Below are 72,089 nucleotides of genomic sequence, written 5' to 3'. Positions count from 1 at the left end.
TATAAAAAAAATGATTTACTAAGAAGAATTCATATTATAAGATCCTCTCTCACGCTGTAATAGACTCGCAAATTAATGAAGTAATAAAGAAAGTTCCGTGAAATGTAATTATTTATATATAACTTATATAAAATTCTCTTTTAACTTTGTAGAAGACAATCTAGGGCGCGAAGTTCCAACCTATTTTATCAACTTCACTATCTTAGATTAAACGTTTCGATTGAAATTAAACTAGAAACTAACTAGATAAAATGAAATAAGTTGTTGATTTCTTAAAACTCTTGACAAGGAACCACGTAAAATACTCAAGAAAATAGTTAATATTTTAAAAATTTAACTAATCTTACTAATATTACAAATGCGAGTGGTTAGATGGATGGAGAGATGTTTATTAAAAGGTATCTCCAGAACGGCTGTACGGATCTAGACGAAATTTGGCATAGATGTAGAACAAACAGAGGATAGTAATTAAAGTTTTATTAATTCTGCATGGACGGAGTCACGGGCGATAGCGAGTATGAAATATATTTCAGAATATTTTCACTATCCCTACGAAACTTCAACACATTTTTCTAACTTCCATATATTTTCTGAAATTCAGCGTAAAATGTGGAATATCATAATATTTTCCATCTCAATTCCATATTAAATTGTTCAGTCATAATTCAAGTAAAATCTGATTATAGTAAGGTGAGAGGCGAAGTTTCGTGTAAGAAATTGCAAAGAATAAGTAAAATTAAATTTGAAATTTGGTTCCAAGTTAGCGGAGGGTAGGTGCAAAAAAGATTGATTAACGTTTCCACCGACAATTCTGATAATTAAGTAATTGAATTATGTTTGAAGTTTTCATCAGTTATCATATTTCTTATTCAAAGATAATAACTGTTCTTATATTTTACATGTAGTTTATATAATTAATATATAAATATAAAAAAAAATGTCATTGTTATATTTGACACCATTTCTGGTAATAACAATTGGTATGGTTAATTCATTATTGTATAATAATAAGTATAGTTAAATATAATGTTTGTATCTCACTTGTCATTTCATCATTAATTTTTTCTACCAATAAATTATTTACGTTATAGTATAAAGTTATATTATTTTTAAAGTTAAAACAATTTAAATGTATAATTCATCTATTTGACTATTACGCGTTTTATGATGCCATAATTTATCAGAGAGAATAGTATCCTAAGCTAACGGCAAAGTTAGTGTCGCCCTCTTGCGCTTTACTTGCGGACTTAGACATAACTTACTAGACAACTATTCAATTAAGTTTCCCGATCGACTCGCTAAGCCGGCACTTTTGAATTCTGTTGCCATGGCAATCAATGCATCTTAAATGTTTCCGATTCGAAAAGTTAGTTAAGTTTTTAATCGTTTTGTATATTTCTTTTTGTGGAACTAAGTTATTTTTTAAAACACATTCGTAATACAACACAGATGTATGCACCTAGGTAGGTAGGCTTTGATATAATACATTATAGGTTGGTGATGTGGAATGATTCGTTGTTGTATAAATGATTGCCTGTGAGCAAACGGGCGGGGCTGCGGGCCGGAGTGAAGCGAACAGACCGAAAGTGATACAATATTGAACGCCTACAGCCGCGAGTCCCGATAGTTCGATGCTTTGATTGCATTTAAGGTATCGGCATCAGTGGGAACTGCTAAAGTGTACGATTTTGTATAGCCTGTTCCAGTGCGCTACGAATTATCTTTTACGAGCAAAATCAAATACAACAGACATCGTGAATATTTCAATTATTCTCTTTTAGACAATCGCTTAAAGGTCAAGAGGAGCTTTACGTTTTTCATCCTTTAAACGTAAATTAAATAAAAACACGAGAATTCTCCGCCGGACGAATTACCAAGTTTTATTTCGGAAATGTCTTTGCATTTATTTAAACACGAGAGTTCAAAGCGAAATAAATTAATTTAATTTCTAGCCGACCTTCCCGACAATCTTTGGCGAGTTAAAACTCTAAATTTCCTTTCGAAATTACTTGTTAATTGTTCCCAAAACACTCCGCCTCTGCCATTATGAATTCGAATGAATGACTTGAGCAACACTTTCATTTCAGAATGCCCTTGCTCTGCCCTCACACAAACCGTTTACGAAAGTTTGGACGTGCGCCGACTGCATTATAACTGTGAATAAGTTCTCACGATCAAACTATCACAGTTTCGTGTAAGATATAGGGTTTCTCTACGTAGAGAATAAAATTAAAAAGACTAGCTTTATCACCGTCTTCCAAAAGAACGAAACGTTCCAATTTTATTGAATAAGTAAATACATGTTTTGACCGTAGGTAACCTATTTCTTGGAGCGAATAAATCCTTTCTGCAAACTCTTTGTGCAGCGCATAAATATTAGCGGGCGGTGTGTTTTGTGCTGCGGATCGTTTTGTGATGCTTCCAGCTGAACAAACCCCAGCCTCGGTCTGAAATGCGTTCGGAGCGCACGTGTCAATAAATCAACAAAGCGCTTTGCAGCGGCCCGGTTTATCTAAAGAGAGCGCTGTTTGTCCGCTAAATCTCGCGGCTCCGCTGACCGAAGCGCTGATTCCGCTTTCGATCCCGCGCGAGGTGCATGTACTCTGCTCGCTCGAGGTAGAAACATTCTATAAATATGTTTCGTAATGTTTTCTATTCGACTGTTCACTCGTCACACGCTGCTGTTTGTTTTGTGATATCGAAGCGATTGTTTGTTTGTTTAAAAGTGTTCCTGTACGATAGATCGTGCTGTAAACTTGAAAAAACATTTGCATCCGTCCTACAAAATGATGGACTTGATATATTGTTTATATTGTAGATACACGTGTACTTCTTTACGTCGTTCCCTTGACATAATTTCATCCTTTCAGATACTCATAAGATTCTAGATTATACCCAAAAAGTATTCGTAAAGCCATGTGGCTGATTTACATAACGTCGATATCATTAGGAAATTCGAAAAAAAGTCGAAGAAGACATATCGCTTGTACTTAAAACAAAGTAAAAATAATCAGTCAATCGACTTGAAAGGGAAACTCTAACCGATACTTAATGATTCAATTATTCATGATTTGCGTTGCCAACTGCGATCACAGCGACATCTCGTGCAAAGAGAACGCTATGAAATGCGCGTAGAGTATAGAGCTACAAAATTATAGACCTCTCTTATCATGAATATACAGAAGGGTTCTAAGTATGCACTGGTTAATGATATATTTTAGACTGTTCTATTATTATATAACCTTTTAACCTTTCGAATTCATACATATTATATTTCGGATAAAAAAATTTGCTATTACAATGCTGACGGATTTAATTTTAATAACGACCTTCCAAAATACATAACTGAAAAAACTTTAATATGTTACTATGTAATAAGGTGATAAGGAAAACGTAACTATAAAAATATTTGACTATTCTAATACTTTTCGTAGACTAAAAGTAATTAAAAGTCAATACATTTGACGCGGATATTGACGCAGTGAATGTGAAACACATTGTGAGAGATTGAAAATAAAATTCGATCCATTAGGCACGTTTTTCGCGCCACTGCGGACGATACCAAGAAAAAGTAAATATACAACATATTTCAACAATTTATACCTATTTTAATGCATTTTGGATGTAATTATTGAACTATATTGGACAATTTCGCAACGGTATAAGTTAAAAAATACCCTAACCTAGTTGTAATAAAGTTTAATTTAGACTAATTAATTCGAATTCTATCCTGTTTATACGCCCTATTGTAATTGATAGGAGTTGTAATGACAATTAAACAGAATTAGGAGAGTGTCATTAAAGATTCATTAATATATTTTTTCTTTGATACCATTTTCTATTTTGAAACGTTTTTCTTAAAAACTATAAAACTTGAATATAGTAATTGATACTAGTATGGTTTTACGTTTATAATAAAATGTGTTTTCGTTACCACAATCGTCAGTATAAGGTAATGAACCGGAGTTAGTGCGCCAGATCGTGCTTCTTGTAAATTTTATTGATAAGCCGAAGAGGAAACTTGTGCCATACACTCTCCTGTAGGACACTAAAATTTATTTTATCTCAGCGCTCCCTGTTCGCATCCTAACAAGTTTCTATAACTTCCAACTTCGCTTTATGTCTTCTTACATTTAAAGAAATTTTACTATGGATAGAATTTATTGACATTTACTTACTGACTTGTTTTTCTGTTACTCATTTTAGTGATATAGGAAATTAATCGGGGATTAGTGGTTGCACTCGACTTCTTCAGTGCAGAATTAAAGCCAAAAATATGCCCACGTTCATCAGCTACCTTCCCGTCTAAGTCCTGTCAAAATCGGTCCAGCTGTTCCAGGGATTACCTTGAACAAAGGCGGCCATGCTAACAGACAGAAAAAACAAAACAAGACAAAAAATTAAAAACTGTTGTTTGTTATTACCTACGCAAATACAACTTAAGTACGATACTTTTTTTTCAAGCTTCATTCAGACACTCCATTAATATGAATATTTAGTTCAAAAGCTTGTGCGGGAGCATTCCTATTTATTCAATTCCAGTGAAATATAGCGATGTGGGCGAATTCTTAGAATTATGGGAAAATATTAGAAAAACATTTTCCATTTCTATAATTTATATTTTACATTTAAATCAGAATTGCAAAATAATGCACTTTCTTTCTCCTTTCTTGAAAATCGAGTTTCAAAGTTTGTTCAATAAACGCAGAGGTTTATTTGCGGCTGGTACGCATACAGAATAATATCCAGTTTCTTATATACAAGCTTATGCAACATGAACCCGTACGTCTGTCCCGCTTTGTGCCGGCGCACTGCACACCAACTACATAGGTAAAGGTCGATTTACATAGGACGAGCGAATGTTCATTTTATTCTCATTCAAATTTTATAAGTTTAAAGAAGAGCAATATTTTATACTTTGGATATAATAAGCAATCGATCGTTGTAAACGGTAAGAGAACACGCACACAGTTGCTAGACTGTTCTTGCGTGCTGGGAAGTGCACGATTCCTGGATTTCTCTACAAAGTTTACTAACACTATCATTCGTTAGACTGATCTAAACATCTGTCAAGCAAGAATGCTTGTTCCATGCTTCTGTTAGCTGTAGCTTTATGTTTGTTTAGTGTAAACCGACCCTAAGGCGAATGAAATTTATCGAGTACGTGAAGGTGAATTTTATTCTTGCCGCGAACAACGAGGACTTTCAGGTGTATTGTGTACACTTCACAGATAGCGGTCCTATTTAATTGCAATTTGAAATGCTTACGTGATATACGAAATGCTAGAAAAGAAAACATTGCAGTTATTTTGTTGAATATATACGCTGAGTGTGGGTTTCCATTGTCAAAGTATTTGTATAAAAACATTAATCCTCTCTTGTTCTTTTTTATAACGTTAAATGTTACGTTTAAAGTTCATGTTTACTTTTACATGTAAACTTATAACGGTATTAACAATTTACATCACCAAGGCTTTTTCATAGTAAATCGCTACGTCTATTTATAATTAATCTTTCGAGTGGGATTACTTTTATATAGATAGACATAAAAAGCTTTCGTTTGTACTACCACAAATGGTGTAAGCTACAAGGCACAAGCAAACTCAAAAACGAATACAAATTCTTTGTATATTTTTCTTGATTTTAAAATCCCTTTTGTATGTAACCATTGTCTGAGCTATTTCACTAACTCAGGTAAACTAAAAATCCGACATGAAGTATGCAAGACGCATATCCCGTTACTTAAGCCGACAAGCTTATGCAAGGAGAAGCGACGCCGCAGTCTTGTTTACTCTGCATGGATTCCGTACAGCTCCCGCCCCACCCCGCTGGGGATACATCGGGTATTTTTTAAACGCAACAATTTTAAATAAAACGACAAACGAAACCAATGTAACGTTTGTACAACATGGAAGTCTTAATAAAGGATTTCAGTAACTATGAACGAAAAACATTGTCACATTATTTTGTGTTTTAGTTCTACAGGAGTAAATAATTAATCCATAATAAAAAAAAACAAGGAAACCTTTTTTACGTTATTGTTTAAATATAAATCATGACAAAATATCTCAAGATACATTCCAATTAGCAATGCTGGCTTATTTATCTCATTTTCCTGCATAATATTTGTGTCTTGTTTAATCCGCTTTCTACTTTATACTGTGACCATACACAAATATTTAGCAATAGACCTTTTGACGCCTTTAAATTGAAAATGCTTTACTGGCAAAGAGAATTCGATGTCTTTTATAAAAATAACTTTCAATTTGTCACCGGAAGAAAACAATGCTCGCAATTTCTCACTGACCCATTTCCGATCGGGATAACATAGTTTCACCATCCGCAGTATATTGGACCAAATGTTTGCAGATATGTTGGTTCCGAACTTTTGCAGAAGGCAAATGTGTTTTCCCAAATGTCTGGTGCAGCGTAAATCAGTCGTGCCCAAGAGTAACGGCAGAAAACATTACGGTTTAATGTAATGAAAGTCAGATAAATGCTAAAAAAAGATAAGGCAGTGTTCGGCAAATTAAATTGGAAACTTCATTTTGTTTTTCAATCAAAATGTTACATGTGTAGCGTTGTTGTATTCGAAATTGAACTGTATCGTCATAGAAATTATGTTCAATTTAGTTTGTAAGTGCTGAGTGTAAATGTTTTTTCGAGACGTAATGAGGAAAGAAAATTTGTGTCGTATCGGATTTTAATTTCTCCTCGAAAGAATTAATGACTTTGCTTTCGGCTCTCCTTTGTCGATACATACGTTAAAAAGTCTATTGGCTTTAAATGGAAAAATATTTCTCATTCTACTTAGGTTAGAAACATCTGACTATATATATACATTATTCACAAATATATTAAGTGATTTAATTAATATATTAAAAAAATATTATTTTTATTCCTAGACCATGTAGAGACTGTTATGTACAATTATTTTTTATAGATTTTAGGTTGTTATCCATATTATGATTACGACTATCGAATAGCAGAGGCAGAAAGAGTCTTCTGTGAAACATGGCAATGATTGTCAAGTAAATGTATGAAAATTGATTCAATAGGAATACGTTTGTGTCGCGTGATCACGCGGACATTAAAATGTGTGTCGTGACGTTGACGAGGGTTTGACGTGTTAGTTCTGCTGTGAGTATTGACGGCCGAGGTCTGAACCTGGACCTTTGTCAGTCACGTGTTCCCACTGCCGTTATTTAGTAATCATTTAATAGTTTATAACATTGGTATCAACACAAAAAATAACGTAATTCCTCAATCATATCACACTTTAAAACATAATTAATTATTAGAATTTCGTCCACCTATAGCTTAATGGTTTAGAATGTGGACAGTGGAAGTTCGAGCTTTAGTTTACTTTAATTACACAAAAAACAGCTAAGAATAAATCATTTGATTGATTTGAGGTAAGCCTCTTTATCGGAACCGTTACATCACCAAAAGAACCTTAACTTATTAATTCCTATAAATTTTAGATGGAAAGTATACATAGTTAATGATAAATTAATTGCAGGATGTTCGGTTGATCTGTTTGCTTTAAATATTGACATAAACTTGAGTCAACACTATTCGTAGTTGATCGCAACACCCGGCCGATTGAAGTTTAAAGCAATCAACGCAGATCCAATCGCAAATCCGTTAACACAAAACGGTTTTAGTGTAATCCACGGATTCGTTGACGCGATGGCGTCGGCCTACGAACCATTTCCGTTCTATAATCGACTTCCGGCTACTCGCGCACCCTCAATTTTCCATGATGGACGACCAGTACAAATATAGACGATATTTTGATAGTGCCTTATTTATTATTTAACCCTTTTATTGACCTTTTAGATCTAAGTACCAAAAAGTAAAATTCCAATGTTTTATTGTAATAAGAAAATTATTATTTAATTCTATTATTATCTAACTACTAGATGGCGCCCGCAAAAAAAAAGTGTTGAGTAGCCTATGCGTTTTTCACTCTATGTTCTACAAAAGTCCCAAATTTCATCAAAATCCGTTGATCTAAACTTTCGTATTTATAATATTAGTATAATAACACCAAGGTCCATAATGTTATTTACTTATGGGGCTTAACTATAACTGTTTACATCAAAGTTTCTGTTTTACACAGCGATGTTTACGGAATCTAGTTCACATAATGTCTAGTGACTGACTTGCTGACTCTCTCGTTTATTTGAAGCATTCAATTCCGCAGAGAACAAGCTTCATTCGGTCGCGGGGGATGATCTCGTTACGTTTATTTCTAAGTCACGAAACAAACGTTACATAAATCGCGGTGAAACTTCTTAGCAGTAAGTAACCTTAAGAGCTGCCGTGAAATTGCCTTGTCGAACTTTTTTTAAGTAGTTTTTGTATTCTCTGGTTAAACATTAACAGGCCGCGTGAATAACACGACTTAAAGTGTTGGAACAACTTTGTGACTAGATTATTTAAGGAAAAGTTTTATTTGACTTTATTTTTTTGTTTTTGTTTCGTAGAAGGAAACAGTCCAACATTCAAATAGAACATTGTTTACTCAAAACGACAGCAGTTTCGACTACTATTTGTTATATGCAACAAAGTACAAAGTTAACACAGGGAAAGGTATGGACTCGGTTGTCAGCTCGTTTGAGCGACTCATATGCGTTTGATTAGCATTGCTAATGCAGAGCCGCGGCCGGGAACTTTGTCCGCCGCGCCGCGCCGCGCCTGTGTGATGCCCATTGTTGTGCACTTTGAAGGTTCTGATTGCCTTTTGGCAGTCAAATTGGAAACGTATGAGGAATACATTACAAGTTTACGGACAGGTAAAGCGCGGGTGGAATTTATTTTAGGCTATGTTAAAGCAATCTTTGTTGTGCGGCCAGAAACTAAAGCCGAAGTCAATTGTACAGTATGACAACGACATAGAATTTTGTAACCTACTTATTATGAACCCTAAAACATGTGTGTAACAAAGTGTTTTCTTTAATTTATTTACCGATAAATGTGGGTTTTAGTTTAACTATGTGTTCTATTTATTTATCTTACAAAAAGCATTATTTGCGTATTTTTTCTTTTACATTACAGATATCACAATTTTATTCAAAAAACAGGAAATGTACATATTTTTAAAGATGTTTAATATAATTGAAAAAATATTTCACAAATTTCTAATGTAACTTCGGAATATCTTTTCTTGGCATTGTATGTTATTTCTAGATTTAATATTCCCATTAATTATAAACATATTGAATAAATTAGATCTCTAATCCGTTTCATATTAATTGTGATCGAATCAATGTACCATAATAGGAATTAAATCAAGCACTGGCTTATCTATCAGTTCATGTTCACTGAATCCGATAAAATGATACAGCGCAGTATTATCTATATCACTCGTGTATGTACAAATGTATAAAGCCTCTATTTACTATAAGAGTAAATAAAATTTGAACTTTACATAAATTATTTAAAAAAATTGCAGCACCATATCTTAATCTCGACTTTTTGCATGTTTAGATTCAGACGAAATACAATCACGCTTTTATTAAAAATTTGGGATATAATATAAAAGGTTGTGAGCTCAGGTAAATATTTTAGAGTACAATTTAGGGGCAATAAAAATCTAAATATAGTTAAATTTAACAGCGGGTGATGTTCAAAGCGAGCGGTTAATAAAAATTCCTCACTAGGAGTTATTTTGCAAGAGGCCTCCGGGGACGCGTATCACGGTCTAGTACAGAACGCGAGCTCGTGTGAGCGCGCTCTACTGTGGTACAGGGGAAAGACATTTTACAATTCATTGCACAACATTTTACTGATATTAATCGTCATATCAAGAGCAAATTCATGTACTCTGTTAATGCTTAAATGATATTATTAGTAATACGAGTTAATGTGTATAAAATAACAATAAATAACAACACCAAAAACACGTGAAATCTAATGAAACCTTGTATAAATTTTAACTTTTAACATTCAGCGCCTCCATAAAAAATGTCCAAGATTATTACAGAAAGTAAGATTCACTCCTGGAAATATATAGGATCCCTACAGCGTTATTATCCGCTCATTCAACACATGAAAATTAAAATTTTCATGTGTTGAATGCGTCGATTGATTGACATTTTAATCGTGTTTGACAATGTTCAATCGCTGTTGCCGGTCAATTGTGCCAAGCACCCCAGCTCTATGAAATACCAGCGCGGCGTTAGGTGAGAATATGTTGTAGACTGTAAAATTTCCCAAGGTGACAAGCGAGGCATTTTTCCGTGTAAGTACGTCGAAAGCTGCTGTAATATGAAACTCTAGGGAAGGTTTAAAAGGTGTAAAACATTTTGAGAACGTTTCTGTTCTATATTAAATAAGTATTTACTGCATTCAGAGCTGCTATTGTTTATTTTAAATTAAAACATTTCTAGAATTGTTTATATAAATTTAAATAATTGTAGTACACAAATAAATTTCTTGTTTTCTCTAAAGGGAAATAAAGTGGAAATACAAAAGGAAAATTTTATTCAAATAAGCGCTCAGATGTATCAGCCACAATAATGCCTTGAGGCTACAATAAAGCGTCAAGTTTCTTAATTGTAGATATCATCGTCCAATCACGATCGACTAACTTTGTACAGGATGATTTTTAAGGGACAGATGACATACGTTGAGCTTAATCAGTAGATATTGAGGTCTTCTACCTCCATCCATTAAGAAGCACCCTCTAGAATTTCGATGATACTGATGCAATTTTTGTAGTTTTAATGGTTTTGTAATAATTTGCGAGTGGAAAATTAAAAATAATAATAAAACAAAAATCAAAGTTTGCGAAGCGAAGGCTGCCAGCACAATCAACAATTGGCACTATGCCCGTCCACTAAATGAATTTAATAATGTGCTTTTTAATGCAAATAATGTTCGTCAAAGACAAATATCGTGTTGTACGAAATGTTGTATGAGTGATTTCGCATCACCTCCAGCGTATTATGTAAAATGTAAACTACAATTGTTAAGCAAATAGAGTAAAAGTTGTTCGTTTATAAGTTAAAAGCTTATTCATGTTAATCTCATAATAACAAAGTAACTGGCCAGTACATTTTATAAAAGTTTATTCGCTATCAGTACCTCAGCATCGTACATGGTAAACAAAACGTTTTAAACTTTGCAAAGCACTCTTTTATCTCGCCCGACTCTGCGCGGATCTTTCCAAACTACCTTCATAAATCGTTGTTTGTTTTTAAAAATATTTTTAACAGCCATTAGCGACTGATAACAAACTTTTATAGCTTAATTATAATTGTGAATTTATCTTACTAAAATGTGTGTATCTGAAATTGTACTACACAATATTGGTACTGTGTATGCGTTTACAATTCCAAAATGATCTATACAAGAGTTTTTTATATACACACTAGCTGTTGCCAGTGACTCCGTCCGCACAGAATTAAAAAAAAAACAACTAAATAAGTAGCCTATATGTTCTTCTAGACTATGTTCTATATCTATACCAAATTTCACCGGGATCCATTAAGCTGTTCTGGAGATACCTTTAAACAAACATCCAAACATCTAAATATTCGCAATTATTATATAATATTAGTAAGATGTAAGATTTACTCTAAATATTAGTAACAAATTACGAAAAAAAGTTACTTTATTAAGTTTCTTGTGGAAGTATACTTTCTCTCTCATGAATATGTAAATATGACATGAAAACGACTGCTTGTTATGAAACAATTAGTAGACTTACTCATATTCATTTGTCATGCAAATCTGTAAGAGCAACGCGCGTCACACGCTGCTCCTTCATTGTCAGACTCTCTTCATAATTATATGAATTTTGGTAAATGAATCTTAACGTGTTATGTTCTATAATAAAATATTAACATCTAACGAAGGCATTGAGTCATTGTAATTGTTCTTTGTAAACGTACGAACACATTTAATAGATAAAAGAACGCCGACCAAATTAATTTATTGAAATATTATCTCTGATTAAAAATTATTATAATTCTTATGAAATTAATAAAGCACTTCTATTTCCACGAAGTGTTCTTGTTATATTCAAAAAGATAAAAGAATATTCTTTCTAATATTATAAATGCGAATGTTTTTATGGGTGGGAATTTTTTGTCTCGCAGAAAACATACGCTACTAATTAAGTTGTTTTTATTCCGCTCGAACAGAGTCGTGGGCGACAACTAGTATACAAGTTAAATATGTTTACATAACATTAGTTCCCACTTGCCTGTATATTTTATAACATGCTCAATTTTTCTAACATTGTGGGGAATTCGCCTTTATAATCCCCGGGGAGGGCGCGTAATGGAGCCATAACGCCTTGTTAACTGCCGACTATAAAATTTTAACTCGCACCGTGATACATATGTTTTGTTAAAGATGACACTAACTTTGTTACCCATATTACTATCTATATATTAGGTATATTTTAAAATAAATATAAATTAAATATTTACATGTAAGGACGAGAAAAAGATTATGTTCATAGAAGAAAACTAAAACAAGCATAATTTGAAGGAACTTACCATTCAACAAATAACAGTTTTTATTTACTTATACTTTTACTCTGTAAGTCTATTTCTAATACTATCTATGATGTAAAAGAACTTTAAGACTATGAGGTCTATAACAAAGATAAATGTCAATTAGTTGTTTAATGTAAGAGGGAAAATATTCATAGCTTGTAACTATGTCGTTATCGGCAAGGCGTCGTGTGTCGTTACCGCCTCACAACCTCACAGCCTCACAATCGGCAATAACTTTACATAACGCTTAATGTCACCGTAATTGTACGCAGTATGTTTTACATACGATTATTAGTACACATGTAGGTAGGGGATTTTATTTTATTTACACAGGTTGCATGATTGGGACCTTACATGCATAAAGTACAAGCGCCTATGTTTGAAAAATTGTGCAGTTTTATACTATGAAGGTCGGTTATGCTTGGCAGTTACGTTTGTAACCGTCATGCAAAACCTAACGTTTATTATTAGATTGGATCTATATATATGTCCCGAATTTACAGACCCGTATGAGCTATTTCACAGCTTTAATACAATTTCGATATGTTTGTCTGCCTTAACTGGTTTATTTCTTCAGTCTTGTTTGTGATAAAGCAGTGCGGGCGAGTGCGGGCGAGTGCGGGGAGAGCAAGGAAGGCGCGTGTCGTGAGATGTTGCCAAAGCAATCACGCTTTGGCTGTCGGCCCACCAGACCTCTCCGCAGAAATATTTGCGGCGCGAGGGAGATATGACCGCGATAAATATTGCGACCACCACACGATACCTTAACAAATATATACTGCACTTCGCTTTATTGTGTTTATAATTTTACATGCGCAAGACTAAAAAAAATCTTTCTACACTATAAATAAGCAAATAAATTTTGCACTATTGCAAATGTGAAAGAAAAAATACATATGACACAAAGCTGAGCTAGTTTAGCAAACCAGTGCAACCAATCATATTCCCTTGTCATGCAAATGGTTTAGTAAATTGTCCGGCTGCGCCACCAGGCGGCGCGCGGTTACTCCCTCAGGTGCTCGTCCGAGCCGGGATTTGCATTTCATACAGGTATAACCACGTTTCTGTTTGTTAGAGCGGCAGCAACGTTGCAGTCGCCATCTTAACTAGATAAAACAATAAATTAAAAAAAAAAACTTAAGGTTATTATAAAACATAGAGAGGTAAATACATTATAAGAGTATGGGGAAAATTAATCGTTTTATGTCATAGCGGGGTCTAGAAATGGAAAAAATTAACTAATAAACTAGTAGTTTATTTGCTTAGTTAGTATTATTTGTGATTTCAGTATACGTAAGCATTGCTAGAGTTCACATAAATCCAGTCGCACACGTAACAATCGCAGCTCACAGTTCGCAGTTCGCTAGCCGACAGCCAACAAACGACTTTGTTACTTTTCGAGGCCAACTTTTATCTCCCTTCAACGAGTTTGCTTCATATTTTAAAAACGTCATTATAACTTATGCCTTGTTCTTCAAATATTTCAGAATGTTTATACGAAAACAGACACAAGTAATATTATATGTCGAAAATAGTGCAACTGGCGGTCTTGGAAAGTTTTGATAGGTTGTAACAATACTTTTGTTCAGTTTCAAGTGTCATCATCAACCTGCCCTTATCCCTATCGAGGGTCGGCACAGCATGTACTACTCCTCCATACATTTCTATCAGCCGTCATATCCGAATCTATCCCCTTCCTACGCATATCCTCTTTCACACAGTTATTCCATACTTTTTTTGTCTTTCTCTGCCTTTGTAGCCATCCACATTCAATCTCATTACTTTTTTGCTTATATCATCATCATCCCTTCGCATAACATGTCCAAACCACGTTAATCTTTTACTCCTCAATTTCTCGATCACTGGCGCTACTTTCAAACCTCCTCTAATATACACATTTTTAACTTTATCCTTCCTTGTCACACCACACATTCAGTTTCAAGTGTACAGTATATAAATCATAGAAATAATAAGCTGACGACCTCCACAGAATCTTCAGGGGTAATCTTATTACTTAAAGAGCCTTTTTTCCCACTGCTAAGTCACGATTGTTAATTAAAATGATTAAAATTTTCCTTTGTAAGCCATCTTTTGTTATTTATTTAATTTCAATAATTACTGTTTAAAAAATTGTTTACAAAGATTTCTTATTTTTTATATTATTATATATGTAGGAAGTGATTTCGTAACAGCTATACATATCAAAGTCGGAAGTGGAAGAAATCATTTCAAAGTCTTCCCGGTGAGACGTTGGTCTGGGATTGCATGCTCTGTCCGTTGCAATTAAAAATTTCAACAGAATGTTCTAGATTGTTGTGTCTAACAAGAGAAATCTTTCAAGAAATTATTTTTGGTCATTTTAATGGAATTTAATAAAAAAATTTTTTTATGAATTTTGGACCATTAAACTTTCAAGCTGTACGCAACTAAATAGAATTATTCCTAAAATCATTTAAGTACAATAATTTTATTGCTTTTTCATACTCGACAGTAATGTGGCATTAAAATACATAATAAATATTTGAGGGATAACATTTTGTTTGTCAAAGATTGATATGAGGTTGACATTTCCGGGATCAGGTTTCATAATACGTACATGTTGCGAGGGGGAGGGGGGGAGGGGGCGAGGTTTCGGATCGTTGTTTGCCCTCGGCGGCTTTCCAAACAAATCGGCACACTCATAGAGTCATTGCGTGTCGTGGAGCTTAGTGAAATTGAACCGGATTTGTAACCAAGGTTCAATATAAAATGTACTAAAAATTTTAGTAAAATGAAAGAGTGCAATAGATGTAGTTCCTTACACATAAAATAACAAACCACGTTTACTGAATAAAATGAATCAGATAAAATCGTTTAATAAGGAATCTTACAAATGATAACCTTAACTTCCATGACATAATCATACACCGCCCCCTGTCGGCCGCCGCGCGCCCTAAAGCGATTGTGTAAACGAGCAGTAAAGGTTTCGCGCCTTCCCAATGCATAATGAAACATAACGCCGTGTTAACTGCCACGCAAAATGTTCGCATTTACGTAATTACGGCGATAGAGTTATATTAAAACGTTTAGTGCCAGCCGAGAGATCGTTTTGCTGAATTACGTGCAACTTGATTAACTGCTACAGGATGGAACGTAACCCCTTATTAACCTGTTGAAGAATTTAAAGTTCTTACTCTTAAATGCAATCAAAACTATAAAAATAACCTGGTATAATATAAATAATAATTACTATTATTTGAAACATAATAATTTGCACAAACAGGTTACCGAAACGCTGTGTATTTTCCGAGTGAAATGACATAATGCTCATAAAACGACACATGAGTCGGTCGCGCGTCACCGCAACAAACAACATTTACATAATGCATGCTCATGTCTTCAAACAACTTACATATTGTATCACGATACACAATTTCTTGATGATAATGTCAATGAGGCATGCATAAGCGAATAAGCGAGTAACAGAGAAACCTTGTGAAGTAATGTTTGTGTGTTTTCATTTGAGTTTATAATACATAGGAATGAAACTAGCATTACTTTAATTACCTAGATATTAAGTAGTTATCAGTTGAGATGTCTAATAAACAAGAGTGTCACAGTTATGCTCGTTAAGTTAAAGTTAGATCGAAGTTGTGCCGCACCGCGACATCGCGACGCTGAGGTTATCTCTCGTTCACGAACAATTTAATAATGAAATAAAGTGCTGAATTAAAAGTTACATTTCCGTCCCCCACCCCTGCCCGCCACTGACAAATGCTCTCTTTTGTAGTGTAATTCCGCGGAAACTGAGCTCCCCGTCTCCGCGCTACTCGCCTCGCCCCGCCACCACTTTGACATATCTATTGTTACCTGTTTAGCTCACAATAAAATTACGGTGCAAAAGGGAACTTTATGAGCACTGTGACAAAATAGCCACATTATACATCGTTAGATACAAATTTTGAAAATAATACAAAACAGCGGTGGCACTGGGCGGGGGCACGGGCGCAATCACGTTCGATTGTTATGCAAATGGCCGGCAAATTGCGGCCGCGCGCACCGCGCACCGACCTGCTGAAACAAGTGCCCCAGCATTTGCTCACAACGCTACATGCACAGGTATCAATCGCAAGATTAGAATAATTTACAGCTGGATACTGGCCGACGGTACGTCGTGTAACATTCGCATAGAGCGGCTTATTGCTCGCTGTTAACTCTACGTATTGAATGCATGTATGTTCGCCGAGTATTATGTTACATTACACCTCGCAACGTCAATCCCTTCTAAACCATCCTTAGAAACAATCATAGATTAAAGAGATAACCTTGCAAATAAGTAGAAATGATGATAATTAAAGTACAAGTACAAGATATTCAAGAAGTATCAAGGAATGAAGACATTAAAAATATGTTCGTGATGTGATTTAAATACATAGGAATCTCAAATAATTAAAAAATCATTTCGTTTAATTTCTGTGAGATAATTTTTTGAACGAAAGTTGATTTGAATAAGTGATTATTTGATAAAAATAATGTATAAATTACAAGAGTCGGCGTCGTTTGTTAAATTGTTTCTTTGCGGTGGCCTAAATTAATTTTCATTCTCGTTTCCACTGCTCACTGCTCGAACTTTCACAATTTCACAGCACCATAATTATTTCACGTTGGCTAACCAAATTATAAATTATAAAGAAATTAATAAAAGCTATTATTAAAGTTTACATTACTTTTAACGTTTCATTTATAATTAAAATTTGGTTTGTAAATTTAATCAGACAAAATTAAATTTTTAAACATTTACTTTATTTTTGGTTACATTTAACCATTCAAATGTAAAACTAAAATTGACAAAAAATTGTAATCTTCCACCTCAATGAGCTTACAAATGTACAAAGGATATTAAATCACATATAAATATGATTCATTCTCGGTCAATAGCTCACAAACAAAAGCATTATATTTTCAGACCGAGGTCAATTTCGTTTAAAAACCCTCTCGGGTATTGTTTGAGTTTTTATTTAGAAGCAAGAAATGATGGCATTTGTTTTTGTTATTATCAGCTATCAGTTACTTGAACAATATAATAATTTATATTATGTTTCTTAACAAGAACTTAACATCTATTTAATAATTTTTGATTAAAGAGACGACGATGTATCTTGCAAAATGCCTAAGAGCCTATCTTCTACCTTCCTAGACAAAGTAAACTTGTTCTCGCCATATCGTTAATCGATAATTGATTAATGTATATTATTGACGATAAACTTCTATATAGTACCTGCTTGTTATGTATTTATTTTTATACTTTTTTTATATATTTTGAAGATTCCGCTGGAGATTTCCCTTAATTAATTAAAACTTATTTTTTTGGAGCAAACATAAATTTTCTTAATTTATTGTTTATGAAACGTTTAAAATCCATTTGTTTATGTTTTAATGGATAGTTTTTTAAACATTTTGTGTAAATATGAATCATTTTGAAAATTCATTTTGATTATAAACTATTGTGATTGTTATATTCATTGTAATTTTATCCAATAAACTCGTTTTCCATTAGAGCTAAAGTAATAAAAATATGTTGCAATTGCAAATTGTCGTGCAATGCCGCATTTTGCTATGAGCTGTTATTCATTTACAATAACGAGCATCGCGGGGAGGCAAATTAACAAAACGCTGTACAAATGGAAATCAACATATCATAATTGAATATTCCTCCTACATTTTAATTAATTACTATCATTTTTTTTCAAATAAATATTTAAACTTTAAATGTGGTAACAACTTTGGTCAAAATTTTTACCACTTATAAACGATAACGGTTCTTTTTTTCTGTTTCTGAGACCAAAACCTGCGCTTATTGCTCTTTTGTCAAAGTTAATGTTTAGTACAGGGATTATGGGTCTCATAAACCAACGGCAAGCCTTCAGGTCATATTTATATCATGATATTAAAATCGTACAAATGTTTTTATAAATCGAGGATCTACGCAGTTAACTTTATCCACTAAATTTTTCTGTTAAAAGAATATATTGAATAATACAAATCTTTTGAAATTAAAACAAAACGCAAACTACAAGTACTAATTTCAAAGTTAAAGTAATGAGAAGTATAACGTTTACGTAATATCTTTTATATTATTAATAACAACTAATTTAAAAGCCGACTTTCAACAAAGTTTTATAACAAGAAGTAATAAATTTATGTTGAGAGAATTAAAGTTTTAAGAAGTGCGCTACGCCGTAGCACCGCCGCCGTAGCCCCGCGATGATAAACCAAAGAGTATAGACCGGAAGAACTTATCTCTTACTCATAAATTATTTAATACTGCAACAAAGCGCTGATTTATTTTAGAAATTTTGTTTTCTTAGCTTTCACTGGAGCTTATATTTATCATTCTTTTGATAAATATGATCTCTACATTATTTATTTGGAATTAATTTGTAATTTTAAACTTTTTTAATATTAAGTTAATGTAAATAAAATTTTATGCTGAGATTTATTGCATAAATATTAAATGGTAATTTAGTAAAATATGCCAGTGATTGAGCGTTTCAGAGTAAATATTAATGATTAATTCCAGGAATAACATTTATATGATACGTTTATATTAAATATAAAAACCAATTAGATTTATGGAAGATCCATTACTGATTTGTGTAAAAATATAACAATGAAATTATTTATTTTAACATAAAAAATAATAAATACACATAAATTTTAATTTGATTTAAAATTGTTATATGTATTCTATATAAATTAAAATGGACATAAATAGCGATTGTTAATGTACTACCGTAAATCGAGTTGTGGTAAGTACGCGCGTAACGCCGCGCTGTAAAGTCTAGTTTACGAGGGTCGCATAAAGTCCGATTTATAAGAATAAATACAGCTAAAGTAACGCCACCGGCCCCGTCTCTCATTTATTTGAATTTAGAGAGGTACAGCGTATATCGTTTATGTGCTTCACGTTTTTTCATTTTTAAACAGCTATTACTCCTTGTTAAAGAAAACGTAAATAGTTTGAAGTGTATTTGATATTTATGTTTTATTCATTTACTACTTTATTCGACAATTTAGTCTAGCTTTTATCGACTAGGTTGTAGTTATTTTCCAGACATTAACTCATTTGATGATAATTAAGTATTATGACGCATCAAAAACTAGACCTTTAATGTCACCAATACGCAATAACAAAGGGTTAATTGACAAATTTGAATTTAGAATTTCTAAATGTAATAAAACATGTGGTGAAATTTATAATATGCTCATCAGAATGTCTTTAATCAATCCAGTTGCGTGCGACTGAGTGGCTCGACGAGCGACACGTAGGTGATAAGTGAGCGGGTTCGATGCCGCGCACGTAGCTCTCTAATACTTTAATCAACGCGTGCGGAGTTCCAACACTTAATAAGATTAGACGTGCCGATATGAATTTAGGTCTCGGTACTTGTTACCGCAAGGCCCGCGTTATTATTTAAATGTTACAATAAAAATCTTTTAAGGATTCTCTGCTAGGAATAAATGTAATATAATAGTTGTCGCCCGCGGCTCTGTCTGCGCCCAATTAAAGAAAAACTGAAAAAAATATCACATGTGTTCTTTCTGACTATGCTCTACCGTTATGCAAATGTTTAGCTCCGTTTGTTTTTAGAGCCGTTTAGCCGATTTGGAGATACATTCTCACAACATAACAACAACAAACATCCATCCATCCATCCAATTAAAATTTTCGCATTTATATAATAATATTACTAAGATGAAGTAAACAGTCATTCCCATCTGAGATTTATATGGCTCCTATCTTGCTCCTTTTACATTATCCTTTTCAGACTTGTCATATAGACTTTTATTAAGATCTAAAGAACTACAATGATAGAGCAAATACTAAACTAAAAAGCGGAATTTTCAAATATACGTTTTTTTTCGACCCGTTCCCTGACTCTATTAAACACAAGCTGTGAGGTGCTAATGAAAGGAAATATTTAATTTATATCTTCAATATTATTAGCATTAAGAAGATGAGTTCAAAATTTTATTAAAGAAATTATTACTCGCCTCAATTCTATTTCCCGCTTCGAGTTTGTCTTGAAAAGAATTATTATTTTTCGTAATTACTTCCTCGAGTAATCCCGTTTCCACGATTTTGGATTATCGATTAAAACGCCATCATGACCGTTTTTAATAATTTAGATTTGCTCCTCATAAATTATAATTTGATGAAGCTATCTCATCTATTGAATCCACAGAAGTAAACGTATTACTAACGTATCATTATTACTGTCTTATTCTTTATTAAAAGTCGATAAGCACAGGTAGACATATTTATGTGTGCGTTAAACTAACACGAGCAGTTGCCTCTACTTGTCTGAACTGAAATCTAAGCCATCAATATTACAATTGAGATCGAAACTATCCCAATTTCAATTTACGATCATTTATGATCAGTTACATTTAAAATGATTACGTCATTAAGCATTCTTGGAGCAGCTCTGAGACCATTTTCATCTGCGAGAAATTTGGGCAGATTGCAGCGCAAGTTTCCCGCAGCTCGCTCGAGACCCGCCGCAGCCACTTTAGGCATTTGCATATAGTTGCGAATGCAGCTGCCGGGGATCAAGAATTAATTACATTCTATTTGATACCGTCCTTTGTCTTAGCTCTCTCAGAGTCGCAACTAAATTCACTCAAGTTTTGTGTACGCACCTCCAGCGACAGAGGGCGTTACACCTGCTGCTAACAATTTACTTTCTAAGTACTACGTACTCTATAGGCTATGTTGTTTAGTGAGCTTCGTATCATCTCTCGTCTCGTATTCTACGAAATTCACGTTCAATTCTACGTTATACATATTTCTAAAATATTCGAGCTTAACATTTGCATTTATTTATAGAGCATTTTCAGTATTATTCTGTGTATAAAATAGTAAGTTCCAGTCATGTTTATCTAACTACCAATTAGGACGGCGCGCAGCCACAATTCAGTCTGTTTTGTCGATCTCTGCGCCTCAGAATGCAAACTGTGATAATTAGAAACTGTAATTCTGTACCGAGGCTTGCATCACCACGTCGTTAGCTTTGCTACTACTACTGTGTGATTAAGTTAAGACAGCTCGAATAGTGCTCAGGAAACAAGTTGTTATGAAGTATTCTACAGGTCATAATAGTGATACAACTGCCTTGTTGCTTATCACATAAACTTAGGTATATTACGTGTATATTTACTATATAAATATTTGGTAAAAAAACAAAATGCAAAGTTTCGTTTATACATAGTTTTGGAAAAAGAAAGAACGTCCCTATTTATTTTTGGGCACCATTCGGTTGAATTTTTCCGAGACAGTTAATCTCATTATGTTAAGCGGACGCGAGTCCTTATCCTTCGGGAACCATTTCTGACATTTTCACTTAAATCCCTTGAAGTATTTTCTATTAACATTATCGTCTCAATGTAAATTAAAACATACTCTAATTCCTTAATGTATTGTATAATTTTAAAGTTAAATTGAATTTGAGCTGTTTTTTAATAATTTTGGTTTTTAAATCTACGAAATATTAAAGAGAAGCATAAAATCTAACATTGCGTATTTTATATTGTAATATGAAATACATTTAAATGATAATTATTTATGTATATTATTTTCTAAATGTTGGAAATATCTGAGATTATGTATATGATGATTCATTTTAAGTTGAGAATGTGAGGTCACCAGAGGTCAACAGAGGTCACTTTAGAGTTTATATTAAAACATGTTTAAACAAATAGAACAACTCTTAAAATAGAAGGTAATTTGAATACAAGATTATATTTTGCTACATTTAAACTAAATAAGTCGGGCTATTTAAGGCTTTACAAATACTAATATTAGTTTCGCCACATAGAGGAAATTCGCTGCATCCGCTCGGAAGCCTCCACTAAAGCCTTCAAATGTTCTAATTTCCTGTCGGGAGCCATTAATACCTTTTACATTGTATCATTAACATGAAAACTTATTAAAAGATAATCTGTTATATACCTTATTTAAACACTTAGTTACTAACAAAAGGCAAATACTTTAAATTAATTATTTAGTTAGTTTCAGATTTCAGACTAGTCCTAAAGTGTAACTTTAATCAGGCCGTTATTTGATACCGTCGTAAAATGGTTATATCCAACTATAAAATTAGTTTCTATTGTAATTCTTGTTTAAAACTTCCAATGAAGTTTAGCTCAAAGTCTTACGCAATACGTACTTAAACTGTGACTTTAACAAGTGCCTAAAACATGGAAATTGTAAACGATATTTACGAATGCGCGAACACCTCCTAGTTAACCTATTGCGTAATCAAAATGCATCCGGAGCGTTTGTTCGCAATAACGGCGCGTCCCCAACATTGTTAATTATACATTGTAACTACGTGTCCGGACTGTGAGTGCGACTGGAGGAAGCTTTGCCCGTTATTATAATACTATTATAACTGCTGTAACAGTTAAGCTGAATAACAATATACGTTAAAGTGTGTGCTAAACGGCTTACAACGTTTTGCGCTTGTAACTAACTATAACATAAAATGTAATACTTTTTGTTTATAAACTGTTTGTTTTTGGTATAACTAAGTATAACACAAAATATATTAATTCTTTGTTTACAAATTGTGTGGTTTATAACGTTTTTTCGAATCATTGATAAAATATAAGGGTAACTAAACTAGAATCCTTAATCAAGAAAGATAGAAAGAAACTCTGTGCCTACCTCTCTGGGTTACGTCCGTTAGTTCGTAGCTATAAATTAAATTTGAATAATATTTTCAAGACTAATACAATACTTGCATAATGTTGTTACTTTTGATTTTCTTAAAATATGTATAATTTATTTTGAATAATATAATGAATGTGGTACTACAATATGTTTAAAAAGCCTTTTTTAAAATGTATTTGTACGGCAATAAGTATACACTTCAGAGGCGAATGTAGAAAGACAAGGAAAATTTATATTGCTTATGTAAATGACAGTATTTGTTACGAACGAACAATTGTAAGCAATTCAAGATATACGACGTGACATATTTTTAATACTAGTTTAAGGTTATTACTTAGTTCTATATACTTACGATAAGCTTACGATTTTATTTCGCTAAACTAGTATGTAATATATCAAATGTATTGTGAAAACCACTATCAATAATTACATTTACCTAAGCTTTTTAAGCTTATTCTTTAGGATGATTAGTCATGAACAAGAATTTTTAAAAATAAGTAGCACGTAATTAAAAAATGCTTGGTTATTTTTTCAAATTTCTTATTAATCTAATACCTTTTATAATGTCGATTAAAAGCAGCCTTTTATTCCTTATATTGAAATACATTGCGTATAAATCGAATCAAATAATAGAAAATCTTCACAAATTTAACCTAACATTTTACGTGAAACGCAAAACGTCTGTCTGTTGAGCTGTTTGCTATTTGTATGTAATATTTTGAACATTTCACTGTTCGTAAATCGAGTGAGTAACATCGACTATCCTGACATGTTACAATGCTCTGAACCTGTCTAAACATACTGTCTGACAAATATACCAAAGATATTCTGCTACTGTATGCATGTAATCGACAAAATTTGAATTTTGATACTTCACAGTCGGACTATCCATTTCATAAACTAACTATTTACATATTCATAAATTGTGCCAAACGAAAAAAACCTATACAAAAAACATAACTATAATCCAATTTAAATAAACTTAACCCACCAATGTTTAACTTTAAGCCTTAATGTAATAAAGATTACAATTTTTGCAATTTGATTTTGTTATCCAAAACACTGCCAAGATGATGAAAACGGATATTTTTATTATGATATAAGATAATAGTTTTTATGTGTAGTCCGTTTATAAATTGATAAATTTCACAATCTATCAGTGACGTGTACAATAACATTCACAAATAATTTCAACTCAAGAGTAACAGTGGAAATTATATTGCGCGCACTGATGATGTTGCTAATTTACATAAAGCCCAAATAACGCTAACTGTGTTAAAAGCGATGTATCAAACATAATCAGGTTATTTGATTAGGTTGTGAATAACAGAGGTTGTTTAATTGTTATTTATAGAAACCTAATTAGATAGATAAGGGAGATGTTTTGCATAACAAGAACGTATATTCTGATATTCTAGCTTATAAAGGTGTATAGAAAAAACATTCTGTACCAAAATTACGTAGTCACAAGGGCAGAATGATGACGACAATTACAATTCCTTTTATTAACATATTTTAGTTAATTTTTCGTTTTTTTTTTTTTTAATTTTATTTTATATCATAGGTTTAAGAGTTTTTGTATTCATAGAAATAAGGAAATAAAAGAATCTCGAAACTGAAATAACTAAAATACGCATACAAAATCTTTACACTTACAATAGAAAGAAATATAAATAATGAATTAAAAAGCATCTTTATAAATTCAATTGGCTAATAAATCATCAATCGGTATACATTTTCCATTCGTAGTTCGTTTGGTATTAGATGTATTTTGTAAAGCAATACTTCAGTTGAAAGGGAAAGCATTTCCAAAGTAAATCGTCCTAAAATGATCGAAGGGTCGGCTGAGAGCTGCTCCTTTGACCTAATTAGAACAAGTGGCCGAGAGAACACGCAGATGGGATCTGTTTCTGTAATGCCTTAGCTTTACTAATTGATGCTCAATGTTTTATTGCATAGATTAAACTATAATTAAATGTTAGGATTAACTTTACTGATCTGCCTCACTTAATAATATAAATATAGAGGAAGTGAAAGTTTTTACTTATGTACATCAGACTGTTAAAATTCTATCAACGAGAGTAACTATCAAAACCATAAAGTAAAATATACATTATCTTTAACTTATAATACAGATAAAAAATCTTCTCAGGCTGTTTGTTAAACCGTACTTTGCATAGCTAGTCTGATGATCAAAATAGAACCGTCTGAGTTGTACCATATACATAGAATGTGTGAATAGTGTAGTCTAAACTAGCAAAACTAAAATGAATTTCTAACAATTCCCAGTTGAGGAAGATTGTCAACACAAGTAGTGATGTACAGTAAGCGCATAATGTACACACTCCACAAGCCACCTAATGCAAAGTGTCTTTGAGTCTGTCCCACTACTAACAAAGGGGATTCTGTGAGGATATTAACAGTTCCTTTGTATTTGAGGTTCAACAACATCTCTGGAGTTCTCCAGGAATTCCTTGTCAATATGATTAACAATGGATTTCATTGAACGCTTCTTAATAAGATATTCCTTCATGTTATCTTGACTCATATAATCTGTTTGTACTAACAACAAGATTTGTCAAACATTAGTCTCCCTTTATTATATACGCGTCCTCACGCATATACAAAAACATAGTTAGTAGCCTATCTGTTCTTCCAGACTTTGTTCTATATGTACCCCAAATTTCTTTCCAAAATTCTGGAGATACTTTAAAACAAACATCAAACCTTCAAACATGTAACATTCACATTTATAATATAAGTAAGATTAGCTGTCGCCCGCAACTCCGACCGAGCAAAATTAAAAACTAACTTAATTAGTAGCTTACGCGTTCTTCCAGACTAAGTTCTACATCTAAGTCAAATTTCATCGGGATCCGTTAATCCGTTGTCGAGATATCTTGTAAGAAACATCAATCCATGTAAATATTCGAATTTACATATTATATTAGTAAGATATGTAATGCGGACTATCGTTAAAAATTGAATTATCATATATGAATTTATTTCTTGTTGTTCGTTATCTTTAAAATATTTTTTAGTTTCATAAACAATAAACAGTTTTTGGTATAATGTCTCGAATCTGGAATTTGAAAGACTCTATTATTTGTTACAAATTAAAATAATATTACTTTATACTTCAAAGCTGTGAAGTCACGTCTGGCCGCTACGAGATTTATGACACAACAACTCCGCTGTCCTGTAAACTTAAAAGATAAATGCCAGCACGTCCTAGTATTTAAATACATTACGCGTTGAATGCATCACAGCGAAGTAAGAGAGCGCGCCATGTAAAATGCACTAACTTGCAAAACTTTGAAAAACGTTTTCGTGTTTAAAAGTTTATCGCATTTGAATTTGCACAAGAACATTGCTGTCAGCGGCGCTCTACTACGCTGCCGATATTTCTATTCGCTTTTATAGAGTACGGCGCTGTTAAAAGTTTTTTTTTTCATCGCTTCATTCAATATTCATACCAATAGCGCGAATAATTTAGCTGTTAGTTATATTCAAATAGTCCACGATCAGTGGGGAATATCATTTTGGATAAATCATATCATGTTTGTGAACAAGTTTGTGTTCAATGGGTAATGCATTTAAGTAAATGAATTAATAAATACAAAAAACTTTGTGTTAATAAAATAGTGTAAGTTTTCTGAAAAGGAAATTAGTATCTAAAGAGCTTTCCGTGAGAGGGTCCTAAGCGTAGCCGGAAGTGACGAATTTCCCGTAACTTAGTGGTAGTACTATAAAATTGGCTGAACTTGAATCGTATTTACAAGAGTTTTGCTTAAAATAACTTTTTCTTGTAATTTTCAATAATGGCTATCCTTTTATTATCGATATCTTATATTACTATGTAGATCTCGTTTTTTTTTTCGTAATCTATTCGATACTATAAAACAAATAAAGTCATTTCAATTAGAAAGAACACAAATAAAATATATTACGTAGAGATATAAACGTCTTACCATAAATATTTGTGAATAACTCAAGTAATAAGATTCAATCATGTAAATAATTTTAGATGAACACGTTTTCGTGGAAATATACACCCACTTAACTCGACAATACGAATGGGAATACCCGCACATAGCCTTCGAGTGTGCGCTGAATACATTCTGCTATCGTTTCCCAAATACATTATATATTGTTACATAGACACGGTGGACTTCATTGAATAAATATTTCACTTGAATAATTTTTGAATATAAAATTTGAAGCTTTTATTTTTACACGAAAGAGCGAGTACCTAAGTAAATATAAAAGTAAAATTAATTTTTGTTTTAATTTTAAATATTTAATTATCCTAGACTTTTAATCATATCCAGCCAAGGTAGGCAACGCATCTGCAATTGCGTATATCTAAAAGCAGTGGTCGCTTTGCTATTTCGTCGAATGAGGTGACCGCTTGCTCGTTTGCTTCCTTATAACAGAAATTCAATAATTAAGCCAAAGATTTGTTATTATACTAACTAGAAAATATATAGAGATGAAAGTGTTTACGAAATATTAAACAATGTTTCCGCGGTAGCACAAGTTTTCGGAAGTAGATTCGAACTGGTACAACTTTTTACACGAAAACGGTTTTCCAAAGTTTTTCAAGAAATTCCGTTTTACATTGAACGTAGTTCTTCCTACTTTGTACTGATGTCTGCATATACATTTGAAATAATAGTTCTTGGATTTAATAAGAAAATACCGTTACATAATTTTTTCATGAATCTATACGATTTTCCAAAAAAACATCAGTTGATCATAGAAACTATCATTATCTTGATAGCTTTATTTTCAAATGATAATATTGTACACAATGATTTTTCCCTGATGGAAGAGAAACGGTCGAGAATTAAAGAGAGGGAAAATCCAATGCCACGAAAATACGAAGAGATTGTCCTCAATTCTGAATACAGGATGATGTCCATTGTGTATTGTAGAACTTATTATTAGTTGTACGACGTATTTTGAAGGGCACATATTTAATTATGTTGATCCGGAAGGACGCTCAATAGCGCCAGGGCAAAGGGCGGGCTCGAGTGATTGTCAAAAGGGATCCTCGTAGCGTGCCCTTGTGCCCTTCAATGTGATTGATTACTTATATCTTATGTACTCGTTATAATATCGTTACTTTATTCAACGATTGTTTACTAATTAATTTTAAAATTATGAGCTTGTATTTATGTGTAAATTCAAAAACTGTAAAAATCAAAGAACAAACAGAAATATATTCAAGATTGTCATCCGAATATTTTGATACATACCAAAGTAGATGTTAGTAAAAACATTTTAATCTCATTCAATTAAAAAAATGTAAAACACAAACAATGTCAGACATATAATTACGAAGCAATTCTTTATATAAATAAATTGTACAATAAACGTCAATCATTGGGACTGTAGCAATTAAATAGGGACAGATCCCATCTGCGTGTAATTCTCTCGGCCACTTGTTCTAATTGGAGTGAAGGAACTGCCCTCGGCCGACCCTTACGACATTGTACGCCGGTTTACCTTCAAAACTGGCTTCGTATCTTCCGCTTTCACGTGTTCACGTAAACTGACAGATTTAAATAATTAAAAAACTGAATTCACTAAGTTTACATAACATATTATACATTTTTTTATCAAAGTTAATAATGGAAATATGCTTTCTTTACCACAGTATAATATACATACGCTACGTTACTCTAAAAAGTGAACACGAACCCTCTCCCGTCTGATCCGTGTCAACTTTCAACGGAAATTCATTCTGTGTGTAGCTCAAAGCTCCAATTTCCGAGGCACGTTCGCTCCCGAGTTGTAGTCAGTAAGAGAGAGTCAATATTGATTTGTTTTTTAATTAAAACCACGTAATGTGCTTTAACATTTTCATTTAATTATTTAAGCATTCATTGTTACATGTTATTGGATAATGGAAATATTTCTTTTCTCTATATTCTATGCTTCGTCCTTAAAAAACAATGCATTTGTAGGCCAGCAACTTACAGAGGATTTCTATTGACAGCGTTTGTTTTGCTATAAGTGATTTCAGTTGGCTGCTTACTCGTTTGCCTTCTATTATGAAAAACTGCAGCTAAATTTGTGATTGAAGATGACTACGACTTATTTTATAAATTGCTTTGATTTTTGATGATAATTTTTTTTAATTTTCAAAACAAACCACGACAAGTGTAAATAAAATAATGAAAAATCATATCATTAGTTCACTACACGTCCTACACTACACTATACGTCCCCACCGAGGGGCTCGGAGCCTACCCTAAACCAAGGGTGACTAGGCCATAGTCAACCACGCTGGCCAAATGCGGGTTGATTGACTTCACACATATCTTTGAATAATGAGAAGAATGAAAAATAATATAAAATAATTTTGTCAAACCAATTTTAAAATAAGGAAAAATAAATCAATAAATAAAAGATGAGGGGAGACAGAGCTAAGTCGTATCGCGTTTACTGCTCCCGTATAATAACGTAAGAATCAGCCGCAAGAATACTCATAATATTTGGCAAGCGAAACGTTTCCTATAACGTTGTTATAAAAATATACATACCGAAGACATAATCGTGAAAGGCCTCGAAGATATCTGATTATAGGGCCGGGGTCCCATCGCATTATGATAACGGCCACTTCGGCGACGCCTCCAAATAGAAATAGATTGATTTGTATTTTTTCCAGCGAGCGCCTGCCGTAGGCTGAGGCTCTCACTGATTGATTTCTGGGACATCGGGGACCAAGTGTCGCTCACGTGTCTCAGACAATTATGTCTGACCAACTGTCTTTTCATATATTTTACTTAGACAAGATATTGAATAGACATACACAAAAAGATGAAAATGGTTTCAAGTATTTAGAAATTATTTTTGCATTTGATAAGATCGTTAGTAAAGTTTTTTATTAGTTTAAGGAGCCAAATGATTTTGTTTACAACGCAAATTAATTCAAAACAACGAATGTTTATATAAACTTTACAATTGTTAATTAAAAGTCAAATGTGCATAAAGTTATTTCCATTACGTTCGTAAAATCGATAGAAGTCTTTGAAGTAAATAAAACCTTTAATCCAAACGGAGCAACGTAAATCGGAAATTAGAGCCTGAAGGCTTCGGAATGAATGAATTTCCGTTAGCGCGTTCGCGAAGTGGCCGAGAGAGGGCGACACCAGTCTATTGTGACGCGGAGACTAACGGTAATAATTGCTGCCTTTCGAAATACTTCCTCACATAGTAAAAACACATAATAATAACTCGTTACGTTGTTCACAAATGATAAATTGAATTTTTAATCTTTTATATGTAAATAAAATACCTTCCTTGTGATATTAAAAAGTATTTTAACATAGCTAGCTGTCGCCAGCGACTCCGTGCGCCAGGAAATAAAAAAAATTGGTTATATGTTCTTCCAGGCTATGTTCTCTATCTACTCGTATGCCAAATTTCAGTGAGATCCTTGTAGCCTTGTAACAAACCATCAATCGAAATGTTAGCATTTATAACGAGATATATTAGTAAGATATGAAAGTTACATTATGTAATAGTTGGCATTTTATCTGAAATGACTATAATTTCCGTACTCACTGTAGTTAACCATTAGAGCTTTATCGTTTATATCGCATTATGTTATACACAGAGCTCGTTTGTTGGCAACTTGTTTTATGACACCGCGAGCATGTTTAATGAGATTCGTACTACGTATATCTGCTTTCATTGCATTACTAATTTGTTGAAATTTGTTCAACAACTACGGATATACCAACTCTAATATTTTTTATTACTACGACAATTTTGACAAACGCTTTGTTATCTTTCCATTTGCGTAAGAGAGGTAAACAACTAACCAATATGTTATATTTGAGTGTAATACTACTTTGGTGATATTTAGATGTGGAAACAGGGACTGAAATTGATTTAATATAAAAGTTTTGTTTTAAAATAAGCCAACACAAAATACTATAAACATTCAATGTATTTACGCTGCTGATTTAAATTAAAAGAGTACTCCACTAATTCACGACTAACGACCACTTTTCTCAATTAACTATTTTTGTTTTCAACTCCACAAGTCAAATTTATATTCGTTTCGTGTATTAATGCTTTGCATTTCAATTATTCATTAAAAGTTAAGTATAATTATATAAAATGTAATATAATTGTTTTAAATTTATCGATAACCGTACACGACCAAAAATGATAACCAGAGCCTTATATAAGGTATTATAGACATATATAAAACCGCAATTAAAAGACCTTACCGTGATATATAGAATAAGGAATATGTACGTGGGTCCTTCCTTATAAATAGCTGAACATATTACGGGCACGTATTATAGTCGTGCGTTTAAAAACAAAACGCCGCATCGCACCTAACATTATTCCCGTCGGGTCGCGATCGTGGGACGCTACGGGCTGCGGGATCGGTGCGGGGTCGGTGCGGGGTCGCTGCGGGGTCGTATGAATTGATACGACTTGCGTTACCCTTTTATGAGTCAATGTAAATAACATTCCAGTCTCCGCTCCCTTCGATCTATATTTCCGATAAATGCCATTCTGATAAATTATTACTGATTTTTATTACGGTTTGAGTCTTGCTTTATTTAAATATATTTAAATGATTTTATGTTAGCTTTAGTTGCGTTTATATAACTTTTACAGATTCTTAGATTATTGATATTCATCTAGATATTTATTTAAATCTACTTTAAAAAAGCAAAATCTGAAAAGAGAGTGAGCTCTAATAAGACTAATTAACAGACAACACCATTAAAGTATTCTAATAGTTATATAAGATAAGCTCATTAAAGATTTTGTGCCACAAAATATTACGGCCCGCTGCCCTTATGCAGTCGACTGGCCTTTATGTAAATCCAGTTCATAATATTTACCACAGACGTGGTGTTAAAATGATACAATACGCTTCACAAAGCTTCGGTTTCAAACGAAATAAACAAATGAGATTTTTAATAGAATTTTTAACACGACTCTGCGATGTGGCTGCGTCGCTTTGTACAGCGCGCTACGCTCGCTAAACTGATTACATTTTTCAACAAAGTATCTGTTATTTAATTCCCCCCCCCCTCCATTGTCGACGGATTCTTCTCAGTATTTCTAGGCCTTTTTTGTTTAGTCCTTTTTTGTTTCAAATAACTTTTCAACCCTATGTAAGTCTTGAAGATAATTTACTTGTATTCTTTTAATTTTTAAAACAGTTATTTTTAAATTCATTACATTACATCAAATGAATGCATTTAAAATAAATAATCGTATTCTTGGAAACTGTATAAATCGGAGCGAGGCATTCGAGCTGGTTGTGGCTACATTTAAAGAAAAACAAAACGCCGGCAGTTTTCCACAATCCGCCTAACGACCGCTCCACCTAATTAACTATTTGTGCGAAGTCAAAGACTCTCCACTTCTCCACTCCATTTTGTTAACCGCAAATACAAAGTTCTACATTATTACTCTTTGCTCGGAGTACTGTTTGTTTCAAATAAATAAACACGAGTAAATATTTAAATAATTAACGGACTTTGTAAAAACCTCACAGACTCCGAAGCTGGGCCACGTGATGGGGGTGGGAGAAGATCTGACAACTAAGGTAGCGTATCCTGGGGGACCCCGATTGGCTGCCGTAGATACTGCCGGCGAGACGCCTGCGACGATACGATAGACCTGCGAGAACTCCAAGCGATGGACTGGTAGGAGAAGGCGCAGGACAGGCGACTTTCGACGATCTCTTGTGTCCAAGGCCAAGACCCATTTTGCATCGCTGTGCCAACGGAGTAAGTATCCATGTTAAAAAATAATGGAAAGAACATCATTACGTCAGTTTTCAAAGTAGGTACGAAATACACAAAATAAGTTGTCGGTTTTTTTCCATAGAATATGAAAAATCTGAAGAATTGCAAAAATCTTAAAAATGTAATTTTAACAAACGTTGCACTTTCATTTCTTGTTCGCGTGGTCGAACACATCAATTACTGCGGTAGTTAGTGGCTAAATGAACTCGCTCTAATCACTAGTTTTACAACAAAAACCTCACTAATGCCCTGCAAATTGAACTAAATTAAAATCTCCCATGATAATCCATTTTGTATCAGCAAATTAAAATTCTTATCATTCGTAACGACTAACATTTTAAATTAATAATTTACAACTTATAAAACTAATTAGAAAAAGATAAAAAATAGCGACATTGAAAAAAAAAACAAACAAATTCATTTGGAATAGTGCAAAGCTTCTGTGAGTTTTAAATGGTCATTCGAGTTTTTTTTAGAACATATTCACATAAAAGTGAAACGGCCTCCGCAATTGTTTTAATTTTTTAAAACACTGTCAGTAATAAGTTTGAACACGGCAACAACTCGCAAACAAGTCCGACCGCGCGGCCAGGATGTCCGCTCCAAAACAAATTGTTGCCGGACTATAAATATACCGGTTAAAAATTGTTCATCCTAAATTCTATGAAATTCTAATAATATTACGGTTAACAAACACTTTAAATATCCCATTTTTAAAACGTACCAATAAATACCACACCACCTCGATGGCTGGCAGTCCACAACCGTGCGGTTTGCGCGAAACTTCCTGACTCGCACAGCAGCATTGTGGAATGGTCTGTCCTCGGCGGTATTTCCAAACCGCTACGACTTAGGGTCCTTCAAGAAGCGAGCTTATCACTATTTCAAAGGCCGGGAACGCATCTGTGGTTCCTCTGGTATTGCTGATGTCCATGGGCGTCGTTGAACACCTCGGTGGTCCCGGTGCTCGTTTGCCCCCTTCTGTTATATAAAAAAAAAATAAGCACAAAACGTGAAATAACAAAAATATCAATAATTTATGTAGAATAAATTTTGTTTAATGTCTTTGACCCAAAATAAAGCTAGACGTTTCATTTTCTTTTCAATATAATAATAGAATAAAAATACAAAACGGGGACATTGAAAAAATAACAAAGAATGTAATTCTAAAATAGATATCGAATTTGATGTGTATCTATATCAGTAGCAGGGAAGCGCTCCTCTTTATGAACACACCGCTCGTAAATATACAATGAGGGAAACCGTTCTCATGTTAATGTTTAGAATTATGACAAACTTTTACGTTATTTTTATATCTTCGTTTATTATCATTTTATTTATTTATTAACAAATACGTTGTACAATAAGAACTTAAATAACGTCTACAATAAATCGTACTTCTTACTAATATTATAAATGCGAATGTTTAGATGAATGGATGTTTGTTTGGACGTATCTCCAGAACGACTTCACGGATCTCGATTAAATTTGGTATACATATAGCCTACAAATTATGTTTTTTTATATCCCGCGCCGGCGTCAGCTAGTTGGAGAATAAATCACTTCGTCCAATAGAATGGCACAAGTATCTACTGATAAATTGTTTTATATAGTAAAAAAATATATTATCTACTATGATAAGAATCTTGCACCATTATGAGCAAGTTTTAAGCGAACTTCTAAACGTAAAGTGGTTCATCAGTGCCGTTTTGTTCGTCCGATAACGTCCGATGTAAAGTATGAACTCGTAGCACGCGATTTACAAACTAATTTCACTGCAAAAGTAAGGAATATTTGGATTTTTTAAATTACTTACAGACGCGATTAAAATTGAATATTTGTAATGTAAATAGTCTGTTTTTATAATATTATCCATTTACTTAATTCCAGACTATGCTCTACTTTAATGCTATTATAATTTTTAGCGAGATCTATACAGTCGTTCTCGATATACCTTCAAACAAACATGCATCCATCAATCTATCAGTACATCTAAACATTCGCATTTATAATATTATTAAGATAGCATTGTAAACGAACAACAGACGTAAACGAAGTACAGGCATAATGCAAGAGCTTGATTCTTCTAAAAGGAATAAAAAAACTATAGACGATATATATTTGCAGTTCACGTGAATTTTATTCAGTAGTGCAATTCAGAGCTATAAGCTTAGCTTTTTTTCCGGAACGCTACAGAAGTCAATTCTTCGACTTGGACACAAATAGTTAATTAGGTGGAGAGCTCGTTAGCGGCGGAGTCCGGGCCGCGGGAAACTGTGCACGCTTTTATTTCACTCCGCTTCCACAATCGCCTTAAATAGTTCACCGATATTTTAAACGATTACTTAACTTTCTATTTTAGAACTAAATTAAACGGAATAGTGTTCAGACTTGCATTTCAATAGTTTAATTTTATGAATTACTAGTGTTCGCCCGCGACTTCATCAGCGCGATATAAAAAGGAAGCTGTCTGCCCGCTTGCATCACCTACCTTCCCGTTTCGGAGATCACCTGGAACAAACGAGGCCATGCGCACAGAGACAGACAGACGTACATGTGTGCGAAATATGATTGTGTCTCTCTATATTACATACAGACACTTCAGTTTTATTAATTCTATAGATTAAAACTGATTTCATGCATAAAACCTAAAAGAAGAAAACTTGTAGTCTCCAGAGGAAAAAAATGAATGTTTATTCTTCAGTTCGCTCCTATACAAGTTAAACTTATCTTAAGTAACTTGATAGTTTATGACAGAAATGATAACGAATCAAAAATTTTCAGTATTTAATTAATTTTAATAGTTCTCACCTCTATTCCATTCGTGTCTCTATCAATCTGTTGGATTCGAACTGTGATCTAATCGCATCGCGGTCGGCATCCTATTTGGAATTGTTTGTCCACAGATCCTGTAGAGGCGCTGAGTAATTCAATATATCCCACTATACGGTGACTATTTAGTAATTCTGTTTGACCTACTACTGTACTCTAACTTTATTAATTATGCATTATACTATTTCTGCAATAAAAAGTATTTATAAGAGTACAACGACATAGTCGAATGCATAGTTGTTTGTAAACTTGCGACATTGTTTAAAAGCAGAATAGAAATTCTATAGGATAACGAAAGAGGTGTTATAAGAGTCTATATGTACTAAAATATATACATATATGTGATATATATCGTTATATATTTTACAATATAAAAGGTCACGAATTTGTTATTCTATTATGACCTATAGCATCAGCGGCTAGAGCCTTAGTGCGTGTGATTACATCTTTTAAATTAGTAGTCTTTCCTACATAAGTTACACAGTACATTAGTGTATAATTAGGTTTGTTTTTAATCATAACGTTTATCTATTCCACATACAACGTGTAAAGAATAAATATATTAATGTCGACAAACATCCCGCACCCAGCCTCGCGCTTAAAGTTTAAGCAGATTGACTTAATCGTAATCACTCGTATATTGAAGCTTTGAATACAAATGAATGTTTATTTGGTGGTGAGTCGACTGCCGACTTGTTTGATCATTACTTCAAATGCATAAATATTGGTTGTGAGTGAGTTTATACAAGCACTTTGCTATGCAGACTAATTTTAAAACCATAAAGCTTTACTAATGCTGATAACTAACGAAGTAACGAGTCCAGGCTCAACGTAATACAAATTTTTGTCTGTTTTAAATAATAAATAAGAAGAAGTATTATCTACATTAAACATTCCACGAATTACTTGATTAAAACAATATAAAATTTTAATATCATTATTTGATGTTTTTTTTTTCTACTACAGTATGTTCCAAAAATGAAAAAATGCTGATTTATCACTTGTATTATGTTTCACAAGTAGTCAGTAAATAAAATACAAATCAAAAAAATACTATTTTTCGTATTCAATTGCCGACTTGTGAACCGATAACATAAGATCATCTTAAAATAAAACCTTTTTTACTTTACATATTCAACGGTGCAATTTAAATTAGCTTTTATATAGATGACTGTAAAGATCAAAATACAATGTAGTGCCAATTCTTGGAAAAATTATGCGAATGCTACGAAAGCATCGTAAAGATTTGAGATTGGAGCTCTCGACGACCGAAGCAATCACACTGATGACACTAAACCCTATCGGGCCGCTGGATGCGGGGGGCGGGGGCTGCGGGGGCTGCGGGGTTTGGGGGCCTCGGAGCGCGGGTTGGCGGGGCGGCGGGCACACGAATAAAAACAGCCAAAGGAAAACTTAATTCGGAACCTTTAAAATTGAATCCTGCTTCAGAAACCCTAACATAAAACTTCCTGAATCACTATCACTTTTTTATACAGAAGCACACATGCACAAGCCGTTGACAAACAATTGACAATTGACTAATCTTGACCAACATAATTTAAGGGAATAGTACAAAGGTTGCGTACAATTTTCATTTGGTTTGATGTTACTGTTTGGTACATCCTGTATTTTAAATATTGTTGTTAATAACTGTAAAGTGGTATATTAATAAGGTAACCGCAAGCGGAGCTCAACAAAGCAAGCAGGATGTAGGGGAAACAATGCCGCGCGCTGCGGCATCGCGCTCCGCCCGCTCCACACAAAAATACATGTTCAAATTTTCCATGGAAATTGTTCACCAACTTTGTATATTTACATGCAGAAATAGACAACACCCTTTGAGTTATATTTAAATTAAAAATATTCATTATCAAAAGTTAATATCTTTCTTCTTGTCCTTTTATTTATTAAGTTTTTTACTTTATTATATTTGTTTTCGATTATACAAAATATATCTAAATTAAAAATCTTCTTTTAAAATTAATACAGTTCATAAGAACACAATGTTACAGAGTTAAAAAGAATATTTGTAATTTAATGCGACGTGACGTTGATAGAGTGCTCCACGTTCGTGTCAAGAAAACTAGCTGGAAACGAGAGTGAAATAAGATTATATGAACAAAGAAAACATTAAATTTCCTTTTCATAGAAGACAAGCGAGAACTTCTGCACATAGAATCTATTATTAAAACAGATATTGTTGTTTCTAAGATATATCTTACTTACATGTAAATGCGAATTTTGGGCGTATAGGTAGACGGATGGTTTGTGTGAAGGTATCTGAAGAACGGCTCAACAGATCTCTATTAAATTTGGCACAGAGAGGACACACTCTGGAAAAACATATAATTTTCTGAATGAGTTTTTTTTTAAATTCCTGACTTAATTGATCATTTTAAAATAATAAATAACAAGTTACGAGGTGTTCAAACTTTATGGTATTACATTTTTCATATTGCACCAGCAAATTACCATTACTTTCGTTTATCACTGTATAAATATTTGTCCGCATACAAAGCTCGTGACAAAGTAAACAGGATCTGTGCTCCAAAACGCCCACAAACACTACCGCGTATAAATATTTATGTTTTATTACGTAATATGTACACTAACTTACTATACTATATTCCATAAGTAAAAGCTAACTATGTGTTTGTATAATATGAACAATATAAGTTATTGTTTAGTTAACGTTAATAGCAATATCATCATCATCAGCTCACTATACATTCCCAAAACGGGGCTTGTAGCCTAAGTAAGGGGTGACTAGGCCATAATCAATCACGCTGGCCAAGTGCGGGTTGATTGACTTCGACCCTATCTTTGAATTACTTCTCAGATATGTGCAGGTTGCATCACGATGTTTTCCTTCACCGTAAGAACGACGGATAAATGTACATATGGAAATCGGAAATCGAAAAGCACATTGGTATATGGCGGGATTCGAACCCAGGACCTGCAGATTGCAAGCCAAGTGCTTGACCCCTGAGCCACCGACGCTCTCAATAGCAATATATAAAATATTAATCATACAGATAAGTAAGGAATTTTCATATCCATTTAATAAAGTAATGTAAACTATCTTACGCAGACATTAAATGCCACACATTTACTTCATTTTCTCGCACATAAGAACAATATTATTTTATTATTATAAGATTTTAGAGATGTTTAGTATTTCATGCTTAGTAAAATATCGACGAAAAAACAGGATTTAGTGAATCCAATAGCAAAATGACGACAGAAAAGGATGGTCGGTCTCTGTTCAATTTACGTTTGAACTATGGCAGAATCACGTTCCGGCAGCGGTGTGGCGGCAGAGCTGTTTCAGCAAATTAAAAATACGAATAACAAAACTAACGTTGGTCTAGTGGTTAGCGAGACAATATTTTGTGGATGGGTTTTACCAAAGCTATTATAAATTAATTAACAAATAATTACATTCTTCATTGGATTCGAATATGATAAACAATAATTTTAGACAACATTTAAAATTACGTTATTTTAACATTATTAAAATATGTGTTTATTAGCATTCAACACTAAATTAAAAAATTACCGCATTAATTGTGTTAAATATATCAATATAGGAAAATTTAGAGTATATAACCGCACTTACCGTTGGTTTCTGAGACTAACATTTCTGCACAAGATAAGTTATCATGCGGGAATTTCAGTCTCAAAAACCCACTACGATCAGTAGGATATTTGTGTCGAAATATTGAAATAAGTACTTTCAAAAAAAAAATAGTGTGTGTGTGTGTGTGTCTGTGTGTGTGTATGTAGTAAGTGTAGTGTAGTTTCATACAGAAATACTTTAGTAATGTTCGTCGAGCGCAATATATTACGATTTAAGATTTGTACCTGAACAGAGTGATTGATAGCGCGTCCTTACTGAATATAAAGTAAAATATTATTGTAACATTCACACACTTTTTGAGTTTTCTTAAAAATATTGTTTAGAATCATATCTTGATATCGACACACACAATAAAGTTCCATCTACGATTGTATTTTTATGATTTACTAGCTATCGCCCGTGACTCTATCCGAGCGGAATTAAAAAAAACATAATTTTATGTGAACTATTGTATATACATTTATCTCGTAGAAAACATATGTAGCGTATAACATATAGTATGATTTTCTCGACATATTATTTTTATATTGAAAATAAATAACATCTGAAAGCATACGAAATAAATTATTTAAGTATAATTCTGATATAAGATACTTGGATGATTTTATCTTCAATTCATTGGCTTCAGATGTAATGGAATTTGTACCTCTCGGGGAAACAAGTCAAATATTGAAGTAATATTTTATTAAATATATCGCGAACAGAATATCGTATTTGAGTTTAGACGTATGTTTGTCTAACATTGTATCGATGTGTCTTTACTGATTCTTTGTGTACATTCTTAACCGTAAGTTTCCACTCCCGACACCCGTATACAAAACATATTGACATCCCTTTCATTGCTTTTCAATAAAATAGAGACCACAATACGTTTTGATAATGGAATATTTTAAGGTAACATAATTAAGTAATGTTGGGTTAACATAAACAGAGAGATTTGTTGATTTCCCATAAAAGTTTCTTTTTTAAAGGTTATTGTAATTTGCCCAGAATATTTAAAAAAAAATCTATTTGGTCGTTATGAAAAACAAGACGCAGCCAAATCGCCGTTGTAATGGTCTGTAAAAAGGATTGACTGTAGTAAAGCAAAGCTTCACTCAATGAAGACAAATGTTCCTCTTGCCTTTGGTGAATTCGACCAGATTGCTCTTTGGGGAGAAGGGGGGAGTACTTCGTTGTCATGGCAACGGGGGACGATAGCAAGAATAAAAACTAATTTAACAATAAATTCACAACAAATTTGACATTTTTATTGGTTTGGTTAGATAAGATTTAAATTTATTGGAAGCTACCAGAGTGAACATAATCGAATGTGAATAAAACATGTTTTTTTAAATCTTAAATTCGCTATCATTGTTTGTTTTATAAAATGTGCTCTTCATTTAAAAACAGATTTGTATTTTGTCCACATAAAGAGAAGGCAAACAAAGAATATTTTTTTGAAATCAATTTATGTTTTGCTTTGTTTCCGTTAGTTGAAAACATTTATTGATAAAAAGCACATCTATTCGTTGAATAAAAAGCTGATTCATTTAGTGTGAAATACAATTATTTCGCATAATTTCTCGTGTAAGTGGTTAACTGTAAATTACCACATTTATAATTTACACGATATAAATATATTTTAAGGCAAATAAAGTAGTATTTTGTATTCTACGATTTCTTAAGTGAATTCTTTGGTTAGGAACGATAAAATTTATTTAAGATACTAAAATAGTTTTATTAGGACAATCAAAGAGAAATCATACTAAAAAGCGACGCGAAGCGAAAACAAAGGAAGGGCGACGCTGAATCTTGGCTGAGGAGTGCTGAATAAAAATCCCTGTAAACGTTACTCCAGAACACATAAAAGGGCCGCATCAAAATTCACTTTCCCAGCAGTGGGAACGGGGGGTGGGGCAATAAAAGTAGCGACACACACCCGCATAAGCAATGTGAATAAAAAGTATGCGCTTCGAATCCAACGCGACCGCACTTCACGTGTCATAACGCTTCTCCACGCAATACTTTTTTGATCGTTCTATTAAATTTATTTGAACTTAAACTATTAACAAGATCTTCAATGTAATTATGAAGAACGAATGTTATTTTTTGCATCATTCCCTGTCAATAAAGTACATAAGACTAAAGGGTAGGCATATCATTATCATCAGCTATCTATACGTCCCAACTGAGGAGCTCGGAGCTTACTCTATGATAGGTGTGACTAGTGGCAAGACTAGGCATATAAATAAGAAAGAACCCACTGAAATATAAATAAATGTAATTGTTGCAGCGATACAAAGAGGGAGTTTCTGTACTATAAGCCGTTGTGAACTATTGCCCACCGGTGGGACAGTCTAGCTCGCGTGAACTTAATTTATATGTCCAGTAAATTTACTAGCATTATTAACGCCACGAACAGGAACTTTACCTATGTTTTATTCATGACCAAAACTCGTGTTTGTCCAAACTTTGACGCTTGATATCCGTACAAGTTGAGTTGAAAATTTGCCAGAAACTTTATTTTTATCGCTTTAGTTTGTATATTGCATGAACTGAAAATACTGTTTTTGTTTAGGATTGGGATTGGCTCATGATAATAATCATAACAGTGTACCAGAACTTTTATCTAATTCAATCTTTGTCGTGTCGTCATTATGGTCACAAGTTCGTCAAGTATCACACCTATTTATTTATTGTTTATTCACATTGTCATTTAGTTTTTTGTTCCTTTCAACTAAAGAACCCAATTAGATTTATTCCTTGAATTGTCGTTTGCGAGAGTACTTTCGCTTAGGCTTGGTTTCCAAATTTAACGAGCCCCTCGTCTGTATACTTCGCTACATTAATTAACATCAACACAAAGTTGTATAAACAAAACTCATATATTCGTGTATAAAGTTAACTAAAATCAGGTATAAAATGTAGAGAGAATATGAATACCGCAGAACGTGGATTGTAGAACCGCCGCCGCCGAACTGATTTACGTCCACTGAAATAGACTTTTATTACCTCGCTGAAAAGTATTGCAGCGAGCGGCCGACATCGAAATGTTACTAATCCACCAACATATTTGAAAATTTAAAACGTTGTAAATCGAATAAAGTATTTACAATGGGATTATTTTGTGATAAAGGGAACTTAACCGCGAATTATCGACGTTAAACAGACATTTTGAGATTTTATGTTACGACTTAGGCTAGACTAAATCCTACACATTAATGACTTAGAAGCTATACTTCGATAGTATAATATTTTAGCTCAGACATAATTAATGTCGGTAACCATTTACATCGGCTAATGTATATTTATTTCAGTTAAAGTTACAGTGCTTTGTAAAGAATCCGCATCAAAATTCAAAGTCCATGCGAGTTGTGGCACAAAGAGAACACTCCTCCCAGTTCCTCCCACTTCCTCCTCGCTTCCCCATGACGACGGTGATAGATTAAACGTATGCGTGATCTGCAGTGACACCCCACGCCTGATGAATACTAAGCCACGGACGGAAAACAAAAATCCAAACAATACCCAAGCTATTGTCGATTTTTGGCGACGATTTCGGGTGTACGCTTCATTTTTCATCGAGTCGGGCTTCAAATAAAGGTCCATAGTTTTCAATTTTTTCTTCGCAAAAAATCCAGCTACATTGAATATATTATATCTGGTACAATATCATCAATAATAATTATCCCGGATTTCTTAGCTTGCAAATCGATATTTCTCCATACTATGCGTCCCCTCTTCTGCTAATTTCACGCTTTGAAAATTGACATTTACTAAATTTTATTTAAGATTACATGTTAGACTCTATTTAATTGATATTAATAGAGACAGCTTGTTACACGTAGAGTAGCATGTTGTACAACAAATTGTATTAGTGTGTACATCAGGATATACATTACACTAGTCCTTACTGAGTAACTCAAAGCGCTTTGACTTACACTATATAGAGCAGCCAATTTCTTAATAGAAATACTTGGCCAATGGAGCGATAGTCCCAATTCAGAATCTACTTTGAATTCCTAAACAACGCTCAGAATATCTGAAACGTAACAAATGTTTACTTACTTAATTAAAAGTGACTTGCCTGTAAAATCGTAAATTGCCTATATTGGTATATTTGAACATCATATTGGTCGGCTCTTTCATTTTCTTTGAAGAAACAGTGACAAATATAGTTTGTATATATGTAGGTTGCTACAGTGTCACTTGTTACTTAATATTAAACAATACAATTTCAAATAGAAATAATACCGAAGTACGCGCACTTTATTTAATTGGAGCTTCAGAATTTGAATTTCCCCGGTCGGGAAAGTTTGCGGTGCGGCTGGCTGGCGTCCAGACCAGACCATCTGAACTGCGCTCGTGTGCAATACACCCACCGTTTGTTCCCTTGGACCCCGCAAATTATTTCAAATTAAAATATATATTTATTTAACTAACAAAAGAAAGGTGATTTTTTTAATATGAAGAGAAGAGAAAATTAATTTGTTTCAAAAGAACCTTGTGTTTTTAAATAAAATCTCAGTGGTAAAAATGTACGCGGAGTGTTAACGTGGTCATTAGGATAGTCTGGATGTTAAAAACGTCATGTTTTTTTTATTCAAGAATTGCAACCTCATATTAAAACGTGGCAACATATTTAACATTAAATTCAAAAGTGTTGCTATGAATTGGAGGATGTAAAATAAAAGGGTTGGTGTGTGCGGGGGCGGGCAGGGGCGTGCGGGGGCGGCGGGTGCGAACTTAACATTCCGCACGCCTCCTCTAAGGGTTTAGGTGAAAGCCATCAAAGCCTTTTCCATTGCGGCGACGCTAGTTTATTTTTAAAAACACGTACCAAGTTTTTCATAAAAATATATGATATTTAATCTAAAATTATAATTAGTGTTTCTTGAATCATATAAGTGCTCAAACATAAAATTTTACTGCGTTCCTAGCGACGATACCTTTAACTATTCAAACAAAGACTTAATTCGTAACACAGACTCTGAGTTATTCATTAGTGTAAGTAATCAAACATCTACAGACACGAGCCTGAATTAAGGTTAAAACTCATTTGTCTACCTCTCGTCCATCCGGGTAACCCACGGTCTGAGTATGACTGCGCGTTAACCTTTAGTATAGAAAGCGTATAGTAATGCTGGCTTGATTTACACAGGCCACGGACTTTTATTGCACAACTGAAAGTTTTATGGCGGACACATGTATCGAAAAATATATCACTTCAAATTGAACATCCAGTCCTGTTACGTTTACCTGAATTACTTATAGATATTATTTCAGAAATTTAATAATGAATGTTGCTACAGTTATTCCTAAAATTAAATTATTTTTATGACTTATCGACGAGAATTAAATAAAGAGGAAAAACAAAGCTTGTTTCATATTTATTTTTTATTTGATTCAGGATAATTTCCACAGTAGCTGACTATACTGTGAAAAACATACATAAAATTAAATTAAATTTACTGGAAAAATTAATTACAGTAGTTAATTTCATACTATTTTAAATTAACCGTGTTAATAATTTGAAATAAAAATATAATAAAGTACTCGTATTCATTTTAAAGATAAAAAAGTGAACCTACACTTTATATTTTTTTTATTTTCTATCTGTCTGAGGTTATCTTTTTATTTAGTTTTATCTCTAAACAAAAAAGTGTACATTCAAGCAAGAACAATGCAGCGTGTATAACAAAACATATGACATTTTCATTCATCGCTTCGTGCACCTCGATATCAGACACAGTGTTCACAACTCAAACGCAACGTGTACCATGAAACATATAAAAAAGGCAGCTTTTGTCTGTGTGTAAACCTAACCGATAAGATTATCACTTGCAAAACAACTTTTAAAAAGCTTCCAAATGCTTTATTTTGGGAAAGTATTTTACATGTGATTTCTGGCAGGAGTTTGGGTAAAATTTAACATGACTAATTTAAATAAATTTTTGCACGTTTGAAAAATAAAATATGTAATTTCGAAATTGTATTAATTCAAGTAACATTATAAATAATATTTTTAAGTGGTACTTTGAAACATATTTATCGTACATGATGACAATTTTTATCCTAAACAAATATAAGTTCTGAAAAGGGTAAAAAGTTCTTACAAAACAAGAGGTTCTGTATACTTAATTACTTAAGTTTAAATACTTCTTATCTAATTTTTAACATAGTATGTATTTTCTTACAACCGTAATTTTTTTTAATTTTAGTACAAAATGTGCATAATCATAACCTAAGTAAGGCTTACGGGTCGAATGCCCATTAACCGTCTTTGTAGGGATTTATTCCCGTATTTGTAGTGTTAATATTGCTAGTACAAGATAGTTGTAGTAATTACACTTCGCAGTACAAGGGAGATACTCGTTCAACGTCACGCGGACGACACTGTGGCGACATTCCATTGCAGAAAGCGCGGGAAACTTTATTATGACTTTGAAGTATTCATTTTGTTTGTGCAGTTCTAATTGCAATAACACGATTTTTATCTGTATTTTAGTCGGAACATCCAAATGTAGTAGTTGTAGCCGCGAAAATAGATTTACAATTTTTTATGACTTGTATTTAAATTTATTTGAACCAATTTTTTAATGATTACATTAAATACTTATTAGTAAATGAGATAAATTAATAAACATCACTAAACGGAATTTAGGTAAGTTTCTCAGTTTTTTTTTTCTTTAAATAATTGTATTGGACTTTTAATTTTCACAAAGGACATACACTAAAACACTTATTTCTAAATGAAATTAAAGTATCATTACGCCTTAAAAATTCATAAATATACAACTAATATGCAAGAAGCAGAAGTGCTATTAATATTTATAGTATTACAATATTGCGACAAAAAATTCTAGTAATATAATATTTCGAGGTGAAATTGTAAATTGTAGAGGCGGCTGTAATCCCGTTCTCTGCGCTGATATATGTTTTTGATTTATGTACTGGAAAACTATTCTTTTATTGTTTGAATGGAAGGCTTTCAAGCGTTCGAGCGATTAATGGGCTAGAAGGGCGCAAGGGCTTGACACGTGGAAAAATATCAATCGCTTTTCTCGACCTACATACACTAACGTGATTTATTTACACACCGGAAATTTTCTTTCCCTACAGATAAAAAAAATCTTTTTAAAAGAAATATAATACAAATAAGATATCTGGTATTGAGGCTTTTATTTTACATATGTTTTAAGTTAAATTAGTAATGAAATTGAAATATTAAAAATTTTATAATATTTTTTTTTTATTTTTCATTAATATTATTTACTTTAATTTTCCGATCACTCTGACTTTTTTTAAATACTCTACCGGAGTTAAAAATCGTATTATATCTTTTGTCTTGGTTTATTGAATTATAATATTCATAAAAAAAGTAATTATAACGTTTCAATAAAAAAATCTTATGACATAACATTTTGCACGCTATTGTATTTTCATTAGTTCATTTTTTTGTTTCTTGCAGGTCTCTTTATTAGCTCGTTCAGTAGGAAATTGTTGAGGAAGCTGAGAGAATGGAAACTTGATTAATCCAGCTTGTTGCAGCGGATCGATCGCTCGCAGAACATTTTATACAAAACTAATAAAAGCTCCGCCAGATAATTGAGGTAGTTAAACTAATTCGAAAAGATTTAATCGTTTAATTGCATGCACGTTTAAGCTTTTAGACAGAAATATAGTCAGGTTTCTGCTTCCCGCTATTTAACTGCGACTATTTCGTAACCACGAGAATTATTCTCTTGAATTTTGTTGTTAAGTACTTATGATCATCGTATCTTTTAATTTACATTTTTTTTATATCATGAGATGGCAAACGAGCGAGCGGTCACTTAAAATCGCTGAAATAGCGAAGCGACCGTTGCCCATAGACATACGCAATTGCATATGCGTTGCCGTTGCGTTTGCGTTGAAAGAAAATATTTCCATCCATCCTCTCATCCGGAAAGTTCTCTTCTACTTCCCATCCTCTTCTTATAAGAAAAATGGTGGAAAGGGAAAGAGGACTAAATTAGGCCTCCGGGACGCACACTCATCAGACGAAACGCGGAATTGCTTCCACTTCACGCCTGTCTTCTGTGTGGTCGTGGTATTTCACCGGGCGAACCTGGCCAATTCGTGCGAAGATGTTAAAGCGGGGCTATACCACTGTTAAAACCTAGCAAAAAGTTACAACTAAGTATAGTGATCGCGGGTTTTTAAGAAAACAATCCACGTTTAAACATAATACATTGATTACGATATATTTAACTCAGAGACTTTGGTCTCAGAAACCAACAATAAGTGTATTAAAATTTGCTAAATTACTGCCTGTAATATCAGAATATAATAGAAATTAAAGCAAACTACCAACATTATAAAAATAAACAAACATTTATAAAAGAAGTCGTTTGTTGTTATATTGTTCATCGTGAAACAATTGAAATGTTGAAGTCTGTGACAGTAACAGTAACAGTAACAGTAACAGTAACAGTAACAGTAACAGTATATTTTAAAAACAAAGTCATACAGCGATGTTATAAATTGTCTGTTATAGAGTAGTGCGAGGAAGCAGTAGCCGCGTCCACTGCGGATGTCGACGAGCCATTACCCAAACCTCTTACACTGATCTATGGCACACTTGATTTATGCTCTCTCAAACTATTCATGTATTGTTCACTTGAAACGTTTTATCGCTTCGTCCGTTCTCATGTACCCTTCGCCTTTTTAGAAATTACTTGATTTATGATATAAGTTTATTTTATACTTACAAACTTCAAATTAAATAAAATTTAATTTGACTAATGTCGTTCAAGAAAATGCAAGATTATAATAGTTTTTTAATCTGCAAGTTACATTTTAAATATTAAACCAAAAAGTATTTTATAAATGTACATAATAGAGAATAGTCAGTATAAGAGTAGTTTATAATAGAGTAGTAACGAACAATAAAGAAATACAATACCTTTGTCTGGATGTGGCACAAATCCTAGACACGAATGTTCGAGCTGAGAGCACAGCTCTGAGTTGCTGCACATAAATCAGTTGCACGATTCATCACTGAGAGAAGCTTCGGCTAATGGCCTTGTTAAGAATTAGTATACATTCATTCAGTTAATTACATCTTCATTTAAAAACTGCTTAAATAACACTTTTGTTTTTTAACAGATGATATCATTAAGTATTCATTTCGCACTCAAAGTTATAAATCAAACTCCAAAGGAGACAATTTAATGGAGTTATACTCTTCTAAATAATACACCAACCAATTTCATAGTGTTAAAATTTAAGTTTTAAAAACAATGTGTATGAATAAAAAATATGTGTGAAATCCTCACAAATATAATATAATAGTATAACACTGAACAGATTTATCCAAATGCAGTATTAAAAGTACTAAAGCTTTTATAACTTCAATATGAAACTATATATTTAAGTCAATGACTTTTACCTAAGCTGGAATAGAGCCCGCGAGATTTGCCTGAGCATCGCGCGCACAAACACACAAAGCCATCTGCAAAGTTCCCCTCAAAATGTTTCCACTTCGCAAAAAATAATGCCCAAACCTCACACGATGTCGTTTTCAGATAAAACTAAATTACATATCATAAATAATGTTAAATACACACATTTTATTTTAAATAAATATTACTTTGATGAACTTTACCATTTTTTAAACTAGCAGTTAGCTTCAGTTTCTCTCGGGAGATTTTTAAATAAATGTTATATTATTAATTAAGGATAATATAACATTAACATTTGGTAGAAGCATTTTTAAATCATACAGTTTTTGAGATTATATCTTACTTAAATGACATCTACATTGTTTATAAGCAAATAGTTGTCACCCGCGACTTCGTATGCACGGGATTAAAAAAAAACCTTAATAGTGTTCTTCCAGACTATGTTCTATTTCTGTGGCAAATTTCTTCAAAATTCGTTCAGCCGTTCAAGAAATACATTCTTCCAAAAATCCTTTCATCCATCCTAAACTTTGGCATTTATATGACATACTTATGTTTAACTTCTTATTTATCATATAAAATATATAAATATTAAATACTAAACTCCCTCTGGGCGTGAATCTCTCAAAGAATATAGCAGTTAACTCACCGACTCATAAATATTTATTATCATTGTTTTTATAGCTCCGAGTGGTGATAAAAGAATTATGATTGCCTTTTTACGTATCTGATGTGCCGTATTTACTTTTATGTTAACGTGTTAAGAAATGTTTATCATTTTATTGTTTGACTAGCTTACACCCGCGACTTCATACGCGCGCAGTTAAAAAAACATGATGTACCATGCACGTTGTTCGAGACTATGTTATATATCTCTGCCAAATATCAGTAACATACGAAGATTCCATTTCCTAGTCTCACGGGAACCTTACATGTTCAGATAACGTTCTACATCAATAAAAATCTCATCCATTAAGCCGTTCTGATGATATCAGAGATAAGGTACAAGAGTACCTAACATTCATCTGAACATCCAACGTACTTAATAATATGTGATATTATTATCGCAAAATATAATAGTAAAGATATCTTTTAAATTGAACTTGAAAAACAATTTTCTGAACATTTAACAATTTGAGCATAGATTAAGAATCTTGAAAATAATTTTCAAGTGTCGTAAAACACGTGCTTGAGAAATAAAACTGCGATAAAAGAATTGTCCTCAAACAGTAAAGTGGTTGTAAAAAATTATGATCACTGTATTATGTATTTGATACGGAATATTAAGTTTTATGTTCATCTCGTTAGAGACTATATTGTAATTCTTGTTACATTAATCACAAAAGTGATATTTCAGTAGACACACGATATAATTTCTTCTTTACTAATTTTAGTTTTTTTTATAGTTTAAATTGAGGTGGAGGAGACTTGAACTGGGTCGATTAAATTTGAATCTGCCAATAGCACTTACATAACTCGTCATGTTAAATAATATACCACTGGTTAACTATTGCCTTTAGTAACTGTTGGTTTGCAATATTATAACACATCTTTTTCGCTCCGACAAAGAGTTAGATATAAAGTTCAAAACATGTTTATAGCATTAGTTTTTCAAAGAAAAAGGTTACGTTAAAGGTACTATTAATATAAAGTATGCAGACATCAATGTACTATTAAATAAATTGTTCTGAAGTGATCGTAAAGGAATTATGATGGCGCTATTATGTACGAGTTGGAGAGGAGATGCGGGGAAGTGATTTTATGTGCGTTGTGCTACAACACTGAATCGTTATGTTTTATTGCTATTCAGATTTATTTGTTAGAGAGATTTCCTCTTTTATGTAAATTGTTCTACTATTAATGTTCATTATTCTTTATAATACAATACAATTGAGACGCTTACTTTTATAGCAATCGATTGATTAAAAAAAAACTATTAATATTTTACAAATTAATGAAACATAATTAATTTAACTGCTATAATTATCTTAAGTATCATTAAATTTTATGCTAATATCTAATTTCATTATCTGTTTAATGAATCATTATTATTTAACACAAACAAGCACTTTCGCCGGCGTGTTAGAATCATATTACTGTAATTAGACAAAATTAATAGCAAGAGCGACGCGAACATCGCCGGAGTTAACACAACGGCAGACAAACTAATTTTATGTCAAAAAAAATAACGTAACATCTTAGATTTAATATTGTTTATTTTTAAAAACAATTGTTTCATTATTTTCTAGTAGAATAATTGTGATAGCTTTTTTATGTAGTCCATTTATCTCGACTCTAGTTAATATTGACCTAATTGCCCCAATAACCCCTCGCCCTGTGTAATATATATATTTTTTCATACTCCATAAAGTTCTATTGACTTACTGAGTTTGAGTCAATTATTCATATTTAGTGTACCATTAGGAGCACTTAAGCTGTTGAAATTATTTATCGCTTATATCTCTGGCCATTACAGGTTTTATTATAGTTTTCAGACGGCAAAGGAAATTTGACTATTTCGCTTTTAAAATATTGTCAAATTTCAGTTTCAAAATTTGATGATCTCCTACCTAGCACTATTTAGTTTTCTTTTTATCAGGATTCTGGATTTGTTATAGGCTTTTTTGAGTAGTTCAACAATACATCTTTTTTAATTTTATTAAATGTAATCGATATCATATTAAACAGTTATGTTCTACCTAAGAAAGTTAGATGTCGATCGTATTAAGATCTTCGTTAAAATTTAGTAAAAAAATCTTACTAATATAAATGCGAATGTTTGAATGTATCAATGGATGGATAGATGGATGTTTGTGAGAAAGTTTTTTCAGAACGGCTTCATGGATCTTGATGAAATTTGTCATATTTGTAAAATGTAGCCTGGAAGAACAGATAGGCTACTTATTAAGTTTTTTTTTTAATTTTGCGTAAACGGAGTCGCGAAGGACAGCTAATACAATTATAATTTAATATAATTTTAGGACTGGTATATATACTGATGTTCTGTTTATATGGCATACTTAAATAGCCAGTCGTACACATTATTGTCACGCAATATATCCATCTCTGGACAAAGGTTGCGTGAGTAGCCTCGGCCCGCTCTCCGCCTCCTCCTCCTCAACTTCACCGTTGACACATTTTGTGTAATTATTATTAACTCTAAATAAAGTTGTATAATTTAATACTACGAATATTTTTATTTCACACTTTTGTTTTATATCTAAACGTTTCAATATAAATATCTCACAGTATTCATAAGGTTTTTGTTTAATAATTTACTGTAGGTTTCTGAGACTAAATTTTCACATTTAAAACATATCGTTATCTCTGTTTTGTCAAACATAGTGACAGGGATGACGATATGATTTATACAGAGATATTGGCCTCAGATATACGGTTAAAGAAATAAGTAAAATATGTCTTTTTTTCCAACTTATTTTATCCAATATAGTACTTAATAAATCTTAATAAGAATAAATGAAAACAAATGAACGGCTGTGTCCTATCGTGAATTTATATTAAAATATATGTGATTGGGGAGCAGCAGCAATGAGCTGTACATTTGGTAGTTCATTGAAAATTTAAAGCACGTAAATCAGGCATCAGCGAGCCATTTTCCGTATTAACTTCCATAAACCCAATATTAATGAGCATCATCCACTTTCATAAAGCGGCGTTATAGCTTCCGTAATTTAGGAAAGCTCTTCGGAGAGCTTTTACTGTAATGTTATTCCCTTTTCCGTCTTCGCCCTTCAAATTAATACTATTAAGAAATAATGATTCACTTTTTATGATATTTAACTTTTAATTTCCATAAAATAATTTTGAATTATTAAAAACACGAATAGAAAAGAATAAAGAAAATGCTGTAAATATTTTTGCACAAGTTTATAAGAAATGAAAACTCTTGTCTTACTAATATTATAAATGCAAAATTTTAAATAAATGGATGGATTTTTGTAAGAAGTTATCTCCAGAACGGCTGCATCAATCACGTCAAAATTTGGCAGAGATGTAGAACATAGTATGGAAGAACACATAGCCTACTAATTAAGTTTAATTTTAATTTCGTGCGGAATATTTTATAATGACTATTTATTTACTATAGAATTATTCTTAACCCTCAAGCTTTTTAAATAACAATCATGTTCAAACACTAAAGACCAGTTAAAATAAATAACATCAGTATAGAATCTTTTGTCAGTTTATTAACAATATATTGTTTGTTATAAATGTTTTTGGCATGTACATACACGGAGTCAGGTATAAGGCACAGTATCAATTCATAGACTGTGCGTTAATTTATCAAATTTTACGATATCTCGGGAGCGAGGGTTGCGGCGATTTAAACGATAGAGCATTGTTTCAGCAGATCACGTCCACAGAGTACAAATACGTCTAGACAGGACAATGTAAAAGAACATATTTGTGAACATAATTCACGTACCGCAATGTCTGTGTAAACATCAGATATAAAAAAGATTTGTTTTATTTTACCATTACGAAAATATAAACTAAGGATTTATCCCGGCTTCACACGTGGATATTTGATTATAATGGCGAGAGAATGTTTGAAAATGGCCCAATAGTATTTACATATATACAAAAACCAACTTATATCTTTCTTCTTTATAATATGTCAATATCCAATGTCCCTTTAGGTTGTAATGACATAAAACTGTCATCATAAACTTACAGTTTCCGATCGCTTGAGCTTACAGCGGCGAAACTTAACCTCTCATGCACTGGGGAACAATGAAGCGATCCCGCGGAGTGCTGGCCAACTCGATGACGTCACGACTCTGGACGGGATATAAAGAAGTTTTATCAGACGTACGTGACCTAACAATGAGTGATTTCTTTTACCTGATATAATATTCTTTCATTTTTAACAATTTTATTCAATAACTTTAGATTCGATTAATGGATCAAAATCTACGGCTTCAAACTTCTATTCTTTTCTTTAATACAATCTGTGGTGAGGCTTCATATTAAGTTTAATTACCAAGTTAAAGAAATATTTAAAAAAATATTAATTTCAAAATAATTTCCCGCTATTATAATTCGTGATTATAGTATTTAGAGGAATTATTATCAAACTAATTCCGACAATTATACTATAATTATGTTTAAATTAAACAAGGTAACGGCGCGGCGGCGCACGGTTTCAGACGCTCGCCGTGTTATGGTTACGATAATTGTAATTGCTGTGATAATACGGATTAAAGTATTTTAATCATTTACTAAAATTAAATTAACTGTAATATTACCTAATAATAATTGTAGAGATCAAATCAAGTCGATCTTACTACATTTCATTGCGAAAACGACTGCTTAGGTCTTTAACTCTTCAACTTTTTTAAATGGAATAATAATTTTTAATAGAAAATATCTGTGCAACGCTGAATAATGAAATTTTCATACAAAATACTGAACAAAACAATTCTGTATCCTCTTAGAAAATACCAAGACTATAGCGAATTTATTCTGTATATATCCGATACACTGGAGTAGTTTAGTTACCTCGGAGTCTTGCAGAATATCAGTGAAAATGAACCATCTCTAGAAGTTTGTGGTTCGTCTGAGCGGAATGCTAAGTTTTGTGGTCAACGAGAGACGTCAGGGGATTGTCATTGTGAACTGCTGCTAGCCGCTCGACGACTTAATGACCATACTACTGACTACTAAGCACCGAATTGTTGTGCTAACAACTTTAACATTGTACTAAAGTTATACTAGTTCACACGAGGGTAGAACAATATAGAACAGTACACAGTTCAGTTATGTTGTTCTTTGAACATATACTTAGTGTCAAAATAAAACTGTTGTACGTTGGCCTACTGCATTGCATCACTGTTCTACCCTCGTGTGAAAATGACATTACGTATGCTATACAACTTTCAGTCACGCCATACAGCGATCTCTCACTTTTGCCGCACTTAGGTATGTTATTAACACCATTCTTGAATAACTTAGTCATCAACATTAGCAAAATATTTTGTAAAGATACATATCTAAATAATTTCAACATTATTTGAACAAAATAAATACTTTGAGAAAGTCTTCATCAAACTGTTGTAAGTTTTACTTGTTTTAAACGTTAAAATAAATACAATTTTACTTTATCCATTGTGATTAGTACTTTTTTCGATCTGTAACTACGATTACATATACAGGCCAAGTCACAAACAGAAGCCAACAATGTTGTATACGAATAATACATCTTATTTAATGCTCATTAATTTGCAGAGTAAGTGATGTCTGCGCGCCGGAACAATTGCTTAATTGTGAATTTTGTCCTCATTAAAAAGTCATTACTGCGAGTATAATTATAACAAGCTGCTCTGAAGCTGCTTTTTGAGAATTCTGACAACGGTTTAAGACAATTACAATAAGATTGTTCAGGTGCATTACCAAGAAACCTCATTGTACAATTATCATCTTATTTCATTTCCTCCGACTGCTTACAAATATAGCTTAACTATTAATAAGTCATAATGGTTATTTAAATACTCGCTTAGTGCAGTTTTGCCATATTGCCTTTGGTGTTCACTAGTAAGTACGGGAGTCCGTTTAATTTTATAAAAATGTAAGAATTTCTCTATATTTAATAGAGTACTGAATGGCTGTAGAGAAGTTACTTGGAGTACATTAAAGTTATTACATGAAACTGAGGCCCGCTCGCCGACAAGACGACGCAACAACGACGCGATGATAGAGCTAGCAAAAACTTTTATTCATTTTAATAGTCCGCGAGTGCACTTCACAAAGACATCGCTCGCTGCTCAAAGGATTTGCTTTTATATAAACTGTATGTAGTAATCTCTATGAACAGCATAAAATCTTACTAATATAACATATGCGAACGTTTGAATGTATGTATGGATAGATGGATGTTGAAAGGTATCTCCAGAACCGCTGCATGGATCTCGGTGAAATTTGGCATAGATGTAGTAGTCTAAACCCATAGTTAGTCGTGAAGTTATAGTTAATCTAACCTCATATGGGTTAACTATAAAGTCAGTATCGAAGTTAGAAGTGCTACATAAGCGGCCACTTTGCTCCGGCGCGGGCGGTAACATGTCTATGACAATGTCTCTCTAATTCCCCGCAGCGGCAGCACCGGCGGCAGCGGCAGCGGCAGCACTTGCCAAGCCACGCATATAAACTATTCACTGAATACTCTTGCGGTCTATCCGTAAGTAAATTGTGCAGGACATTGGAATGTCGCCAACTATCACTTTGTTCCACCGCTCACAGAACTAAATCGATTTATACAAGAATTTAAATTAATATTCGAGATGATACCTCTACTTGTTCACATTTATGAATGCCTGGTACTTCATAGGCAACAATTATGCTTACAATTTTTGAGAGGTAAGACATTGTTTTTTACAGTTAAAGAATTAAATTCGTATCCCACTTTGGATTAATTGTACATAGTACAATTGATACTATAAGAGATGTAAATTAGGAATGTCTAATGACAATTTATTGACATGTCATTTAACAGTCTCATGGGTAGGAAATAAACGTCCTTGACTGTATGTTTACTGTCTAAACGTCGTATTAATTTTGTTTCAAGGATGTAACTTTAGTCATTACCTCTTTGTGAAATGAGCCATTGTCGCGAAGTAAAAGTTCCATATAGAAGCGCTAATGCAGGGGAAACTTCGTAAAGCGATTCATAACCATTAAATCATTTAGCGATGGAAAAAGCGGCCGTGTACGTACGGCTACAGTGACGTCACCGAGATCAAAGCGAGTTGCCGACAGCCTCTGTAAGCGCTGCGTCATCGTGATAAACCTTTTTGTCTTAATTCTACAGCTTATATTGTATTTATTTTTAAAAGCAAAATAATGCAACAAAATTACTCATTGAAAATAAAAAAATATACAAAAGTAGCTGTCGCCCGCGAGTCCGTCCGCGCAGGATTAAAATATAGATAGTAGCCAATTCTCAGACCTACTAAATATGCATATAAAATGTCATAAAAATCGATTAAGCCGTTTCGGTGGTATGGATAACTAACATTGTGTCACGAGATTTTTATATATAAGATAGACAATGTTGTATGACGTTGTGACGACTCTTGTCAGTCGGCGCAGATTCAGCAGTAATATTCGTAGTAGTTGACATAAAGGCTATATAATATTTTCTTATGCCGATGAAGTCCAATATGATGTAACATAAAACAGTTTTAGTGGTCCCCTGGAAGCGACGACGTCAAACTTATCTGAGCGCAGTGGCGTAGCGCCGGCAGATAGGCCATGAAGTGCCGCGCGGCCGGACAATAAAAACTTTTATCCCCTTAATGGCTTGTGTCTGACCGACTACTGGTTAGACATCATCCAGTTCTAGCTTCAAATTATAGGATTAGTTCAGTCTTACTACCGTAGTAAGTTATTTTATGGTTACTAAAATAATAACCCCTTAAAGGTATATTATAGAGGAAATTCCTAATGATGGGCTTAGATCCATTTATGCGTGACATAATCAAGTTCACTCGCCGTAAAATGTCAATGATAATTGTAGATAATTATAATATTTCTGCTGTGTAAATAACGTGGCGTTTTATTTGATGCGTTTATTGATTTTATAAACACTGTTTTTGTTTAATCACAGACTATATATTTTGTACTATTAAAGTAATGAACCATACAAACAGTAAGTAAATCTGTATATAAATTTCACAAACACGTTGTCAGAATGTCAAAGCCCGCGCGAGTTAACTCGATAATAATGTACTAAGCTATATGCATAAGTAAATAATATGATTGTCGGGATTGCTGTTGCTGGTGTTGCCACAAAAAATGAAAAGGATTTGCGAGCGGCAATCATTTTCGCTGTATACATAAACTGATTACGCGAGAGTCGAAATAACTTCGTTTGAGCATTTCGGTTTGGAATATGTCTTTTCTAATTTTGTTTGCGAAAACGACGACTTGCTTATTTGCAAAACCATCAAAAAGAATTTCTCAAATAAATCTGCTTATCTTAAACCGTAATGTATGAATATTTTTTTACATTAACCTTTTAAATGAAATTCTTAGCGAGCTTATGTTTTCATTACATCAGCATGCCTCTCTCTCTCTCTCTACTGAATGTAAATCGTCTTTTGTAAAAAATACATACCATTTTTGAATAAGAAAGTATAACGCATTAATCAAAACTTACCCCCTGTCACTCAGGTTCATGTTAATAACAGATTTTAGTAAAAGTCAATTTACTTTTGTAAAGTTTATTAATACTTCCTTCCATCGTGTTACAATTATTTACAAAATACAAAAACAAAATGGTAACCATCGGACAGACGAACGAATGTTCGATAACCCGTCCTGCTTAAACGTACGCTCGTACAAATTATTTGACGAAATTACATTTATAACAATGAATCTACGCATTATTTTAAGGAACATAGCTAGGTTTAATCCATCTATAACTTACTATAGTAACCGGTATCATCTACTTTACAAGTATTAAGGAATGGAAAGGCTTCAAACAGCTCCACTGACTCTCATATGTCTTGTGTTAGCAATAAGTCAATCATTTAAAAACAACTATGTCACCTATGATACCCTGGTAGTAAGAAATCTTTGCAAGAGCAAGACTCTTCAACATTATCTGATGTACAAAATAATCTAAATATTTTATGTAGTTAACCGGAATGTAAAATAATGGAAATGACATCCTTTGATGTATCTTCCTGTAGAATAATAAGTATACAAAGCTTTGCTAACTTAATATTAGCGATATCCAAGCGCTAAATTGAGCTGCCAAAATGAATTTATTCATTTTATTATTGAATATTATTTAGTCTCCGCATTACATTAAAGTTGACACTAAAATGAAATGTATTTGGAAAGGAAATGAAATAAAAACTATTTTTTTTACATTTAAAAATAATCGTTATTTTTTTAAAGATTATAAAATGAGATGAGAGTCAACATAATTATAGTCTTCGTAAGAGTGTTTACATTGAAAACAATTGATAGATTTATTAATATTTTAATATTATTTGTCGTTATTATCTAGATTATATTTAATATGCCTTTTTTCATCAGAAACATGAATATTAAATTATAATCATAACTCATTATAATCAAACTCACTTAAGTAATATTTAATTCACTGCATTCCTAATAAGTTATACTTTTCGATTACTTTTTGGTAACTAAAAATTCTACGTAGAAAGAGAGAATTTTATTTTCATTACAACATTTATAGGATTGCGAAGTTTATAACTTTGGTAATTAGGAAAGACTTTTCTGTTAAAATATTTAAAAGCGCAAAACTTTTTCTCTCGTTTCGACTGTACTACGCAGTTGTACCGTTAATCTGATAACTAGATGTTATAAAAAAATTGCGCAAACTGCTCGAGCGATAAGCATCTCGCGTCATCCCTGAAGGATAGATGTAAGTTAAAGATATCGTCGTATTCTCAGGGCCTTTCATTTAACCCAATTTACTGAGAAAGAGCATCAAGTTACGTCAGTTTACGGGGAACAGTTGCGACGGCGGCGTAATTGTTGCCAACCCTAATTCAGACCGTGTAACTTTGATCGCGTTTTTATGCAAATCGTTTGAGCAAAACGAGACATTCGTACATTGAGCGCGCTTGCTTTGTATTGAGGCATTTTTATATTACGCCCTAATGAAAGGCCTAAATAAACATTACGTTTTCATTACGAAAAAAGGTTTGCTATTTTAAATGTTTAGATTTATAAATTGCCTCACTTTTATGAATAAAATTATAACGAGGAATGTTTTTTCTTAAGTTTATTTATACAACGTGAGCAAGTTATGAAACTTTATTAAATTTTATTTAAACAAATACCAGCCAAATGTTAAAGGAATGTTGGAATAGTGTTCATAGTACACCTATTATTATCTCTATTTTTAGTCTGTGCATGGAATTTCACACGGCTCGTAAATTATTAGAACAAACCATTTTTTTTACTTATTGTTCAAATAATGATCTCTTATAATTGAGCAAACTTAAAATAATTCTTAAAACGTGAGCAAGCTTAAATAAATAGTGAGATGATTCTGATGAAAATAGGTGATTTATTATAAATAACCACTAACATTTGTTCTAGGAACAAAACAAACAATTTTATCACCGAATTCGGTAGAACAAGAACTAGTTTGATAATTAAATGAACGCAAAATTTTAATATTTACATCAATTTAAAATATTTACAATGATTTTTGATTTCAATTTATTCTAATATTACGTATCAGTTATTGTATTTACATAAACTGACAATTTACAATATTTGCAGAAACACTTCATAAATACAACAACATTAAATAATAAATTAAATTAAAAAAAATAAAATATACATTAAATTATTATCACAATCGTAAACAATATTTAAATATTTGATAAGCGTTTTGAATTAAAATATATAATATTAAAAAAAAATATCACAATTTTCAAATAACTATTTAATGCTTTAAAAATGAAATATCAATTTGTTAAATTACTTTACATAACAATAAAATTATATTTATGCATATTTTATAAAATCTTTCCTATTACATACTCGTATATAATAGCTCAGAAAAAGCAGTTGTTTAAAACTTTCATCTTATTACGAATACATCAAATTCTGTTTCGATCAATTTTGTAATCTGTTCGTAATTAATCTTAAATCTAATTTTCACTCGATCACCAAGTCCTTTGTCCTTTTTGTTAATTATAACATGTTTCTAACGATTCTTATTGACTAGTTCATTATTAGAATAAACAGTTTCTGTTCGGAGAAGCAAGAAGCCTTTGTTTCTCTTTTTATCACCACTGTGCATGATTACATCGGGAAACTTCCACATATATCAAAAGGTTCTAATAATTGATTTCTATTGTCTTACGGTCATTACGTTGTTGTTGTGATTAATTTGTAGAGGCTAGAATTGTAGCACTTATTACAATCAAGTAAACAAAAGCTTCTGCTATGTAAAGTGGGGGGTTCAATGCAATCATCTGCAGGTGAGTGAGGAGAGGAGGTAGGTGAGCAGGGCGCAGCTGAGCTGTGACGTCAACAAATACGACGCCGCGCGGTTGCTCGTCTGCATCGCGGCTGGGTGCTCGCCTGTACAACCAAAGTCTCTATTACTTCTTAAACTAACCGATTATGACGGTTTTAAGGTTCAAGTTCCTTGCTGTGAAGATTTACGGTAAAAACAAACCCTTGGGAAAAATTTGCCTAACCTTACCAAGGTCTACAAAGGGTTGCAGAGAAGATGCTTAGAAGAACAAGTTAAATGGTTAGTGTAGCATGTTCTGGCGTAAATACTCACCGTTCAAAACGTGCACTGAAACTGATGCGGGGTGCGCATTATTGGGCACGCATGTGTAGTTGCCGGAATCGGCTAACGCGGCCTTGGTGACCAGCAGTTTGCTGGTGGTACCACCCTCGGTCTTCTCCGTCTCCAGGCTGATGCCGCCGCGCGGCGAATCAAAGTCCACCACCGAGTTTCCATGGTACCTGATTCAGTATATACAAGTTAAGTTTGGTATATTTTCTACTTCTCCTCAAGTGCACATCGAGGATTCCTGTGGTGATTGCACCAAAAATAATTCGTTATTTCATTTTTTAGTATCTTTTTATTTTACTATCCTCGTCATTGCCATTCTATAACGAGAGCGAAGATTTTTTTAACTAAGTTCTTATCAAATCATACGCGATACAAATACATTAATCAAGTTAGCCGCCTCCGTGTCACAATTATGGAAGTCTCACCATAGGACAGAGGCACTGGACGGCGGAGAGGAGTGGACGTTGACAGAGCAGGTCAGCGAGATGGTGCTGCCTTTTTTCACGTAGACGTCCTGAGAGCCCCAGATAGTTGCCGCTGCCGCTGCAACAATACATATTATTTCCAATGAAAACAAGAATTTCATCATAAAGACAAAGTAACAAAGCACTCACGATAACACTGTGTGGTTAACGATTACTTGATTTGATATTTTCTAACTATGAAAAAGCCCGACACCCTTATGATAATCAAAATAATATACACACATAAAACTACTTGATGAAAGAAATTATATTCATTATATTGAGATTAGTTTTCATCATGTTCTAATTATATAAATAAAAACAATTAGCAATTCCGTGGTTTACGTATCGACGTATTTTTACGAAGCGATCAATCGTTCCGGTGAACGAAATTGCTCACTAAATTCACATAAACCGCATTAAGTCAATTTACTTAGGTTTAATTGAATTTAGATCGTACGGTTTTCGTTGTGGACAAATGTGGTCCCGTATATTTATGGGCTTTTACTAATTGTAGCATTACTTATTTACCTTTATACTCGTAGTGTTATCTTTTATTGTTGTTAGTTGGATCTATTAGTTGAGATATTTTAGGTAAGACATACTAAACCCTTCCTTTGTGAATTCATTTATACTATATTAAATGATACGCTTAGTAACAATTATATTATGTTATTAAACATAATATCACCAGGAAATGAAGAACCACATAAAGTAATACTGAATATGAAGCGATAAATCAGGAGAGCATTTTAATGCAAAAAGATATGTAAAACAAAAAGACGACTGGGAATCAACAGGCTTGAAATGTATGAAGGCTAATGAATAAACAAAATATTATAGGAATGGAAAGTACCTGAGGAGCGGGCCGGTGGCGGGCTCGCGGGGGTGTGGGACTCATCTGGAATTCACAAGACAATAGCTTAGGAGAGGAGACGAGGAATATAAACTAGCACATGCCCTGGTGACGGCGACGGCAGCGCACACCGCACACCGCACACCGCACAAGGCACGTCTTGCCAACGCGCACTTACAAATAAAATTTCGAAGACGGAAGTAATTTGATTTACGACAACGTCTTAGTAAATCATTTGCATTAGCATTTGTTTCTGTGTTTTCTTCATCAATTAACAAAAACAGCAACAAAAGGTAAATAAGACCGAATACTGTGTAAAAACAGCCGTCCAATAATCGAAAGTTAATGTTGAATGCGCCGAAGCAATTCTTCTTTATAAAAATCGTAATGTGTAAAATATTTTATGTCCCTCAGAAGATTAATTAAGCAGGATAATGTTTCAAAATTAGTGAATTAATATTTAAAACGTATGTATTTTATTTTATAATAAAATTATTTCTCTTTAATCATCCAGTAAATTAGTTTTATAAAGACATTAAGCTACTGTTGCAGACTTAAATTAAAAATATTTTAAAGTGTTAATGGAAACGTGCAAACAACAACAACAGTAAAATACGAAATAAAACAAGTAAATTTCTATATTTAAAGTTCAGTTAATTACATTTATATTTCAGTTTGAAAATAAGGCATAAGAGATGAAGGAAAAGTTTTTCTATTAGTTAACACAATTAAGCTGATACGGCTGTTTAGAAAGTGTCTAGACTTGATGTTGTTATACTTCTGTAACTAGATAACTTAATGTCATTAAACATTTATTTGCAAAATGTACACTATGAATTATATTTTCACTCTCTACACTACAGATATATCAATAATATAAAATGTAGCCTTAACATTTTCAGTACAAATGTTAATATGAAAGGGACTGAATAGCTGGCGGACGATTTATAGGTTATCATATGAAATATATGTATATCGCGCTTTTGTCGGACATTTTTCAGCGTAACAAGCGCTGTAATTGGCACTGAACAGAATTTGAGAGGGTACATCAGGCGCTGGAGCGTGCTGACAGATTACGGGCATTCTACTGCCTGTGAGGGAGAATTTTTTATGTACTTATACGTCTGCTCACTGTCGTTGATGCAAATTTCATAAAACATACTACGATTATCTATACTACTATTACAAGGATGAAAAATTTGATAGGCTCCGAAACTAATGAACCGATTTAAAAAATTCACTATTTGGAAGCTACACTATTCCCGGGTGACATGGGCTAATACCTATTATTAGTTTTTTAAATGAATTCCGCACTTACAAATTTTTGTAACACAATCTTAAATGGAAAGTAATAAAAAATGTAAATAGATTTTTGAATCGCCAATAGCCTAAAGGTAAATGACCCGGTCTGCAAAACACGAGACGGAAAGTAAATTTGGCTGTACGGCTAATTACTATTTATTATCGATAATTAACTAAAAGTTATGCGCTGTATCTATAGGATGGACATTACGTAAATATAAAAGATATTACTTTGAAATTTCCTTTATCAAGTAGTATACAATTATCAATGAAAATGAGAACGAGCTATAAGTAATCATCGGAGCAGAAGAAATTATACAAAAGGATGAAGCAATTGCGTGAAACTTGAAAGTTTAATCGGTTATTCGACTCAGTTAGTAAGAGTTAGTAAGAGATAACTTTACCGAACGTCCTCCGCGGCCGAGCTTCAAACTTTCATTATTATTCCAAATTGAAACCATACATTCCGCTGATTTATAATACACTGAATTTCCAATGTTTTTTATTAATTGTATTTATAGATATTTTACTTATATTGCAACCTTTTTGCAATTTAGCTGTTTTTCCCTTTATTTTTTTTGCTTTTTTTTGTTAACTTTAATCGAAATCTATTTATAAATAATACTCTACATTAAACTTTATTAATGTTTTTGCTACTTCCTTTAAGGATAATGTTTTCTTAAAAGTCCTGCGATTCGTTCTTGGATCTTTCAAAACATTTCACCTAATTATAAAACAAAGGTTAAAACATCAAAATTTCCATGGTCCTAATTTTCTTTGAACACCCTTTGAATCATTTACTTTGATATTTTCGCTTGAATTATAATGTGCGTCATGATTTTAAAAGACCTGATCTTGTTCACTCCAGAGACAAGGTTTGCCTTTAAGATGCCGTTAAATTATTCACTTTATCGAGCATTTCGGCGGCCTTTTGTGACGTCACGTCTTGTTTATTAAATTTTAAAGCGTCAATTTCATTTTAACGTAAATATTTCAAGAAGCAATTTACAAGTTTATAGCGAAAAGATGTCTTAATTACACTGCGGCCTGGAATTATAATAGTTACTAAAATAAGCTAATATTATATTGTTCAAGATAAAGAAATATCATTGACGAATCGTAATGAGATTAGTAGTCAAACATTGTAAGTAAAACAGTACAGACACAGAAAATCATAAGTAAATTAAACGCAAAAAATTGTTAGGTAGATTGTTCTTCCAACTTAAACATCACTTTCAGAAAATTGTTTTCGTCTTTCATAATTGTATTAACCAAGAAACATCTCATATTGCCTAAGCTTTATCTTTGTAAGCTAACTGAGGATATTCTCGACAGGCTAAACTCGTCATAATTTATGAAGTAATATTTCTAACCGAAATATATTCGCTGCACGCGTCAGCAGTAGTGAGCAGTAGTCGGTAGTAGTCGGCAGCAGTCGGCAGCAGTCGGCAGTAATCGCTCCTGACTTAAACTAATGACGGACGCTTTGTATCGTGGCATTAGCTGCTTCTTATAATATGACAGCAGACGAATGTGAGATTACGTACTCATATTTCCTCGGAGCTTTATAAAAATAACTTGTATGACGCAAGCTATCAGTAAACCGAAGCCGGAAGAGTTAGACAGAATATAAATGAGAAAATGATATGGTCTTGAAACAGTTGATCTATGATCAAGTAATTTCTAACATCTTTCGTTCTTCGGCGATGTCTCCTACGTTGTGGTCAATTGACATTGAGTAAACTGCTTGTTTTGTCTCCCTTTGTCTTCTTTTAACTAATAACAAGTACCTTCAACATTAAGCACGACGGCCATATTGATCTTGGGCTCTGTGTTGATCTGACACTCGTAGACGCCGGCGTCCCGCGGCTGCACGTAGTCCACCTTAAGGTCCCAGTCGTCAGAGGGCTCCGGATGCAGCACGCTGAAGCGCGCGTCCCCCGTGTACGTGAAGATGTGTGACGTCAGAATGTGAAGATCTCGCTTCCTCATCCATGACACCTGCACACAAATGTTATTGTTAAAACATGTTGATTTGCTTTGATTGTTTGTTGTTATTATAAAGTCTAAGTTAAGAAATTATGCGATTAGCTTTTGAAAATGAGATGGAAAAAAATTGTCTCGCTTAGGCGTTACTTAATTTTATTATTTTAAACGTTGTAAAAAGGCTGTGGACGCTCCATCTTGCTTAATTACGGCGCAGGCTTACGCCGGCTCAGAGCGAGCTTACTCTAATTACGCCTAAAAACAAAAACCCAACAAAGGGAAGGGAATTTATTCTCTAATTTCTCAGCCGAAGCTTTAGAATTAAAAATATAATTCCGACGTCCATTGTTGGTGGTATTTTAATCAAAATCCAAGTTCTTAAGGTTTCGTGAAGATGTGAGGTGCTATTTAATTTCAAGTGCTACACAAATTAGGTTGCGTCAGAGCGGGCGGCTCAGTCCAAGCCGCGCCACCACGCCGCCACGCCGCCACGCCGCGCCGTGGATTTGCGGAAAACAAACTTGAACAATTTAATGTTCTTATCCATATTAAAGTTTACTGTTGCATATTTTTTATTTTTATCATTTTTATAATAAAATATTGTACATTATATTTCTACCTTACCAAAATTTACTTTCAGTTACAAAAACGTGACAAGTTTTGGCATTTTGACAGTGGCATCTACATTAACATTTTGTACGATTAGCGCATTGCAATAAAAATATATTATTCACATTTCTTACATCTCTAAGAATATACTAGAATAACAGGAAATATGAAGTGCCTACCGACACTTGGCAAACAATATATCAGAATGCATCGCGAGACATGTCAGTGGGCTATTTATTTGGTGGAATGGGCTGCGGATCCGGCGACCATTAATATAGCGGTCAGCGGAGCGGCGCTGAGTAGGGATATCGGCCCAATAACAGGATCGACACTGAAAAATGATATGCGGGAGAGGTTTGCAGGTGCGGGACTGATAGCGACCTCTGTCGCCCACTCGACAGTACAGTCTACACACTGCCTGTGTAACAGGGAACATATCGTATTCATAATATTCTTCACTGACTTTGTATGAGGTCAATGCGCATTAAATATTATTCCCCAAATTGTTTAAGAACGAAGAATCTGTAATATTGTACTTTCTAATGATTTTAACGTTATAAATACATTCTTGTTTACTTTGTATTCCGTGTGCTCGTCCACTCCACAACTTCCTCGGCCGGTATCCGTTAACGGCTAATTTATTCATAATATTATAACAAAATATCATTTTCTCGACGACGCGGCCTAGTTTTTATTCCAAGGGTGCCCCGGGGACAGCTAAATGTGAACTGGACTCGAGGCTGGGGATAATGGCCAGTTTGTAAATAAATAACAAGTAACAGATGTAGACACTGGCCGCCCCCGCGCCCCGCGCCCCGCGCCCCGCGCCCCGCACTCCTGCAGCCACTTCCCACGCTACGCACGTATTACATTTGAATTTTATTCCAATACTATGAAATTTAGGCCCCGAGAGGCTATGAAAATGTTTATGAAGTTTAGATTTTCTGGTTATTTCAGGTAGCTACGGCGCGATCTAGACTGACGTCGAAATATCCAATTTTCAATCACGCTAACGGCACGGCATTTCCATGAATATGCTAAAATATTCAACCAACGCCGATACACAGCTTTACAGTTTATTTTCTTCTATTTAATAACGACTTAAACTTACATTTTTGACGACTTATTTTCTTTGAATAATTTTACAAAGCACATTAATTATGTTAGGACTTTAGCTCGCCACATCCCAGTTTTCCAAAAACGCTGACAAGATCATTCATCATTTTGTAGGTCCTTGTTTGGCTATATACTCACAGTTCTGTTTCCTATGTGCTTGGCGCGGCATCGCAACACGGCAGACTGTCCCACCACCGCGGACACGTTGCGTGGCGACACGTCGTCAAAGTAGGGCCGCTCGCGACCTTCCGTCAAGCCCGCAGCCCCGCTCCCACTGCTACCACCTGGCACCACACCGACACCTGTACAACACAATCATTTTATAACAAGGCTTTCTTGACCATAACTCTTTTTTGTAACGAGATACTTAAAAGCAAGTCTAAAGTGATGTTGATTTCAACAAAATAACTGTCTTGATTAAAGAATATACATCTTCAAACGTCACAAATAATCGAGTTGGATAATTTTACAACATTTTTCTCTCGTTGCATTTTTGGTGTACGTTGTGTATTTGGAAAAAAATGTTCATTTCTAAAAAATTTCGACTGTACAAAAGCATCGTTATTAGAGTGTCATGACACACTCCGTTCGTTTCCGGCGGGCGCAGGTCGTACTCTCTGCACCGGAAATAAGAACGAAGCCTTTGCCCGCCCATTTACACTGAAGACAAGGGGAGAATGTACGTGTACAGTCGCTACCTCGGCCCACCAAACTAGCGACAATTCTTATTAATTTAACGTATCCTTAATTACAAAATATGTACATTTAAATGTTGTTAAGTCAAGTTTATGATAAGGACATTCATTGAGCCAACTTCTATTAAACGATAAAGACGATATCTATGAATAATAAGCGTAAAATTTTATAATGAGATCATTAAACTTTTTGCAAATATTTACAACGCTCGTAACTGTAATATACGGTGTAATTTGTATAAAACAACGTGCAATTCCATTTCTCTTTTCACTCTGGCAAGCATCAACGAATATTTTCTTTTCTTTAATGAGGCTAATTTAAAATTTTGTAATTTCTGCTGTTTTCGTGGCCACACAAAGTTACAGTTTGCGGGGCACCAAGAAAATGGGAATGACAGCGATGATGTTCTTTTGTGCGGCGAAGCGCGCGAGCCGGGGGGCGGGTGCGCGGTGGTGCGGTGGTGCGGGAGCAGGCTTTGTCTTGTGTATGCTAGCAGTAGCTCCACAGCCTTCTTTACATCGCGACCTAACAACTACAAATGTTATTTGATCTGATGATGTATTTGTCTTTTAATAACTTTGTTGAGTGTTTTTTTTCTACCTTTTCAAGTTTAAACATGAAAATACATGGCTCTTCTTTTAGTATTCAGATATTTTCCTTTTTGAGAACTTGTAGTAAAATCTCCTCGCTAACTTGTAACAAACAGGAAACATAATTTGATGGCATCACACTCCACGTCTTCTATTTCCTTCATTATGTCATTGTGTTGTTAGAAATACAATCCTTATCGAAATGTTCCATTTATTGCGACTACCCATTTCCAGGTATGCGGTACGTGTTAGGTGAAATTTTGACATATTCTTGTTATGAAACAGGAGATATTGCGGGGTCGTTCGTGTAATAATGTGTGGTTTCAAATTACAGGCACGTGTACCACTCCCCGTTATTTATTATTGTTTAACTGTAATATTATATATTGATACTCTATTATGGCTTTCGCTTTATCTTCTTACAATATATTTGTGTACACGACGTCCATGTTAGGCATTATTAGTTACCCAAGGAGTATAAAAAATAATAAAATATCAACTGTGTTTGTGTGGAATGGGTTTTGTATTTAGTTGTCTAGTAAACTCTAAAATTCCATGACTACCAACTATGTAATCAAAATAGATGGCAGCATTTTTTTTAAACAAGGTAAAGTAATAAATGTTTCTTTTACAACCAAATTTGCATTTTGCTATCAGTTTGGCAATTTCTAAACTATCAATTGCGTTTAGCGGCAAGCGATAAATGAACGCTTAAACTTCTAAATAGCCACTAAACATGCAAGCGTCATTATCGAACGTTAAGGTCAACGCCGATTCGTCAACTGCTTGCCTACCAGGCGTCCAACCACCTTACGATGGCCGCATCAACTACTCGTCGCCGCTTCGATATCGCCGACAGGATCGGGATAAGAATAAAAATCTGTGAGCAAAACGTTATCATGCTTACTTGGTTTGGTGGACGTACCGCGGTATGTGAGGCGTTAAATCGTGACCCCGAGAATGCCGTATCGTAGTTTTATTTCTTTATCCCGCAACGATCGGTGCTGGCTGGACGAAATGTAGAGAGGACAATGAGCGTTAACGTTTACACAACCCCAGAAATATATTTTAATTTATTTTTGAATGCTGGCAGCATGCAGCGTAAAGCTTGCAGCGTAAAACGTGCACCGTGAGCTATAGTTTGTTAAGTAGCAATGAAGCTGCAACAGCATCGGGTAAAGTGAAAATAAAAATTCAACGACGTCCGTGACTACAGGCAGTGAGCTCTTTGTTCTGTGCAGTCTCCATTGCGCGCTGCAAACCGGCACCCTTATCGAATCTCCGCTCCCGAGCTTTAATCGATATTAAAGTAGTCGATAGAATGAAAACTAAGTGGGATTTCTTCCTGTAATGACGCTGAGCTTAAGAAGCTCGATGGCCATTTGAAAAGCTAAAGGTATTGAACGAGAACATTTATTGCTTCGTTCTTTTCTCCAGCGAGCCAGCGAGTGTTGCTAATGTTTTATGTATTGTACGTCAGGAATAACGCCACGGTACGTATCTGGAATTAAGTTAAACTTCCGGTACAGCTGCTACTTTAAAATTTACTAAAGAATTTTCCATTTACGACAAGGTATATTAAATTTCCCAGTGTTATATACGACAAAGTACCAGAATGTGCTGAAACAGTAATTGAGCTCGTAACCAAATATGTAAATATAACAATAAACCGTCTGTACAGTTAGCACATTTATCAATGTAGCGTTAATGTAACGTGGCGAATACGCGGCCGGCAGTTAAGTGAGGCGTAACTTAAACGTAGCTCAGCCGTAGCTCAGTCGTAGCGCTGAGTGCGAACACGCGACGTCAGACCTTCTTTCACGTTGTACAGTTATTGAAATAGCGGGCTAACACGAAACGTTGGGGACGTGGAAATGCCGCGTCACAGAATTTAAAATGGCTCCCGGCAATAAATCTTACCACCGCGACGTCCGGGCTCGCCCACGGATAAACTTATTTCGTGTTTCCTATTGCCGCTCAGCTCGCTTACATTACCGGTTTATTTGTACGTCCTGTGTGCACGTTGACACTTCTATTACTGGGATTTTGCTGTTATAATTTAGTGTCTGGATTCAGAATTAGCTCTACAAATATTATATCAAGCGCTTCTAACGTTCATATTGAATTTACTCTGCTTTAATGTAGACATAAATAAATACACCTGTTAGATATCTATTTCTGAATCTCAAATACGCAGAATATAGCAGCGTACTTCACAAATAACGTGCAAACTCCGCTCGATTCGTGATATCGTGAGTCGTGACTAAAGCTTTTAAGCTCAAGTCGATTTAACTGCCGACTAATTCAGAACTATGGCAACCGGTCGCTTGGATACCAACTACATCGATTGCAAATGAATATCGAAAAATGTTCACCACTTTTTTTACGAATAGCCGACTACATTTTTTCAAATAGAATTCAAACTAGACTTTTAAAAACACTAAAATAATCTTATGAAATAAAAACTTAATTTCCGCCGTCTTTTCAAGTATCTACATTTGCAACAGCAATTATTTAGTCTTCTAATATCTTCACGAGGAAATCATTTTCAAAAACTTATCATATCACATATCAGTCTTTTGTTTTGTCATCTATATTACTCTACTAGCTACAACATTTTGCGCCTGATGAACGTTGGACACGTAGCGTGCTACCGCCGCGAACAGAGTACGTGACCCGCGTGCCGTTTGCGTGACACGCGGCGTGCTACGGCCGCGGACAGAGAACGTGACCCGGAGAAATCTGGCGAGTGGCGAGCGAATGCATGTGGACAACGAGCCCTATCGTTGTTACTCACATGATGACCCATTTGGAGAAAAATAAAGAAAAGAATTCACAATATTACTTTGCTTCGTATAACCGAATTGTAAGCCGTTTTGTCTATAAATTTTAAAATAATAAATCGTTTTAAAATAACCACATTTGTATTACAATACACTCATCTATTTCAACGTATTAATATTATAGAATAAATAAACAGTTGGTGTATAAATTTTCAGCTGGTAAGTTACGAGGTAGGCAATTACCGTCTGGCTGCACATAATGTATCCAGGGCTTTACCGTGTCAGCCGGGAGCAGCCGGGAGGAGTCGGGAAGAGTGCGGGGAACTGCAACAAAAAGCTCCCCGTTGCCGGGACTCCTGTTTGTTTTGATTTTATTACTGCCGTTCGGTTCGGAAGAGTGTTGGGAACAAACCGGTTGAGGCTTACCGACTTAATTCCAAAG

At 33.6% G+C, this 72,089-nt stretch overlaps 1 protein-coding gene across 1 annotated transcript; it reads right to left on the bottom strand.

Moving 5' to 3' along the window:
- Nucleotides 1–60,520: 60,520 nt before the first annotated feature.
- On the bottom strand, nt 60,521–69,028 carry LOC106119250 (uncharacterized). The gene is made up of 8 exons (XM_013314166.1): nt 68,968–69,028; nt 68,638–68,799; nt 67,717–67,880; nt 65,658–65,868; nt 62,566–62,610; nt 61,671–61,788; nt 61,228–61,415; nt 60,521–61,019 (listed from the first exon to the last, which is right to left on the bottom strand). Exons 1-8 carry the CDS (start codon nt 69,026–69,028, stop codon nt 60,907–60,909), a joined length of 1,062 nt encoding a protein of 353 aa, XP_013169620.1. The 3' UTR covers nt 60,521–60,906.
- Nucleotides 69,029–72,089: the final 3,061 nt, after the last annotated feature.

The sequence above is a fragment of the Papilio xuthus genome, unplaced genomic scaffold (assembly GCF_000836235.2).
Source record: "Papilio xuthus unplaced genomic scaffold, Pxut_1.1 DF827461.1, whole genome shotgun sequence".
Lineage (NCBI taxonomy): Eukaryota > Metazoa > Arthropoda > Insecta > Lepidoptera > Papilionidae > Papilio > Papilio xuthus.
The sequence above is the reverse complement of the archived record's forward strand: the minus strand, read 5'-3'. Positions and strand labels throughout refer to the sequence as shown.

Bases quoted from the DNA above. Each gene is read 5' to 3' on its own strand.
- LOC106119250 (XM_013314166.1), bottom strand. From the start codon at position 69,028: ATGAAGGAAATAGAAGACGTGGAGTGTGATGCCATCAAATTATGTTTC. The intron at 68,800-68,967 runs GTTAGCGAGGAG...TGTAGTTGTTAG, and splicing joins ATGTTTCCTGTTTGTTACAA to GTCGCGATGTAAAGAAGGCT. The intron at 61,789-62,565 runs GTACTTTCCATT...GTATTGTTGCAG, and splicing joins GCCACCGGCCCGCTCCTCAG to CGGCAGCGGCAACTATCTGG.